Source organism: Coptis chinensis, chromosome 8 (assembly GCF_015680905.1).
Source record: "Coptis chinensis isolate HL-2020 chromosome 8, ASM1568090v1, whole genome shotgun sequence".
Taxonomy (NCBI): domain Eukaryota; kingdom Viridiplantae; phylum Streptophyta; class Magnoliopsida; order Ranunculales; family Ranunculaceae; genus Coptis; species Coptis chinensis.
This window is the reverse complement of record NC_141463.1, coordinates 59,468,211-59,519,300: the sequence shown is the minus strand read 5'-3', so window position 1 is coordinate 59,519,300 and position 51,090 is coordinate 59,468,211. Positions and strand designations below refer to the sequence as shown.

General features: G+C 41.6%; 3 protein-coding genes, 1 long non-coding RNA gene and 1 pseudogene across 5 annotated transcripts; 1 reads left to right on the top strand and 4 right to left on the bottom strand.

Annotated features, from left to right (window-relative positions):
* Positions 1-1,644: 1,644 nt before the first annotated feature.
* On the bottom strand, positions 1,645-10,315 carry LOC147482201 (serine hydroxymethyltransferase 3, chloroplastic-like; annotated as a pseudogene). The gene is made up of 11 exons (XR_015205490.1): positions 10,139-10,315; positions 6,155-6,242; positions 5,907-6,058; positions 5,750-5,851; positions 5,475-5,481; positions 5,316-5,375; positions 3,121-3,215; positions 2,898-2,984; positions 2,688-2,796; positions 2,223-2,295; positions 1,645-2,133 (listed from the first exon to the last, which is right to left on the bottom strand). The product of XR_015205490.1 is annotated as a serine hydroxymethyltransferase 3, chloroplastic-like (transcript).
* A 9,197-nt stretch (positions 10,316-19,512) lies between these two features.
* Positions 19,513-20,628, top strand: LOC147482200 (uncharacterized). The gene has a single exon (XM_086579235.1). The coding sequence runs from the start codon at positions 19,513-19,515 to the stop codon at positions 20,626-20,628; it is 1,116 nt and encodes a 371-aa protein (XP_086435361.1).
* A 6,462-nt stretch (positions 20,629-27,090) lies between these two features.
* Positions 27,091-31,074, bottom strand: LOC147482199 (uncharacterized). Its single transcript, XR_015203704.1, has 3 exons — positions 30,159-31,074; positions 27,532-30,049; positions 27,091-27,421 (listed from the first exon to the last, which is right to left on the bottom strand). It is a non-coding gene; the product is annotated as an uncharacterized LOC147482199 (long non-coding RNA).
* Positions 31,075-31,915: 841 nt separating this feature from the next.
* On the bottom strand, positions 31,916-38,785 carry LOC147482198 (cytochrome P450 CYP736A12-like). Its single transcript, XM_086575808.1, has 2 exons — positions 37,751-38,785; positions 31,916-32,908 (listed from the first exon to the last, which is right to left on the bottom strand). The coding sequence occupies exons 1-2, from the start codon at positions 38,450-38,452 to the stop codon at positions 32,042-32,044; spliced, it is 1,569 nt and encodes a 522-aa protein (XP_086431934.1). The 5' UTR covers positions 38,453-38,785; the 3' UTR covers positions 31,916-32,041.
* Positions 38,786-41,499: 2,714 nt separating this feature from the next.
* On the bottom strand, positions 41,500-42,513 carry LOC147482197 (uncharacterized). Its single transcript, XM_086579234.1, has one exon. The coding sequence runs from the start codon at positions 42,511-42,513 to the stop codon at positions 41,500-41,502; it is 1,014 nt and encodes a 337-aa protein (XP_086435360.1).
* Positions 42,514-51,090: the final 8,577 nt, after the last annotated feature.

Sequence of the window (51,090 nt, the reverse complement as noted above, 5' to 3'; positions counted from 1 at the left end):
TGTAAAGATTCTAAAAGAAGGTTCTTCAATAGCAAACAAACACCAAAAGATTGAATATTACCACCCCTTTGCCTTTTCGATAAATAAGCAGTAATTTGTTCTCCAGATACTGATGATTCTGTTGATGATTTCACTGATTCTGTGTGGTTAAATGAGTTGCATGGATCTTCCTTCGAGTGTTCAAACTCATCAGAGAGCTTTGCATTATATTGAGCAACTCCGAGTATATTCTTGTTGGGGTTGTTCATGTTGATGTTGTTCTGATTTTTCTCTTCAAAGGGGTTGTTTGTTTTTTGCTTTTTGGTGTGGTTTTTTTGCTGTTTTAGTTCACTTCAGTAATCATCTCTGTGTCAATTTGTTTCAGACCGACCAAGTACGAAACTTGAAACAGTTGAAAGAGCTTGTGTGCATATTCTTTGTTTAGACTAAATTCGTAAGGTTAGATTCTCTCTATAGATTAGGTTGGTGGAACAAAACTTTGGTGGAATGGAAGTAATTGCTTACAAAAATCTTCAAATTATAAGGACTTGCACCCAATTCTTTTAGCAAACTTCCATTAACACCACCCCAAAATTTTCATGTGAGAATATAGTAACAAAAAAAAAATTATATAAAACATTCTAAAAAAATATAGTTTTTTTTTGTCTTTACAAAATTATCATTTATAATTTATTTTGAGTCCAAAACCATTAAAAATGGACAAATGTGTCTTTGAATGTTTGATGAATTAATGAGACTAAAATAAATAGCCAAATGCCTAAAGCCCAACCCGTCATTGTATAATTATAATCACCCATAACAAATCCGTAAGGCCTTCTCATTTCTTTCACTCTCAATTCTTAAACAAGTGTCAGACCTCAACAAAAAAAATAAAAAAATAAAAAAAAAATTCAGAAAGGACTTGACAAATTCAGAAAGGACTTCCGGCGGTTTGTTGCATGTTTGTCCTAATTATTTGTAAAACTAATACCATTATCAATAAAATTTTCACTTAAAAAAAAAAAAAAAAAAAACAAACACAATGTAATTTTTTACTTTCAATGTTAATCTTTTATAGTTTTCTCCACATGATAGTATGGTTATATAGACTTATAATATTATAGGAAATTAATAATTTGTTGAATTGTTGTAGACTTGTGGATTAGATTATGTAGATATATATATATAGGCATAGTAATATTAATTAATGGCTTAAGTGCTTAGGTAGTTAACTTTTTCAATCAATATTAAATTCTTAATATTAATATTAATAGTAGTCAATACACTCTAGTTTTGTGAATTGAAATAAATAAATAATTTTGCTGATATTTATTGTTTTGACCTTCTGACAAAAATAAATAAATAAATAAATAATTGCATACTTTTTTTTGAGGTGGAGTGTACACATAATCTTGCACCTAATGATTTAGAATCCTGGCTCGGTCTCTAATCATATTTGTCGTTTTGTTGTGCAAACACATAATAACAAGAAGACAACCAGCTTGATAGACAAACCAATATCTAAGACTGGGTAAACCACACGTAAGATTGCAAGAGACCAAGATTTAAATCCATGCTCATGACGATTCAATTCGAGGCAAAATTTGATGTGTACGATGTGCAGGATACAAAATATGACACTAGATGGTTACTAGATTTTGCATGGACACAAGGAAAATATAAAAAGGACTGATACATGTTACAATGATTCTGATCCATTTCTCCAAACACATTGGTCTTTAATCCGGCCTAGAAAGGATGTAGGGAAAGATACTTTTCCTTTTGTTTCAAAAAAGGTACAGATTTAACACTATGAGCAACAAACACCACTAATATTCTTCACAAAGGAATTGTGGGGTGATCTAGAACTTCAACTCTCCTTTATATTCCAGGCAAAGGAAACTGTGTGGTGAAAACTTCAACTCTTCTTTGTAGATCAGAAATACGATCATTTAAGTAGAGGTCTGGAGATCCGATTGAATTCACAAAATCTTGAAGCTTTGACCCTTTAGCAGACTTCTTTGCTTCAAGACCAATTTGTTTTCCCTCGTGAATGAAGTCTGCCTGTTGCTATAAATTCATTTTCCATAAATCCCCTAGTAGTCATCGCAGGCGTTCCAATACGAATGACAGGGACCTGTGCACTTTTGTCGCCTACGAAACAAAATCATGAAAAACAACCAAAATGAGTAGGTGACTGAATGAAGGAATTAGAGAGGGAGATCGCAAACAGGCAGGCTCACCAGGCACTGAGTTTTTGTTTAGAGTGATTGATGCCATGTCCAAAATTTTCTCAGCTCGAGCACCATCCATACCCTTTTCACAGAAAAAGCACATTCATGAAAATCAGCCAATGGCAAAAGAAGACAAAGGGTGATAAAAGTACCAAAAGGCAAGTCATCAAGATTGACATAAGACTTGGATTGCAGTGAATCTAAGGTCACATGAAAATTTGGCGGGGGAACATATGTATATCTAGATCTATATCAAGTGAAATGCAACCTACAGTATAAAATTTTGACCATTACTCGAGTAAAAAGGATTTGATTTTCGAAGTGTAAAAGAAATAACTCTCGAGTTCAGAAACAAATGGCTAATCCATTGTTCAGAACTGATAAATTCAATTGACTGTTAGGAAGGTCAAGAAACAAGACGAGTTCTGCATTGCGCTATATTAGGAAACCCGGAAAGAGAATACAGCTGCCTACCAATGGCCTAAGATCCACCAGAACCAAGTGATTATCACTCCCACTAGAAACTAGTTCATACCCCCAGCTCCATCAATCGACTGGCAAGAGCTTTGCAATTAGAAACAACCTGAATTTGCAACCAGCAAACAGAAAATGAGCTCACTATATTTAAATATATAAGTAGAAGAATAGAAGCAAGTATGCTAAAGGTAGAGGTGATAAGCATACCTGGTTCTGATAGGCTCTAAACTCTGGCGACTGAGCATGTTTCAAACATACTGCCAGTCCTCCAATTGTGTGGTTATGCGGACCTCCCTGTTTTAAATATGTTTTGTTTGGCTCTTTTAGGGAGACAAATGAAGTAACAAATAAACAAACTCGACGTGTATGCAGACATCAAGAGTCATCTAATAAGTGAGATTACTGAGGAAAGATGTGCAATTCTTCTGACCTGTAAGACAGGTAAAACTGCATTATTAATGGAAGATTCCAGATCAACTCCTAGAATAGTGTCTTTCTTGAAGAAGATCACGCCACCTCTAGGACCTCATAATGACTGTAACAAGATATTAGGAAAAAAAAACAATTATAACCTCTCTATGTATCGGGCTATTCATGAAATAACTGTCAAGGCAAAAATGGAGGTCTAACAAACAAACTGACATAAGTCACGTGGTCATGATAAGAGTTCCACATGGTGTTCGGTGTTCCTACGCTAATCATGAGAAGACTTCGAATTTGGAAACTTCCTACATGCTTCGATATTAGATAGCTAGATTTTGTGAAAACCGATGTTTAGCAAGGATTTACAATGGTGACAATGTTATCTTTAACAAAAAAATTGTCCCTTCACTCATCTCCATGAGGCCCCATGGAGGAGTATCATAAGGGTATCATAATAATCTTATGCAAAAACCTGATATGGTTACTTTTATATTTGTTTTATTTTTTTCAATTGTTAGGTCTGTTTTTAATGAGATCAGTGACTCGGCAATGCTGGCGGGATTCAAACTGCAGACTTCTGAAATCATCACCCAAAAGTTTTACCAACTAAACTAACTAGCACCTGCATTTGATATGGTCACTAACTTGTTAATATTATTAGAAGACTTAAAGCGTTGCTGCGCAACAGCACGTCAAGCTTGTAGTCTTACATATGAGGAATTAAAGTAAAAATTAAGCTACCAATAGCCGTTGGACTCAGCATAAAGATGGGTCTACTAAGTTGTAACTGGATTTATTGAGGTGATGTTTCTTTATGACATTGTGTAATACGGTAATACCCATCTCATACAGCACAAGGAGCAAAAGAAACATTGTGGTATCCCAGAAAGCTCTTCTGTTTTTTTTATGAAAAATATGCTTAACTGGATTAATAAAGAAAGCAGTTAAATATATCCACTTCATCACAGATAAGAGCAGCAACTTCAAGAGAAGGCTACCAAAACCACAAATCATCCCAAATTGAATATACTTTCCTTTACAAATAGAGTTAGGGTTCGTTTGTTTTTTTGAGCCTCTGAATACTGAATGCTAAATGGCCCACCTTCTGAATGCTAAATGCTGATTGCTGAACTCTGAAAAACATGTTTGTTTTCTGTCATAATGACCTGGCTCTGAATGCTGAATATAAATCATTTGGACAATTTTACCTTGGGTCCAAATGTATGACTCAAACTCGGTGCAAGAATGGTGCTTTTGAATTAGTTTAGTTTTACCTCTGTTCTAAAGCATAAAATTTTCATAAATTTTCAAGGGGGAAACGAAAAGAGCGTTCATCTCTTAACATTCTTGATTAAAGAGTGGAGTCATAGAAGAATAATTTTGATGTTTTCCATTCAAATTCTAACTGTAGACCTTCTGCAATCAAAAAGTGAAATTAAGGGGTCGTTTGTTTTTCTGAGCCTTTGAACGATGAATTATGAATGCTGAATCATGAATGCTGAATTGGCCCATCCTTTGATTGCTGAACTTGGAAAAGTATGTTTGTTTTATGTGCGGATGACCTAACTCTGAACGCTGAATACAAATCATTTTGACCACTTTATCCCAGGTATCTAAAACTAAAGACTGCATGCAGAGAGTTTCTATCAAATTATTTGAATTTGAAATTTGTTTATGTTTATAATTGAAAATGTAGAAGTTATGTGGATTTTTCCTTTTTATTTATTTGTTTTTTTTTATAAGTAAATTTTATCAAACTTAATACTCAATTTTGAACAATCAAAATCATTTTTCTTTTTTGGTTGTAAAAGCGTCTGACGATGTGATTTTGCCCTTGTTTTCCTGTTTTGCATATCTTCTCTTAATTATTTTACCATTAAAATAAGAATAAATGGGCCTTGAATGCTTGTAGCAAAGAATACCCAGTATATTGGTACCACTATCAAATCTTTTAGAATTCCCTTTGTCTTCAACTCACCCAAGCCTGTTTCAAAGAAATCTCCTACTCTCTCTATTTTTCTCTGGCTTTGTCTTTTTTTTTTTCTAATCGCTCTTTTTGAAAAGTTAGGGAAGAGAAGATGAAGGGCATGTTTGACATATGTTGCGACAAGAAAAGAATTTCAGCATTCAGCGTGGGTTTTACCGCGGAACGCTGAAGACGAGTTCTACCGCTGAACGCTGAAGACAATTAGAAAAACAAACAACTCTCAACATCACTGAATGCTGAAAACTTATGTTTCAGCGCCTCTGAATGCTGAAAACCTAAAAAACAAACAACCCATTAGGCATATTTGACTTTTAAGCAGAAGAAAATGAGCTTACTTGAAGGTGCAAAATCGGGGAAAAAAAACAAATTGAGACCTCCAATCTAAAAGCATATAGACAGCTAATCTTGAAAAGAATATAAACAGCTAATCTTGAAAGGCAACAACTCATATGTTAAGCATTACTAAGGGCACATAAACAATACACAAGACGCACAAAATAAAGTAGACTAAAAAACAACAAGAAAAGACCAATTTTTCTGAAGAAGAGATTTTTTGTTTTTTCTTCTAAATGTAGAGCAAAAGACTAAAGCACGGCATAGAGTACCAAAAAAAAAATTCAAATGATACCTTGTGTGTTGTCGTACTTACAACATCACAGTATTCAAAGTGGTTAGCAACCACAGAAGCAGCAACCAGTCCACTAATGTGAGCCTTGTCCATCATCAGAAAAGCACCTACAGCATCTGCTATCTTCCAAAGCATAACAAATATGCACATCAAACTTAAAATATGAAACTCTAGGCACTTGTAAATATTCAATTCTAATAGCGGAACCAGTATATAACTTCCTCATACGAGGATAATCAAATTCTCGAGGGTATGCACTAGCACCAACAATCACAAGCTTCGGTCGAAAAAGAATGGCTGTTTTCTCGAGCATTCCATAGTCAATTAGGCCTGTATTTATTCAATTAACAAGTTTCCTATTAACAACTTGTCCCAAGCATGATCTCCAGGCCATACGTTATAATTAAAAAAAATATATTATAGTACCTGTAGACTCATCGAGCCTATATGGCATAGACTCAAAGTATATAGAGGTGGCAGATACTCGTCTTTTGGGAGTCATGAATCCATGAGACTGTTTCACCCCATAATACAGTTAATACGAAAGTTTACTATTTCTCAAATACTATTACACTCCTAACACTATTCCTTTCTCTCTCTTTGGGTCGCCTCTCTCTTTCTTAGGTCTCCTCTCTTGGAACAATGAATCCCCCCCTTCTTCTCTCTCTCCACTTCTTTTCCTTTATATCTTTCCCTCTTAGCCTTCCACCTGTCCATCCATCTCGCGGTCTTCTTCTTTCCACGTGTAGGGTTTCCGTACCGCAACAGATGTCCCATCTCGATCCTGTGAACCGCGGCTATGTATCTTATGCTGACCTGGGTGATGCCGTCCGTTGATTTCCAGGGTCCTCTTATCTTACCACCACAGATTCCCCCTCTCGAGTCCGCGATTATTACACGATCGGGGGTCGAGAGTCCGACGGGTTCCATTATCTAGTCGCGGTCTTCCACCACCCTTGTACCGCTGGATTCACTCGCCCCCCGTACCTGTGGCCTGCGTCCCTTCGATTCTCGTGTATCCACGCGTCATCCCCTGGCTGGTTCTTTTTGCTGTCTCCTCGATTTCAGCTCCTCCCAGATTACACTTCTACCCTTCCCCCTTATAAAAGCCCGTTCGATCTCTTTCTTTCTCATTTAGTTTCTTACTCTCCTCTAGATTTATTCTCACTACCACTCACCCCTCTCCTCCTTTTGTCTACTCCGATCAAGCGTGCGGTTGTGCTTTGTGAGTTTCTTCTGCCCAAGATCTTGTACCAGCTGCTCTTCCCCTTTCCTCAGGTTGGTATTCTTCTCCCATTATTTCCCTTTACTTGCTGTTTTGTGCATTTCTCCTTTGAACTAAAGATTTCCCCATCTCCAATCTGTTGTGACGGTGTGTATTCTTCTTTAACTCATTTCTTCAATGTCGGATTCTAGATCCGACGCCTCTTCTTCCTTCCCTTCCTGCGGTGTTGCCCCTCCCCCTCCCCTAGATCTGACCGAGGCTCCATCCACTTCCGGGCAACCCTTTGCCCTTCCGCCGCCTCCCCTACGCAGCCATAGACCTAACCTAGAAGCTGTTACGGTATACCTACTGATGTCATTTTAGAGCATCTGCTTGACCTAACTTACTTTCCTCACTTAGTTCCTTACAAACCGGGGTGTCTCGTGGCCACGGTAGGGCAAATTGTTGCCGGCCTCCGCTTACCCCTCACCCGTCTTGACGTCGAGGTGTGTAACCATTTTAACATCCCCCCTTGCCAAGGCATTGTCAATTTCTAGAGGGTTATGTATGCCATGAACCATTACACCAAATCTGGAATCCCCAAGATAACGGTTCGCGACATGACTGTCCACTTTTACATAAAAAAGAGCACAAAGGATATCAGCGTGGGCTACCATTCTTTCTGTGTCTGCCCTAGGAAGCAACATTTTGTCCTCCGTGTCACCTCATCAGACAAGGTGTGGCACCACTATCCGTTATACATATCTGGAAACTTTCTATCCGCAAATCTTCCTTCCGAACTGAACCTTACTCATTTGGCTTTCCTTCCCAGTGGTGAGTACCCCTTTTATTTATCCTTCAATGCGTATGTTCCTTGGTTCCTCATCTAATCTTGCACTTCTTTTCTACAGGTTGGCGACCGGACTCGAAGTCGCGACCCTAAGACCACATCTCCTCCACAATTTTCCAGAAGCTCCGCGATCTTGGACCCTCTTAGTATGCGGTTCTTGAAATTGATCCTACCATAACCACTCCACTACTATCGGACCCCTAATTGAAGGTTATTAGAGGGTATAGTTCCCCCTTTTTTCGTCCCCCTCCCCCCAGGGAGAGAAAGCCGCGGAACTCCCCGCCTCCCCGGAAAAGACACCACCCCAAGAAATCTCCACACCGCCCAGTACCTATCTGCCGTCCCCCACCTCCCTCTAACAACCCCCTTCTCATTCTGCAGCCCATCCCTCTTACCAATCCCTGACCACTTGGGAAGATCAATACCTATCCCTTCATTCTCCCTCTGCAACTTCCCCCCACTCCGATATGGGTGCTAACAAGTGCAAGCTCTTTGACAGTGACTCGGATGAGGATGCTGTCACCGAAGTGGCCCCCTCCACGGTCGCCCGCTCGTCTCCTGGCCCGGCCTCTAAGTGACTGCGGACTTCTGTGTCTGATGAGACTCCAGCCCATCTGTTTACTTCCCTGCTTGCTGCCCCGCCCGTCAGCGGCGGCCGGGGAAGGAGGTGGCTCCCCGATCGGGCAAAGGGGTTGCTGACCCTGTCCCTGCTTTCTGCCCCGCTTTCAAGGTCCGAAATTGCACCATCAATATCAACGATTCGGCCTTGGACAACCCTGCAGTGGCTTCCTCCCTGTTATATGGGTCCAACCTCCCCAAAGATATGGCGTATGCTGAAGGGGGATCCTTTGATAGTCTCCGAACTTCGTTCTACACTGGCTGGGAGAAGGTACCCTTTCCCTCGCACTATGTATCTCCCCTCTTCTTTTCCAAGTAACCTGACTCTTGTTCTCTCTCTCAGATGAGCTTGGACGTCTCCTACATGATCCGCGGCCTCTTTGGCGCAAGGTCCAGAATTGAACAGCTGGATAAAGAAGTCGCCTGTCTTGAATAGCAGAATAGTGCCGCGGAACTAGATAAGCTCAAAGCCCAAGACGAGCTCAAGGCTGCTGAGGCCTCCCACCTTGCTTACATGGATAAGGTTAATGACCGCTTGAGTCATCAGCGCGAAACCCTCTTATCGCAGCACAATGCAGCCATCGCATCTCTCTCCCAGAAGCACCAGGATGATACAGCGGCCCTCCTCAAACAACATGAGTCTGACATGGATGCACTCCAAGATCAATTTCGGGCCCAAGCTGACAAGAGGGTGGCCAAGAAGGTCAAGAAGGAGCATGACAGGCTTATCAAAGAAGGCTGCCTCCTTCTTGAAGCACCTGTCGCTGCCCACGTGGTAATGCGAGGTTCGCGGTGAAGCCCATGGAATCGAGGTAGCCGAGGTAAACCGACTTGGTAATTTGGGGCTGGGGCTACGACGCCGCGGATGCAATAATTGAGGAGGTCGCTGATGTAGTGATTCGTGAGAATGTTTAAGTGCCCTTTGTGTTGGGAGTAGTTTTGTTATGCCCTTTCGTGGTTTCATTTGTTGCTATTTTTGCCACACTGATTATGCTACATTTTGTTTTAATTCCCCTCCTTATGTTGAGGAGGACTGAATGTGATGGTTGTGTTATCTATGCTTTAACTGTTTATGGGCTCAATTAGCAGTGAAACTCATGTTTATATTTTTGCCTCTCCTACTAGGAGCAACTCGATTTTCCTTCCCTCTCTTGACTCGGTGATTTGGTTGCCCCTGCCCCGACCGGAGTAAGGAGAAGGAGTGGTGCCCCTGCCTATGCCGGGGCACCACTCCTTCTCCTTACTCCGGTCGGACCCCTTGTCCACGGCAGGTGGAAACCCCTTCGCCTCCACTTGCCTATGACCTCATATCCGCCATAGGGCAACTCATTTCGCCCCGGCTCGTATGGGACTTCATACCCAGCATGGGGCAACTCATTTTGCCCCAGTTGAGCTCGGACCTCTCGTTCGTGAAGGGCTCTTCCCCTCCATTTCCTTCACTCTGAAGGACAAGCAAAGTTTATGTAACATTATCCATCCCAAAAGTGCTATGGTTATATATATATACAGATAGCTCATGCAGCTGACAGCTTCTCCTATTACATTCTTTCATGAAACTTTTTCAACAACCTTACGTTCCACGGTCTCTCCACCATTTCCCTTCCAAGGTTTGTAACCTGTATGTGCCTGTCCCTCCCACGTCAACCACAGTATAGGGTCCCTCCCAAGTTGGACCCAATTTCCCCTCGCTAATTTTCTTTGTGCTGGGGGTCACTTGGCGGAGCACCCGATCTCCTACCTTGAATCTCCTTAGTCTCACCCTCTTGTTGTACTGCCTTTGAAGGCGGCGATGATACTCTTCCAGTTTAATGCGCGCGGTATCTCTTCTCTCTTCAGCCAAATTCATATCCCTGGACAGGATTCCCCAGTTTGATCCATCCTCGACAGCTCGAGTTTGAGTGGTCGCTGCCACCATTTCTGACGGTATCACAGCCTCTACGCCATATGCTAACGAAAAGGGAGTCTCCTTGGTAGTGGTCCGCGGTGTAGTCCGATAGGCCCACAACACATGGTTTAATTCGTTGGCCCACGACCCCTTCTTGTCTTCCAGTTTCCTCTTGAAATTGTTAAGTATGGTTTTGTTGGAAGACTCAGCCTGTCCATTGCCCTCGGGGTTGTATGGGGCCGAGAACCCTGCTTAACATGATAAGCTTGCAAAAACTTCTTCACTTTCGATCCCGTGAACTGGGTTCCATTGTCCACGATAATAGCATAGGGCAGCCCAAACCGACATATAATGTTCTCCCACAAGAATTTGACCACTTGTACCTCCTTCACCTACTGCAGTGGCACGACCTCAATCCACTTTGTAAAGTAGTCGGTTACGGCCAACATGAATCTCCTCTTACCTCTGGCCATGGGCAGCGGTCCCACTATATCGAGGGCCCACATCGCGAACGGCCATGGACTAGACACATTGTGCAGTGGCTCTATTGGGGCAAATATCAGTTGAGAAAATCTCTGACACTTCTCACATTTTTTGGCAAACTCCACAGTGTCTCTTTTCATGTGGGGCCATAAGTATCCTTGCGTTAACAACCGGTGCACCGTTGTACTACCCGTTGAATGGCTCCCACAATCTCCCCCATGTAGCTCCCCGAGCACCTCTTGCGCTAGCCTCGGTCCCAAACATTTCAATAAAGGTCTGTTGAAATTCCTTTTGTACAATTCCCCTCCTATTAGGTGTACCTCCGGGATGCTTGTTCCAGTCTTCGTTTCTCTCTTGGGTCCATCACCTCACACCCTGACAAGAACTGCTTGAAGGGCTCCATCCAACCTTCGTCCTCCCCCGCGGTATTTAGTATCTCCAAAGACTCCTCGATACTCGATCTATCCAATTTCCTCACTTCGATGGTCCTCTCCTCGGATCCTGGCATGGCTGCGGCCACATAGGCCAGAGCATCTGCGTGGCAATTCTCCCCACGATTCAAATGAACAAATCGGATCTGTGTGAATTTCGCCGCCCAACTGTGTAAGATTTCCAGATACTTTGCCATTCTGGGGCATCTTACCGTGAACCCTCCATTTGCTTGGCATACCACTAAATTTGAGTCGGAGTAAATGGTAAGTTCCTTCACGCCTAAGCTTTCAGCCATCCTCATGCCCACAATCATTGCCTCATATTCTGCCTCATTATTTGACGCTGTGAATCCCAACTTCATTGTCTGTTCGAGTTTATTGTTATCTGGCGTAACCAGCACCACGCCTATTCAGCTGCTTGCATCCGTTACTGAGCCATCCGCGAATACTCTCCAACCATTCTTCTCATCCCATGGGTTCAGGTGATCCAGTTCCTCTTCTCGCTCAGGCTCCAAAACCATCTCCTCCCCCCATGTAGGATCCTCCGCCGGGAACTCTGCCAAAAACTCTGCCACGGCCTGAGCTTTCTCTGTCATTCTAATCTGATATTGGATCTCATATGAACTCAACATCACGGCCCATTTCAGCATTCTTCCTGACTTCTCTGGCCTCAGAGCTTGTTTAAGGGGCAAATTCATCACCACGATCACTGCGTGGGATTCGAAATACGGCTTCAGCTTCAGGGCTGAGAATATCAAGGCAAAAGCATATTTCTCCACTCGGCTGTATCTAGTCTCCGCATCTAACAAAGTCTTACTTTGGAAATACACTGGTTTTTCCACTTTATCCACAACGCGAACGAGGACCGAGCTGATTGCATAATCCATGACCCCCAGATACAAATATAGCTTCTCTCCTAATTCGGGCCGCGACAACAGAGGTGCTTCCCCTAGATACCTTTTTAACTCCTGAAATGGTCCTTCACATTCCGCTGTCCATGCGAAATCTGTGGTGTTCCTCAGTAGCCTATACAACGGCCTACATTTGTCGGATGATTTTGAAATGAATCTGTTAAGGGCTGCGACTCTTCCAGCCAACCGCTGCACCTCTTTCACCGTCTGCGGCGACGACATCTCCACCAATGACCTTAATCTGTTCGGGGTTTGCCTCTATTCCCCGCTGTGTCACTATATACCCCAGAAATTTTCCCGTGGTGACTCCGAATGTGCACTTCTCTGGGTGGAGTTTCAAATTGTGGGCTCGCAGTATCCTGAATATTACCCTCAACCCCTCCAGATGCTCTGCCTCTGACATGCTTTTCTCCACCATATCGTCTATGTATATCTCAATGCTCTTTTAAATTTTACTTTCGAACATTTTCTCCCCCAACCGTTGGAAAGTGGCTCCTGCGTTCTTTAACCCAAACGGCATCCTTGTATAGCAGTAAGTACCCCCTTCCACTACGAAGGATGTCTTTTCCTGATCAGGTCCATACATCACAACCTGGTTGTATCCCATGGATACATCCATAAATGAGAACATTTTGAACCCCGCCGTCCTGTCCACCAACTCATCTACTCGCGGCATAGGATAATTGTCCTTGGGACACTCCAAGTTTACATCCGTGAAGTCAACACACATTCACACCTTGCCGTTTTTCTTTGGGACTGCGACTATATTAGACAGCCAGTCCGTGAATTCCACCTCCTTTATGATCCCCGCTCCCTTCAGCCTGGCAACCTCCTCCCGGATTCCTTCCGCGTACTTAGGTCTCACTCCCCTCATCTTCTGTCTCACTGGTTTTGCATCCTCCCTCATATGCAATCGGTGACATGCGAACTCGGGGTCCAACCTGGTGATCTCCTCTATCCCCCATGCGAACACATATCTATTCTCCGACAAGCACCACTCCTCCGTCAGATTAGACCCAACCGATGCAAACTTCTCTTCTTCGTCCTCTCCTAAATTTACTACTTCCAGTTCATCCAAAGTCTTTGGGCCCACCGCAGCTTCCTCTGCCCCTTCCACTGCCCCGCATTGTAATTGCTATGCTTGCCTTTTCCTGGGGTTCGCTGGTTCGCCTCTAGGGCCGCGGACCATCTTTTTAACTGTGTCCTGATGACTGTTCTTCGATGCCACCTGATCGCCGCGGACCTCGTACATTCCTGTTGGGGTGGGGAATCGAATAACTTGATAATAGGTCGAAGGCACCGCCTTCATTTTGTGTATCCATCTCCTCCCCCGGATTACGTTGTATTGGGAGTTGGAATCGACCACCATAAATCTTGAGAACACCTTCACGGGCCCTGTCGTCACCGGTAATAGAAGTTCTCCCATAGGCTCCGTGACGCTCCCATTAAACCCATACAAGCTGGACCGCAGCGGCCTTAGTTGCCCCATATCAATCCTCATCTCCTCCAACGCTCCCCTAAACAGCAAGTCCACTGCGCTGCCACAATCAATCAGTACCCTTTTGACCATGTAATTACCCATCGCCACTGTAATGACCAACACATCTTCATGTGGGGTATCGACGGCTCGGAGATCTGCCCTAGAGAATGTAATCTTGTCTTCCCGGCCATTAACTCGCGATCAGATCGCTATCCTCCCGGCAGGCTCGTTGACTCTTTGAATACTCACTGTTTTCCTTATCTTATCTCTGTGGGCATTGTGACTCAGAACTTCTCCACTGAAAATAACATTTATGGTTCCCAATATTCTCCCTGGAGCTGGCCCCGGCTCCCCATTTTGGGGTTCTGCTATAAATTCCCTCATCATTCCCTTCTCTATCAACCTCTGGACCAACCACTTCAATGCATAACAATCATTGGTTTCATGATTGTGTACCTGGTGATACTCACAGTACGGCTTATTTGGCATCTTGGTAGGGACGGTTCGCGGACCCTCGTACCCTTGCACATTTTTTTTTTATCAACGACAGTATCTCACTAAACGGCCTTTTTAAAGGTGCGTGTTCCAGCTCGCGGTATGGCTTCCTCTCCCTTTGTTCTCTTCACGCTACTTCTCTACTCCTTTTCGAACGCGATGAATGTCCGCGGTACCGCTCGCTACCTTTATCCCCTGCCTCTATCTTTTTGCCGTCCCCTCGCCTTTTCTCATCGATGATAACCGGCTTCCCCTCTTAGAATCCTTCTGCATGGTGTCCTCATATCTAATATACTTCTCTACCCGCGGATATAACTCGTCCAAGGTCACAATCTCATTCTTTGCAACAGACTGATGGACCCCCGTTCCGGGTCGCAGACCTCTTTCGAACGCTATCACTGCTGTCCTTTCATCCAAATTCTCCACCTTTAATGTCTCGGCCTTGAATCGGCACAGATACTCCCTGACAGACTCTGCGGACCTTTGTCTAACATTGAACAAGGCCGCGATGTCCACCACCCGCCTCTTCTGATGTATAAAGTGATCTACAAACGCCTATTCCAACTCTTGGAAATTAGTTATGCTCTTCGAAGGCAACCGATAATACCAGTCTGAAGCTCCCCCCTTCAGGCTGGCCGGGAACATCATACACCGCAGCCCATCGTACCTCGCCTCTTGCCAAAGAGGCATCTGCTGCCTAAAGTGATGAATGTGATCTGTTGGGTCTCCTATTCCATCGTATCTCTCGAACCTTGGCTGATTGAAACATTTTGGTACCTCCGAAGTCCATATCGCATCCGCTAGCGGGTTGCGATTCAGCCCCGCCACCACCTGACTGGCCGCGCCATTTGAGTCTTTGTCTGCTGAAGATTTGCCTCCCGGTCGTTGTTTATCATTTCCTGGACTTGCTCCATTGTTAACCCGGTCACTGGGTTCTCCACCAGAGTTGGTCCTGGTCCCTCCTCGTCCTCCGCTTTCTCGCTCTTCGACTCCTCGCTTATCTCTTCCCCGATCTCTTTCTCCACCCTTTCTCTTTCTCTTTCTCTTCTCAACTCCTCGTTCTCCTCCCTCAGCCTCTCAATCTCCTCTCGCATCAGCCGTGTTTCTTCCGCTGCCCGTTCCTCCTCTCACTCTTCCCCTTCCTCCATCGCTGCCTCCGGCATCTGCTCTTGAACCCTCACCTTCCTTGGTCTACCCGCTGCCTTTTTTGGTGCCATTTCTATACTCTCTTCCCCACAGACGGCACCAAAATGTTTCACCCCCAAATACAGTTAAGACGAAAGTTCACTATTTCTCAAACACTATTACACTCCTAACACTATTCCTCTCTCTCTCTTTGGGTCGCCTCCCTCTTTCTTAGGTCTCCTCTCTTGGAACAATGAATCCCCCCTTCTTCTCTCTCTCCACTTTTTTTCCTTTATATCTTTCCCTCTCTCAATCCTAGCCTTCTACCTGTCCATCCATCTCGCGGTCTTCTTCTTTCCAAGTGTAGGGTTTCCGTACTGCAACAGATATCCCATCTCGATCCTGTGAACCGCGGCTATGTATCTTATGCTGACCTAGGTGCCGCCGTCCGCTGATTTCCAGGGTCCCCTTATCTTACCACCACAGAGACAAATGCCCTCCATGTGGTAGGTCCAAACCCTAACACTTCATAATGGACTATTTAAAAAACCTTATCTAATAGCCTATTCTAAACAGTGATCACTGATAGAAAAGTTAAAAAATCAGATGCATTAACTTACCCAGACCATAATCATCAAAATTATTCTTATCACCTGTTGACCAGTATCTGAAGTTAGTTAACTCATAAGTTAGGTTCTGAATGTGCATGACATTTACCATTTCTCAATGCAGTGACCAACTTCAAATTTTCACTTTTAATTGACCAAAACAGATGGATTCTTGCAAATTGGCATCTATATGTATTTTTCTCACAATTATATTTTTCGGCAACTATCAAACATATCTCTAATGAAAGGTGATATTACTGTCTAAAACGAAAAAAATGCAGTTATCTGACAATGAAAACCACCACAATTTTTATCTTTCTTGCATTAGGAACATGGCATTAATAAAACAATAATAAAGAGACCTAACTGTATAGGTCATATTGATGACATGTGAAGTCAAAGGTAGCAAAGGGGTCGTACGCAGAGTAGCGAAGAGGAGACATGATGCAGTGGATCAGGTCCGCGGTAACCTAACTGTCGAGAACTGCCATATAGGGAGTGGGACAGGTGGAGAGCTGAAGAGCGCGAGATGGAGAGGAGATGAACGAACCTGATGAAAAGAGAAGTTAGGAAAAAAGAGACAGTATATAAAGAATAGAAGGTGAAAAAGAGAGGAGATGGAGAGATAAGTAAATCCATTAGGTTGTAATATTTTGAGTATACATTTTGGCGTCGTCTGTGGGGAGAGCGAAATAAAATGGCCACCATAACAAAAAAGGGAGTAGGAAGACCTAGGAAAGAAACTGTTCGAGAGGTAGTAGAGGAGGTTGTGAGCGAAGAAAGAGAGGTGGGTGGAGAGGAAGAGATATCTGATGTGGCGGCAGACGCCACCAGACTTATGTAAGAGGAAATAGTTAGGTTGAGGAACGAGAACGCCAAGTTGAGAAAGGAAAGGGAAACCGCACAGGAGGACATGGAACGTGGGGATCATCGGGGCAGTGAGATGGAAGGGGAAAATGAGGAATACCAGCCCCAGGGAATAGATCCAGTAGAGGGCATCACGCTGGAGGTAGTACAGGCGATGATTGAGAAAGATAGAGAAGTGAACCATGCGGCTGAAAAAGTGAACCAAAGTGCCGCTCAAAAGGAAGTTGCTGACCTCAATAAGAATCCACTGGCGGATTCGATTTGGAATTCAGAGGTGCCTAAGAGATTCAGTCAACCAAGATTTGAAAGTTATGATGGGAAGGGTGACCCAACTGATCATTTGCATCGCTTTAGACAACAGATGCTATTGTGGCAGAAAAGTAAGTATGATGGACTGCGTTGCATGATGTTCCCTGCCAGCCTTCAGGGGGGAGCCTCGGATTGGTATTACCGCTTATCTTTGCGGAGCATCAGTAGATTTGAAGAGCTAGAGTGCGCCTTCGTGGACCATTTCATCCACCAAAAAAGGAGGGTAGTGGATATCGCGGTCTTATTCAACATCAAACAGAGGTCAGCAGAATCGTTAAGGGAATTTCTGTGTAGATTCAAAGAAGAGACCCTGAGGGTGGAGAATCTTGATGAACATACAGTGGTCATTGCCTTTCAGCACGGCTTGAGGCAGGGGACTAGAGTCCACGAGTCGGTGTCTAAAATAGAAATCACCACTCTGCACGCTCTGTAACCAAAGGTAGAAAAATATATTCGGTACAAGGACATAATGCAAAGAAATGCGAGGGAACAAAAGAGATCCGGGAAGGCAGTGCAGGCGGTGGATAGGGATGATCGAAAAGATAGGGGCAAGAGAGAAGAGAGAGAAGGGGGATCCTACATAGGGGAAAATCGTGGACCCGAAAGAACTGGAGATCGGAATAGGAGAGATATTCGCGAAAGAAAGCCATATCGTGAGATAGAACAGACACCTCTTAACAAGCCATTAGAGGAAATCTTGCCACTCATCAAGGGGTTGCAGCATTATGAAGGACCGTGGAATACGCCTGGAGAGATAGAGGGGAAACCCTTTTGTGCCTATCATCAGATTAGGAACCATGCCACTAACGAGTGTTATGCTTTGAAGTGGCTGGTGGAAAGAATGATTAAGAAGGGGATGCTCAGAGAATTTGTCGCGGAGGTTCGTCATGCGGGGAGAGTGCAGGCTCCTGCTAGGATCTTGGGAACAATAAATGTCATTTACAGTGGAGAGACACTCGGAAGAAATGCCCACCGAGACAAGATAAGAAAGACAGTGAGCTTACAGTAGGTAAATGAGGTGGCAAACACGTCGCGGTTAGTGTTAGGAACCGCAATGGGCGAAGGAAACATAATGTTCACACCGAAAGACTTGGAATCAGTGATTTTGCCGCATGAGGATGTTTTGGTGATTACCATAGCGATGGGTAATTATCTAGTGAAGCGGGTGTTGATAGACTATAGAAGTTCGGTAGATCTGTTATTTAAAGGGGCCATGGAAGAGATGAACATAGATAGAGATCAGTTAAAGACTCCTCAGACCAATTTGTATGGCTTCAATTGTAGCATGACAGAGCCTATGGGGGAGTTAACATTACCAGTAACAGCAGGTCCGACGACGGTATTCACCAGGTTTATGGTGGTAGATATTAGGTCCCAATATAATGCCATTCTGGGGAGAAGATGGATCCATGAAATGAAGGCCATTCCGTCGACCTATTATTAGATGATCTGCTTCCCCGCGAAGGGGGGGATGTACAAAATAAGGGGGGATCAAGTGGCCGCGCAGAATATACATCAGGTGACGGTAAAAAATATGGTCCGCGGAACAGGAGGGGAAAAGTCGACATGCGAGAAAGGAGAAGCATAGCAATTACAGGAGGCGGACTTGATTGAAGGATACGAGCCTCCTCAGGGACCGAAAACTTTGGATGAGATTGAGATCGTGAACCTGGGGGTGGACGAGGAAGAGAAGTTTACTTCGGTCGGGTCGGACTTGCTAGAGGAATGGAAAATCAAGCTGGTACAATTATTGACAGAGAATGCTGATATATTTGCATGGGCGATTGAAGATATCACAGGGATAGATCCAGAGTTTGCTTGTCATCACTTGCATATGAAGGAAGATGCAAAGCCTATAAGACAAAAGATGAGAAACGTAAGACCCAAATACACGGAGGGGATTCGCGAGGAGGTTATACGGCTTAAGGGCGCAGGGATAATCAGGGATGTGGAATGTACGGAATGGCTGTCCAACGTTGTCGATGTTCCAAAAAAGAACGGCAAGGTCAGAATGTGTGTTGACTTTATAGACGTGAATAAAGAGTGCCTAAAAGACTGTTATCCTATGCCGCGAGTGGATGAGTTAGTGGATAGAACTGCTGGTTTCAAGGTGTTTTCTTTCATGGATGCGTCCATGGGATATAACTAGGTCGCGATGTTCGGACCAGATCAAGAGAAAACAACCTTCGTGGTGGAAGGAGGTACTTATTGTTATACAAGAATGCCTTTTGGTTTAAAGAATGCGGGGGCTACATTTCAGCGGTTAGGGGAAAAAATGTTTGAAGACAAGATTAGGAAGGGTATGGAAATATATATTGATGATATGGTGGAAAAAAGCATGTCAAAGGAGGAACACTTGAGGGGTCTCCAAGAAACTTTTCACATACTCCGGAGGCATAGTCTAAAACTTAACCCCGAGAAATGCACATTCGGGGTAACTTCAGGAAAGTTCCTGGGTTACATAGTCACGTACTGTGGAATAGAGGCAAATCTTGAGCAGATTAGATAATTGGTTGAGATGCCGTCCCCTCAAAATGTGAAAGAGGTGCAACGGTTGGCAGGAAGGGTCGCGGCATTGAACAGATTTATATCTAAATTATCGGACAAATGCAGACCGTTGTATCGGTTGCTGAGGAAAATGCCAGATTTCCGATGGACCATTGAGTGTGAAGAAGCCTTTCATGAGTTGAAGGTTTATTTAGGACAAACACCTTTACTATCGCGACCGGAGCAGGGAGAGAAATTGTATCTTTATTTGGGGGTTTCAGAGTACGCGATAAGCTCAGTCCTGGTGCGTGTTATAGAAAAAGTAGAGAAGCCAGTTTACTTTCAGAGTAAAACCATGCTAGACGCAGAGACAGCGTCTGAAGAGAATCGGAAGTATGCCTTGGCGTTGATATTCTCTGCATTGAAGTTGAAGCCCTATTTCGAGGCTCACTCAGTGGTGGTGATAACAAATCTGCCCCTCAAGCAAGCGTTGAAGGCAGAAAAATCAGGCAGAATGCTAAAATGGGCAGTGATGCTTAGTTATTACGAAATCCGATATCATATTAGAACGGCAGAAAAGGCGCAAGCCATGGCGGAGTTCCTAGCAGAATTTCTGGCCGAGGATCCCACTTGGGGAGAGGAAATGGTCATGGACCAGGAGGGAGAATCTAAACGTGATCCCTTGGATCCTTGGGATATGCGCAATGGATGGAGAGTATTCGTGGATGGATCAGCTACAGATACCGGGAATGGAATTGGCGTTGTTTTGGTGACTCCTGAGAACACAAGGCTGGAGTTGTCAATGAAACTGGGATTCGCGACTTCTAATAATGAGTCTGAATATGAAGTAGTGATAGCAGGTTTAGATTTGGCACAAGATCTGGGAGTAAGCGAGTTATCGGTGTTCTCTGACTCTAACTTGGTTATTTGTCAGATGAATGGGGGGTTTGTGGTGCGTAGCCTAAGGATGGCGCGATATCTAGAGGTTCTACAACGGAAAGCCAACAAGTTCAAAAAGATTCAGTTCGCCCATTTGGGCCGTGGTGAAAATAGACATGCTGACGCTTTAGCATATGTGGCTGCTGTGCTTCCAGGAACAGAGGGTCGTTCTATTGAAGTGAGGGTGTTAGGCAGGCCAAGTACATAAGAAGAGGAGGGTGTATGGCTCACCATTGAGAGGGAGGCAGGTTGGATGATGCCTATAAAAACTTTTCTGATGGGAGTAGAGATAGAGAATAAAAAGGAGAAATGAAGGATGGAGCAAGTAAGTCAGAGATACGTTCTGTTAGATGGGGATTTGTACAGGAAGAGTTTCAGCGGGCCACTATTGAGATGCATAGGGCCACAGCAAGTGCAAGAAGTCTTAGCCGAGGTACATGAAGATGATTGTGGAAGTCACTTAGCTGGACGAACAACAACCCACAGATTGATATCTCAGGGGTATTTTTGGCCCCATATGAAGAGGGATGCAACAGAGTATGCAACAACTTGTGAGAAATGCCAGAGGTTTGCACAACTCATACATTCCCCAGTTGAGCCGCTGCATAATGTGTTTAGTCCGTGGCCATTCGCCATGTGGGCACTGGATATAGTGGGGCCCTTGCCCATGGCAAGCGGCAAAAGAAGATTTATGCTGGCCGCCACTGATTATTTCACCAAGTGGGTAGAGGGAGTGGCACTACAGCAAGTCAAAGAAGAGAATGTGAAGAAGTTCCTTTAGGAGAACATCATATGCAGATTCAGATTGCCATATACAATCATTGCAAATAATGGAACACAATTTATTGGGGGAAAGGTGTGCCAATTCCTTCAAGCCTATAAAGTGAAACAAGGGTTCTCGGCGCCATACAATCCGGAGGGGAATGGTCAAGCGGAAGCATCAAACAAAATCATCATGGACAATTTAAAGAGAAAGTTGGAGGATAGAAAGGGAGCGTGGGCTGATGAATTGAATCATGTTTTATGGGCTTATCGTACCACACCGCGAACCTCCATGAATGAATCACCATTTGCAATGGCATATGGAGTAGAGGCTATCATTCCTGTGGACATGATAGAGAAAACGACAAGAACCAGGGCTGTGGAAATGGGACTAAATGAGAAGATATTAGCCATTGAGTTGAATGTCATTGAGGAAAAAAGAGATATAGCTCACATGCGACTGGAGGAGTACCATCAAAGGCTACAGAGATAGTATGATAGACGAGTAAAGCCGCGTGCATTCATGATTGGGGATTTGGTGTTGCGAAGGGTTACCCCAGCCACTAAGAAGGAGAATGACGACAAACTAGGACCCAACTAGGAAGGACCGTATGTCGTGACAGAGAAGGGAACTTTTGGGACCTACAAGATTGAGACGCCAGCAGGGGCAACGATCGAGAAACAATGGAATATCAGAATGCTGGAGAAATTCCATGAAAGAAGCAGTGTTTAGCTTTCCAGTGGGACAAGAAAAGTTTTTATATATATAGAGCGATCAGAAAATGTATTGTGTTTCGAATTCTAAGTCAATGAAATAAAGAATGCATTTCTTTCACATATAGCATGAATACTGGTTGATCAAAGACAGCGGGGGTTGAGTTCTTCATGCGACTAAACGTCCGAATCAAACTGGGGCAAAATGAGCTGCCCCATCAGGCTTCACAACCGTTCCAAGACAGCGGGGGGGGATGAGCCCTTCGCGGACTACACGTCCGAATCAAACTGGGGGAAAAATGAGTTGCCCCATCAGGCTTCACAGCCTTCCAAAGACAAGGGGAGGAGCCTTCGCCGAATTTAAACGTCCAAATCAACACGGGGGCAAAATGAGTTGCCCTTATCATGCTTCACAGCTGTCCAAAGAGAGTGGGAGCCTTCCTTGATCTAAATGTCCGAAGTGGCCTGGGGGCAAAATGAGCTGCCCCCATCAGGTTTCACAGCCGTTCCAAGACAGCTGGGAGAAGCCCTTCATGGGCTTAAACGTCCGAATCAACACGGGGGCAAAATGAGCTGCCCTTATCAGGCTTCACAGCCGTCCAAAGATAGCGGGGGGGGACGAGACCTTCGATGACTACACGTCCGAATCAAACTGGGGGCAAAATGAGTTGCCCCCATTAGGCTTCACAACCGTCCAAAAAGACAGCGGGGGGAGGAGCCTTTCGCGGACTAAGGTCCAAATCAAACTTGGGCTCAAAATAAGCTGTCCCCATCAGGCTTCACAGCTGATCAAAGACAGCGGGGGGATGAGCCTTCGCGGACTAAATGTCCAAATCAACTATGAAGCAAAATTAGGTGAGACAGAAAGAAACTCCAACGCTAAAGATGGATATCAAAAGTACATTCAATGGGAATTATGCTTGCTAACAAAGAACTCTGGAATGCAAAACAATTGACATTAAAAACCTGCTAGGCATACCCAGAAAACCAGGCAAAAGATATAATACAAAAAGTGCAATCAGTCAAAGTATATGGATTACAAAAACACAAGTTTCACTTAGACAAAGTCATAAAGTCCAATGAGTTACTGCTGCCCTTCGGTCGCATCCTTATGAGTGGACGCCAAATTCCCTTCACCAGATGAAGGAGGATCGTTATCCAAGTCAATAGGAGAGGCAACCTCACTGGATGTGGGTAGAGGCATCACTTGAGTAGCAACATCAATTGGGGAGGTGACCGGAGAGGGAGCGGACATGGGAGCAGAGGTTGGAATATCCGCTACTGGAGGGGGAACGGGAAGAAGACGGCCAGATGCAGCAAGTTCTTCGAGCTGTTGTTTAAGTTCACGGCTAATCTTCTTCTCAGCTAGACTACGAAAACGTTCCGCAGCCTCCTTCACGGCCTTGTCTACAGCAGCTTGAGTGGCTATCTTACCCGTCGCTTTTTGGCCCTCAAGTTTGGATGTCACACCTGCCACATAGTCGCGATGCTTGTCTTCAGCCAGCTAGAGTGCCTTTTGAGCCTTCACGGCTATAATTTGAAGATCATCACGATCCTTCCCCAACTTGGCATATTTAGCCTTCCAGCCATCAGGGCCTTCAATCTCTTGCTTCATGGTCTCCAGCGATTCCAGCGTGTTGGTTAAGCCGCGCACCACATAGCCAATGTCCAAACTTAGCTGAAAAGAATGATTGGTTACCAAACTATCCAAATGAAAAGATAGGATACAAGGGGAAAAATTTAAACCTTTTCCCAACCGTGGTAGATGGATGCTCTATGTGAAGCGAACGTGCCAGAGTCTCCATATGCTTGATCTTTGGGAAGATGCGAGCTGAAGAGAAGAGAGGCCGCAACACCGGTGTTATCTAGGGCCGAGTCGCGAATCGTTATATCCCGATCCCTGGCCCTGAATTGAGGGCGCCATATGTCAATGGCACCAGAGGGAAAAGGCCCAGATGGGTAAGGGTCTTTACCAGGACGGCGCGCAGGAGCAATAGGCCGCGACTGTACAGACACAATTTCAGTGAAGGCCGGAGTAACGGTCCTAGCCTTTTTGGCTGGGGGACTCTTGGCTGCAACTTCGGTGGGCACCTCCCCATCCGAGTCACTTTCCCAAAGTTTGAGCTTATTAGTGGCCATGGCAGCTTCAGTTACAGTGGAGGAGGGTTGAGCAAAGTCGTCTTCCCAATCCGCCACGGCAGAGTAGGAAGAGGGGGCGGTATCAGGAGTAGCAGTATGAGATTGGGCGGCAGCTTGTTGGGCAACGGCTTTGGAGTGGTATATCTTGTTGGTGTACTTGAAGGACTTGTAGGCCTTTCTTTTAGGGTGAGGGGAGGATTTGGGAAGTCTTTCTTTGGGTGGTGCTGGGCGGTAGAGCGGACCTTGATATTTATCAATGCTTTTCAACGAAGGATCAAGGAGAAGAGGGTTGCCCTTTTCTGGATCTATGCCAAGAACTTCACACTGAGCACTTCCCAAATCACGGAGTCTTTGGAAAGTTGCTGATGAGACGCCGGTGTAAATTTTGGATCGCGAATCGGGGCACCAACCTATGTCACAGAAGAAAGACAAGTTAAAAGCAAGTTAGGAAAGGGCACTGCGAACCAAAAGATGTTACGTACCACTAGAAAGGAAACTGAGATGCCTTAGAGAAACTTCAGATGAAAGATCCGCGGATAGAAAACTACCGGACACATATAACGGATAATAATGCCACATTTTGTCAGAGGTAGTAATGTGGAGGACAAAGGACTTCTTCTATGGACGTGTACAGAAGGATTGATATCCTACACTACCAAATTTGGTGCTTTTTTTATATAATAATGAGCTATTATATCGCAGAGTTGGATTTTGGGTGAATTGGTTTTGTTGTAATGATTCGCGGCATATAGGATGCGCCAAAAGTTACCAATGCCTTGGTATGGGGGGATGTTGAAGTGGTTACATACCTCGACGTCCAGAGGAGTTAAGGGAAACCGCAAGCCTGCGGCTATCTGACCTATGGTAGGGATGAGACAACCGGGCCGCGGTTTGACTAGATTTGGGAAATGGGTGACGCCAGGCACGTGCTCAAGGATCACATCGGCTGGGATGCCGTAAGCAGCTTTAACTGCATCAAAGTTGGGTCTACAGTGGTATGAAAGGGGGAGGAAGAGTGACTTTTCTTCCTGAAGTGGAAGGTTCTGCGACAGGGCCAGAAGTGTGAGAAGCCGTTGACTCAGATCGTTCCGCGGTATGACCGCTAGATCTAGATCTGAGGTACTCACCGATTCGGATTCCGACATGATAGAATTAAACAAATTGGAGAGCCCCAACTGAGTTAACAAGGGGGAAAATAAACCACGAAGGGAAAGGAAGGAACAGTAACGCGAATAAGAATAATCGGGTACAAATGACAGGAACAAAGGGGATGAAGACAAACCTGAGGTAATAAGCAGCAAAGAGCAACGAAAACGAAGAACAGTGAGGAAAACTCGAACCTTGAGCGACCAAAGATCCATCGGAAACGAAGAACAGTGAGAAGGATAGAGCAGAGTGAGAAAAGTGAGAGGGTTTAGATGCAAAAGTGGGGTTTTGAAGAAAGAGAGATGTTTGAGCGGGATACTAAGTGACAGGGGTAAAAATGTAATTTTAGAAGAAAAAAGGACCAGGGGAAAAAGGACATGTGGGTCCTCAAAAATCGAAAAGGCAGGTTCGATGCACGTGCGCCGAAAAGATAGGTTCGATACACGTGCGCCTTGGGCACGTGGATGTAATGATGGCACACGTGCAAATGAGGTATGTGCCACAGATGGAATATTTTGATGGGGAGGTTTGGGTGGATTCGAATCGTTAACCGTCCCATGGACCATAAATGATACTGCGGAATGTCAACGGGACCGAGAGGGGCATCTGTATAGGTCATATTGATGACATGTGGAGTCATAGGTAGCAAAGGGGTTGTATGCAGAGTAGCGAAGAGGAGACATGATGCAACGGATCAGGTCCGCGGTAACCTAATTGTCGAACCGCCCGTATAGGAGTGGGGACAGTGGAGAGTCAAGAGAGCGCGAGATGCAGAGGAGATGAACGAACCTGATGAAAAGAGAAGTTAGGAAAAAAGAGACAGTATATAAAGAATAGAAGGTGAAAAAGAGAGGAGATGGAGAGATAAGTAAATCCATTAGGTTGTAATATTTTGAGTATACACTAACAATACGTTGAAACATTGGAATAGGTAAAGATGCAGATGACGGCTTCAATATAAAGATGCTTTACAAGGCTTCTTATATTCAATTATTTCTCATGCTTTTCATTACCGCAGAAATCTGACTGAAAACAGAATTCGATAACCACAATAATAGAATCATTTCTTTTGCTTAAAAATCATTCAATAGAATCAACACTTCTCAATCACTTAAAACACCTCTCAATCACCAGAAAAAATTAACAATACAAAGGAAAATGTAACAATATAACTTGGTCATAATCTTATACTATTCCAACACCAAATTCCAAGCGACTATTGCGTTGTGCACTGTGTTGCATGGGTACGGGTACGAGTGTCGGGTTTGGACACGGGTACGACAATTTGGAGAAGGCAAGGTCTGAAAATCAGGACACGGGGACACGGCTAATATTATAATTTTTCTAAAAAGAAATTATTTTAAATCTAAAATATTGAATCTTGAAAAGCACACTGTTAAGGGCATAAGGTAGTTGGATTCTATAATGATGATGTTTGAAATTGTACCTAGAAATTTAGTTGTATCCACATGACAAGGCTCATTGGGCTTTGAAAGTTTGAAACAATTAGCAATTATTACTAGTTAGAGGTTTAAACACCCATTCTAGAAAAGCCCAGCCTGCATTTTTTGTTTCAAGACTGGCCCATTTGTTATTTCCACCCATTTTAAGTTGCTGACATAAGCAACTTAAGTAGATCTTCTTCCTTCTATTTTCCAAAACCCTAGATCTGGTTGTACAACCGCCATGACCAAGCAAGATAGAGAAAGAGAAGAAAGAAAAAGAAAAAAATTTGCGCAAGGGAGACTCACCGGTCAATATTCCTACCTCTCCTCTCTATCTCTTTGAATAAGTTTTTTTTCCCCCTTCGACTCCGACCACGAATCTGTATTGTGTCGGTGTCGGTGTTGGTACGACACGACACGGGACACGCAGGGAATTTCGGCGTATCCATGCAACATAGGTTGTGCAGTGCTATATCACCTGCTACATATCACTCCAGTAGTAGTTTTCACTGCATTTCTCTAGTATTACCTAGCCTAGTTCATTTACAGACAATTCCTATTTCTTATTTTAGCAAACGTACGTACATGGTTCATTTTTTCTACTTCAAACCATAAATCCATCTAACATTAACATATTCAAATTTTCAATAACTCTAAAATCCCCAAATGCACCAATTCAACAATTAATTACTCAAAATAAACAAATACTTAAATAATAATTTAAAAAAAAAACCCCGAAAAGTAGCTTTACTATCATCAACAAGAAACCGTGCCGAGAACATGAACCATTTTGACCTGATTCAACAACAACCCAGATTAGAGAAGCCATGAACGTGAGTTGAGTCAAGTTACGGTCAAGAATATCTGTAATCAATTAAAATGATTATAAAAGTTGGAAAACTTACCTGAAGATCAAGCGTTCCAACATAAGGTATATAATCAGCAAAATTAAAAAGACCTGCCAATCTCACCCCTTCTTTGAATATGTCATCCTTGAGTCCGACTACCATTCGATACATTACATCATCGATGAGCGATTCAGCCTTAGCACTGATATCAATCAAAGATCCATGCTGAGCTGTGGTCCTTAGTGACTCCACGAAGTTAACTAGATCTTCTCTCCTCATAGACTTCAAGCAAACACCAAATCTTTGAACAATGGTTCAACCATTGAATTGGATGCTATGACAAACTCCCCTCAATATCCAAAAGCAATAGCTCTATTACCTACCCATCAATTCCAATCTAGTTCATCGATTTGTTTAAACGTTCAATTCGACAAGTTGCATACCAAAAACAAAGATAAAAGGTGTAGTCAATTAACTGACAAATAACTATAACACACTGATTTATCAAGAATCAAAGTAAACTGCTACACCATGGTTATTCGATCTTATACCTCTCATAATTGTTTTCTTAATTCAAGTTGTACTAAAAAATTTGGCTATTAATATTGCAAAAAAGAGTCAAGCTTTAAGGTTGATCCTTAACAGGAGCAGCCCCTGAACACACTCCAAGAACCAATTCCTTAGAAAGCAATATGCCACTGTCAACTAAACAATTAACATAAACCTAGAACATGCAGTTTATAAATAGAACATCAAAGTGACAAACAATATAATTGTAGTAAATAATATGTTTCACTTGGAAAAACAAACCCACTCACGTGAACAGTAAAAGACGAATTTTTAGGGATCTAAAACAGTACCCTAATTTTCCCCAAATTATCCCAAATCAATCAATTATAAGCCAAATTCTCTCATTTCAATCACAAATTAGTCCACTCCCTACCCCAAATCCACCACAGACAACCTAATTCAATCAAATCCTATCAAATTTCTTTCACCCCCAGCCTTTTTTATAAATTTTCAGTTTGATTTTCTCTATTTAGAATCACTTCCAAGCAGATGAAGAAGAAGAAGAAGAAGAAGAAGAAGAAGAAGAAATGGTTGTTCTGTTTTTGAACTCGGGCTTGGTACATCACTTTTCGATTGGCAAGAGTCAAGTGCTCAAATGTATATCCATGCAGGATTGTTTGAAGGAGTCCATCAATATGATCGTCTTTTTCTTCACCAGTTTGGGGCCTGCAGCGCCTTATATGACCTATAATAAGTCTGGTATGTATATAGTTTGTTGTGTTGTTTGGTGTTCATTTTCTGCTCTCTTTGGTTGTAGTAGTAGTAGTTCCAAACCATCAAGTTTGAGTCCTCTGATTTTATCACAGACACATGGTGTGTGTTGTTTGTGCTTCTTGAACTATTCGTTTCATCCTTTCATTTGTAGGTTTCATGCTCCATTTCCTCCTTTCTATCATCCATGGTGTATCGATACCTTGGCATGGATAGTCAAGCCACTGCCGCACCTCTACAGGGTATTTGGTGGGGTGTTTTCTTTAGGAAACGTCAATCTGACGATTGAGACTTTCGGGTCTCAAGTTCTGACCTTCGGGTCTTGGTTACTGGACTTTGGGTCTTTTGGGAGGTTGCGGAACAAAGATATGTCTTCTGACGGTTTTGAAGTAGTAGTAGATTGGTGGATGCACATTGATGACTCCATGGTTGCGGGTGGTCGACAGGAGGAGAAGCTGTTGGGGTTTGTTCAGATGAGTGTATTGTTATTTATTTGCTTTAACTCATGCATTTTCTCTTGGTTGAATTGCAGTTGTAATCTTCAGAACACTTTATGAATACAAAGGTGATTTATCGAATATATATATAATTGTAGTAAATAGAATACAAGTTCTGAACAACCTAGATATAAGTTTATTATGCAATTATTAACACATTCTACATAATCCCCAAATTGTTGGAAAGAGATGAACCAAACAATAATAGAATGCAAGCAAACAACGAAAACACTTCTCATGCTTTTCATTACCGCAGAAATCTAACTAAAAACGGAATTCGATAACCACAATAATAATATAATAATTTCTTCTGCTTGAAAATCAATCAATAGAATCAACACTTCTCAATCACTTGAAACACCTCACAATCACCAGAAAAAATTAACAATACAAAGGAAAATGTAACAATATAACTTGGTCATAATCTTATACTTTTCCACACCAAATTCCAAACAACTGTTGTGTTGTGTAGTGCTATATCACCTGCTACATATCACTCCAGTAGTAGTTTCCACTGCATTTCTCCAGTATGACCTAACCTAGTTCATTTACAGACAATTCCTATTTCTTATTTTAGCAAACGTGAGTACATGATTCATTTTTTCTACTTAAAACCATAAATCCATCTAACATTAACACATTCAAATTTCCAATAACTCTAAAATCCCCAAATACACCAATTCAACAATTAATTACTCAAAATAAACAAATGCTTAAATAATATTAAAAAAAAAACCCGAAAAATAGCTTTACTATCATCAACAAGAAACCGTGCCGAGAACATGAACCATTTTGACCTGATTCAACAACAACCCAGATTAGAGAAGCCATGAACGTGAGTTGAGTCAAGTTACCAGTACAGAATACAGAATCAGTTAAAATGATTATAAAAGTTGGAAAACTTACCCGAAGATCAAGCGCTCCAACGTAAGGTATATAATCAGGAAAATTAAAAAGACCTGCCAACCTCACCCCTTCTTGAATGGATGGTTTGAACTTGAATCTGTCATCCTTGAGTCCAACTACCATTCGATACATTACATCATCGATGAGCGATTCAGCCTTAGCACTGATATCAATCAAAGATCCATGCTGATCTGTGGTCCTTAGTGACTCCACCTAGATCCTCTCTCCTCATAGACTTCAAGCAAACACCAAATCATGAGTCTTTAGGAACAACTCGGCAAATTCAGGGGATGAGACTACGATGGTTGGAATAAGACCAAGTCGAATGGACATAATTGGACCATATTTCTTAGCCATTTTTCGCAAATTATGGTGAGGGAGAACACTCAACATGTGAAGGTGGCCAATTAGAGGGAGTCCCAACTGACCAGGGGGTAGACTCGATGAACAATTTTTGCGTTTTTTGGCTTTCAATGAGCTAAAACGTAATATAAAACAAAGCATAGTCCAGCAAGGAATGCAATAAAAAGTGTTGCAATCCAAGTTCCCATCATTTACTAACCAGAGAGTGAAGAGTGGAAACTATACATATACAAGAAGTTTCAACCTCACGCCTAGCAGCATAAAATACTTGCCACATTCAGGAGACTAGAGTGCTGTAAAATTTTCCTACCAGAGTTGGGGTGTCAATGCCGTAATCACAGAAAATGGATTTCTAAAACACTAAATGCACGACACAACCAGTTCCTAAAATATTAATCTTTTGCTTGTTGGCCAGTGATAATACCGTTGTCCACAAATAGTTCATTAGTTGCTGGTTTAAATTCTTCTTATTCGTCGATATTGTTGTCCACCAAATCATTAGTTGCTAAGAAGCAAATTGTTGTCTTAAGGACTCAATATCTCGATATAAGCCTTCCTGTCAAGTTGGTTGCTACTCCAGTGCCTTGCTTTTCTAATGTATCAAAAGCGCGATGTTAGCTCTCACACAATCTAAATATGGTTATTTAACCAAGAAAAACGATGATAAATAATCAATCTTTAACCAAGAGTTGATCGAGAATAATAATAATAATAACGAAGTAGTGTGTTCTCAAAAGGCAGTACTACCGCTTTTAACACTGTGAATTTGCTAAAATATTCCATTTTACCCCATATATATATTTTTTTAGAGCGCAAACCTATTTTTTTCAGAGCGCCAAACTACTTGAAACTTGTAATGAATTCCATTTTAGGCACCGGATTGCTGATGCGTCTTATTTTACGCTACGTGTTTTTTGTCTTCATCCGACACAGTGACGTGGCGGATGATATATGTCATATATCATGATCATGATATATGACATGTATCACCCTTTTACACAATGATACATGACGTGTAGCACGATAATACAAGACATGTATCATCTACCACATCATTGTGTCGGATAAATGAAATGAGCCGGATAGGTAAAATTGAATTTCATTACAAGTTTAAGATGGTTTGCGGCATATGCGTTCTAAAAAAGTATATGAGGTAAAGTAGAATATTTTAGCAAGTTCATTAGGCTTAAGTGTAGTATTGCCTTCTCAAAACCCCAACTCAGCCTTATAAAGGCATTTTAAACACGTTCAAAATAAAGACAAAAATAACCTTGTGTAAAAAACAACCTATAGGCGCACGCTATAACTTGCAAAGGAACCATAGAGTGAAAGCAAATCATAGACGCCCATCAAGTATTGCATCATTTTCTTAGTCATTTTGAAACAGATACCAATAAAAGCACAAAAACATTTAATAAAATTCCAAAGCAACATGATTCTGGCTTCCGACCAGTACTCTACGTAACTTTACATGCTAAAATAGAAGCTGGAAAATAAGTAACCAAATTGCTATACAATAGCTAGCCAAAACATAGAGACTGCATAGTGGACCGGCCTACGCTCATACGTTGATCATCGATCAGGCGATAAGTTGGGACTGCCATCAGATGATTAGCTCTTGGCAATGTCAGGCCAAATTTTTCGGTCATGTCTAGATCATCAGGTGACATACCATCCGGAAGCTCTAAATTAAAACAGTGAACCAATTGAGCAAGTACTAATTCAACCACCGTTGAACCTAATTGCATCCCTGGGCATTTCCTACGACCAGATCCAAACGGTAGAAAACAAAAATCTTGTCCTTGAAAATCAATGTTGGTACCAATGAACCTCTCAGGACAGAACTCTTCAGCATTGCTAGACCAAACATTGGGGTCCCTTCCTATTGCCCAAGTGTTTACAAGGACTCTAGACTTCTTTGGTATAAAGTATCCTTTGATTGTTATGTCTTCAATGGACTCATGAGGAATAAGCAATGGGGCTACTGGATGAAGCCTCATGCTTTCCTTGATCACCATTTTCAGATAGTCCAATTTAATCAAATCTGCTTCCTCAACTATTCTATCCAAGCTAACGACAATTTGTAATTCTTCTTGAACTAGTTTCATAACACGCGGGTTCTTCAGAAGTTCGGCAATGACCCATTCAATTGCGGTACTTGAAGTATCCATTGTTGCGGCAAGCATGTCCAACATGATTGCTTTGATATGGTCACGCCCTAGGTGCAACTCCCGTGCATTATTAGATTCCATCAAGGATAGCATCACGTCGATGAAGTCCCTATGTGTTCCATGTAGTTTTTTTGCATCTTGTACATGTTCATCAATGATCTTCTCCAAAAATCCATCCAGCACCATATTAATAGCCTTCATACGGCGACCAAAACCCTGGAAAAAGGAATTTTCTTATGTTCTAATAAGAGCATGGATTAGAAGAAAAAACTATTCTTAACAAATGGATTGTTCCTTGAACCATAAATTTACCTACACTAACATAACTTTCATGATACGTTTTGTTCCTCGAGGCATTTTTTTTAACTAAAGAAAAACCTCCAGAGGGGAGGGGGGTTAGGAATATCAAAAGAGATAACAATAGTTTATAGATTTTTATATATATTAGATTGATGCACCCACGTTGTGCATTTTGCTTAAATCATAGAAGGGTAATATTGTTAATCTACTAAAAATACAGGAGTAAATTGCAGGACTGTAGATGAGGGTCGCGGATTTTAGAGTAGTTTAGATATATTGATGCACAAGTATATCCTTTATCTTTTATGGCTAGGATCTTAATAAACACAAATGTATTTGAATTTTGAATTGCCAATCACACGTCACATTAACTGAGATTAGTAGTTATAAATAAAATTCATGACCTGCTTAGGGCATCTCCAATGGGGAGTGTAAAATTACACCTCTACCTAGGCTCCACGTAGGTGCCATTAGGATTTTACACCTCTAATTGTATAATATTATATAGCCTATGAATATCCACATTCTATACTCTCCAATGGAGACGTGTAAAAAAAAATAGATTTTAAACTCGGACGTCACTTAAATGACGTCCTTCTTTAATTTAAATTGGGACGTTACTTAAAGTGATGTCTTAGTTAAAAAATTACTTTAGAATTAGAAAGGGATGTTACTTAAAGTGACATATGAATTTTTTTTTGTTCGGATGTTGGTTAAAATGTCGCCCGAGCTATTTATCAACTGATAGCGAGATAGGGAATTCCCCACCTCCTCTATCAACTAATACTCTATTATCTACGGTATACCATCCCCATTGGAAATAGTTTTTTGATATTTGGAGTGTAAACTTTACACTCTATACGGTTTACACCCTCAATTGGAGATGCCCTTAGAAACAACAACTAATTATTTTTTAGATGTCCACAAAATTTTGCGTTTTTTTTCTCCTTTTCATTTTCGCCTTGACGCGGTGGTCTTACTTTATGTAGACATAGATACTTAATTTGGGCCTTAGTTACATTAAGAGCAAGTCCAATGAGGTGTTATATGGGCTGTTAAAGAGCCATTTAGCACTCAAAACACCAAAATGTCATTCCAATGGGGCTGCTAGAAAGGTCATAAATTTGGCTAGTATGCCAAATTTGTGGCCTTGTCTAGCAGCCACCATCGTTAAGTTTCGGGAGACGGGCGACACAATTTCTACCGTCCGTTGGTAACTTGTGTACAGATGGCAGAAACTGTATATGTCGTCTGTCTCCCATTTTAATTAAATGGATAGACGGCAGACTGTTGTCCGTACCTTCCAGGCATTCAACACGATTTTTACTTAGCCAAATTTAACAAATTCTTCACTCATATACATTTACTTGTTATCAAAGCCTCAACTCTAAAATCCTCAACCCTTACAGTTTCAACTAACTTCATTTATACCATTTCAATCACATTCATCCATTCCACCAACTTCATTTCTTGTGTCAACTTTATAGACTAAAAATTTCTAATATTCTCCTTCACTCGCACCTTTTTTTTCTTTCATTGTACCATCAAAGCCTCACCATTCTCGACTTTGCAACCTTTTTTCTCACATTCAAAATGGCGTTTTCTTCTCGCCATGTTGAATCAAGCTCCTCATCCGAAGAAGAGAACATAGTGAATGACAATGAGAACATGTTATTACCTATGTTTTCGTTGTTGCAAGACATGCATAATTTCTTGTTTCAATCACATTCATCCATTCCACCAACTTTATTTCTTGTGTCAATTTTATAGACCACAAATTTCTAATATTCTCCTTCACTCACATTTTTTTTTTCATTATACCATAAAAACCTCACCATTCTCAACTTTGCAAACATTTCTTCTCACATTCAAAATGACGTATTCTTCTCGCTATGTTGAATCAAGCTCCTCATCCGAAAAAGATAACATGGTGAATGACGATAAGAACATGTTCTTACCTATCTTCTCGTTGTTACAAGACATGCACGAAACTAGTCGTGGTCATCGAGTCTCGGTCACCGGTAGAAAATACATTTATTATGATCGAATCGAGGCTCACAATAGGGTTATGAGGGATTACTTCGTGCAAAACTTGAAGTATCCCTTTGATGTCTTCCGTAGGAGGTTTAGGATGCAACACCATCTCTTCCTCCGAATCTTGAAAGTCGTCTCTGACCATGACAAGTACTTCATATACAAGGTTGATGGCAATGGAAAGCCATATTTGACGGGTATGCAAAAGGTGGTTGCTTGTATTCATTTGCTTGCATATGGTTGTGGTGTGGATGCATGGGATGAATACGTTCAAATAGCAAAGAGCACTCTTTTCAAAAGCTTAAGGCATTTTTGTGATGTTGTGATAGCGGTCTTCGAAGAAGAATATTTGAGGGCTCCAAATGAAGAAGACATTCAACGTCTAATTCAACAAGGTAAAAATCGTGGCTTTTCGGGTATGCTTGGAAACTTGGATTGTATATATTGGCAATGAGAAATATGTCCTACGGCATGACAAGGTACACATGTAGGACATAAGAAGAAACTTACGATAATTTTGAAAGTCGTTGCCGATAGAGACTTGTGGATTTAGCACGCATTTTTTGGTATGGCGGGTTCAAACAATGACGTCAACGTACTTCATTCAACGTTCTCATCTCTTTGACAATCTTATGCGTGGTGATGTTTCTCGTTGCAATTACACTATGAATAGTCGCCAATACAAAATGGGTTACTATCTAGCTGATGAGATTTATCCTAAATGGACTACATTTGTGCAAACAATTCCTCACCCAATAACTCAAAGGGAGGGATTCTTTGCTAAGATGCAAGAAGCGTGTCGAAAATATGTCAAACGTGCATTTAGTGTCTTACAAGCTAGATGAGGGATAATCAAGAGGCCGACACGAATGTGAAATAGGGATATGATGACATTAATCGGATAATGAAGACGTATATCATTTTACATAATATGATTGTCAAGGATGAATGAGAGATTAATATCGAAGATTGGCAAATTGATGTTTCTTGGGAGCCCCCAGTCGCATTGCATGTTGTAGAAAATCAACATGAGGACATTGCAAGAAGACTCAATACACTTCGCCATATTCATAACAGAGAAACTAATGTTCAACTAAGAGTTGACCTCATCAATCACATTTGGCAATATAGTGCAAATCAAAGAATGTAGTATGAGTATTATCTATGTTTGTTCTATTGTTTGAGTATTATTTATGTTTGACTTCACGTTGTTTCAAGACAATTTAAATTAAAATTATATTAAAACTTAAAATTGAAATTATAATATTGGAAATGAACTAACAACAACAATGGAAATGAAAAAGTTAACAACATTGTTGAAATTAATCTAATTAGTAAAAACACCACGCACCCTCACTAGAAACACCTATACCACTAGAAGCACCATTTGGAGTTCCAAACGTTCTACTCTCTCTCTTTTGGAGAATTATCTCCAATTAATTTCATCATCTTGAAGTATTCGGTAGCTTCCGACTCAAGAGTCGAAGTGTCTTGTGCTAATATTTTGTTGTCATCTTTCCATTTCTTGAGCTCATCAACTTCACCCTATCGGTGACGACATTAATCATTTGTGCCAAATACTTTTCCATCACCTTGTAATTCTCTCCTCCTTTCTTCAACATTTCTTTCTCACCCCTTGTTCCCGGTGCTCGTTTTTTCTTGGTTGCACTTCCACCTCCACCACCACTTCCATCCCCAACTTGTGTAGAAAATAGATCAATTGGAACGCCACCAAGAGTTGTCGACGACGTTGTGGGTGTAGAAGACATGACTTTGTCATCTACATTGAGAATGGTGTTTGCTTGTCTCCTCGTAGTAGTGGACCGACTCTCCAATTCTTCATTCAATTTTGGACTTTCCTTGAGGAGGACCCAACAATGCTCAAATTGAAAGTATGAGTTATGAGCCAACGAATATATTGATTTTGCATAGGCCAACTAATCTTGGATCATTGTGCCAATTCTTGTGGTCCTCTCCGAAATGGAGATAATTCCCGCCCACTGGTTGAAAGCTCGTTGGATGTGTCCAAATCGAGTGGACACCAAATTCTTGGTTCTCTTGTTGTTTTCGTCAACTCTCTCTCTTGAAAATTCTAATATATTCTCTCTCAATAGTGTATGATCTGTTGCCCCGTACCAACAATTGGATCTTCATCAACATATATTCATGCCTTGCAAAGAGCATTGTCTTCTTTAATTGAGAAATTTGCAGACCTTGTAGTAGATTTCTTTCCTTTTGATATGATTATTTGTTCATTTGGATCCATTGCTATAGTTAGAGTAGTAATTGTTGTAGTTTGAGTAGATAGAAATTTTGTAAGAATTGTGAGCAAATGGTGAAAGAGTTGTGTGAAGTAGTTATGTATAAATATGCAATTTCATAAAAATTAGCCGTTGGAATGGTCTAGACTATACAGACAACATCTGTTTACAACTTAACAAACAAACGACATAGTTTATGTCGTCCGTCTCCCCGACTTAATATCTGCTAAAATACATTATAGGAATGATTTTTTTTGGGCAGCTAAATTTGGCTTGGCAAGCTAAAAGTCGTGTGTGGCACATTTTAGTAGCCCAATTTAGCAAGTCCAGATTGGACTTGCTCTAACAAAGCATAAAACACAATCAAAGTCATACTTCAAACATACGGAGAAATTGACTGCTACCATTACCAAACATTACCAAAATAATGAATCTCGCGTATTGTTCTAATTCGATTACTTACTTGAAGATCAAATGCTCTAAGGTAAGGGAAAAAGTCAGCCAGATTGAAAGCTCCAGCGATACTCATACCTTCTTGGAGGCTTGACTTGAGGTTAAACTTATCATCCTTAAATCCAAAAATCATTCGGTATGTCATGTCTTCGATGAGTGATTCAACCTTGGAACTAACATCAATAACAGAGCGTGATTTAGCTGCAACCTTTATTTTTTCAACAAAATTAACCAACTCTTCACTCCTCATGGGCCTAAACAGCTCAACCTTTGAATTGCTAAGCAGCTCTAAGGTGCATAATTTGCGAATATTTCGCCAATATGGACCATATTCCGCAAACGCCAGATTTTTCTGTCCATATGACATGCACTCAGCTGCTTGTATTTTAGGACGACTAGCAAAAACTGAATCGTGAATCTTAAGGATTAACTCGGCCCATTCAGGTGATGAGACGACGATTGCTGGGACAAGACCAAGGCGTATGGACACTATTGGACCATATTTCTTAGCCAGCTTATGTAGGCTATGGTGAGGGAGATCACCCAACATATGAAGGTGGCCAAGTAGAGGAAGTCCCAATGGACCAGGAGGAAGGCCTAATGAACCATTTTTCTTTGCTCTTAATGAGCTAAAAATATATGATAGAGACCATAAGCCAGCAAGGAAAGCAAATAAGAGGGCAGCAATCTCAGAGCCCATTATTTGATACATCCGAAGCTAGAGGGAAGAGAGGAGACTTTATTCAAGAGCTATATGTCGATAGGTTGAAAAGAGACATAAAGAAGGATCGGAAACTATATAGAAGGATTTTATATAGACTTGAGCATTTTCTGCACATCCAATAATGCAGTAACAATAACTTAAAAACGTACCAAGTTGATAAGTCATGATGGGGGTACAAGTCAAACTCTCTTACATAATCTCTTTGATCGAATGATCGGCTGTTCTTTCTGGAGATCCAATTTTCAATTAATTTCAGGATTTTGCGATAAGACAACGACCACCGTTGAATACAAGACAACAACCGTACCACAAAGGCACAAAGCAACGAAAAATTAGAAGATAAAAAATACAAGAAGCCATAAGGAAAAAAGAAATACACGCTACAGTAAAATTCACTGACATCAGTTAATCAGTAATGCCAAAAGTTTTTCTTTTCGGTAAGGTACAAAACTAAAACTAATTACTCCAAAGAAATAACATTTTTTTTTTTTTTTTCTCCGGTAGAAACATGTCATATCTTATAGCATCTAAGATATAGTGCTACAGTTCAACATATGTTCAGGCAGTAGGCTCTCATCTAGGTTTTTTGATGCCCACTTAGCTAGGTCATGAACTTCAACATTTGAGCTTCTGCTAATCCAATTAAACTTACAAAAGGTGAAAGGCTGACATAAGCCCATAATCATACACCGGATAGAGTCTAATTTCCAGTTGAGAGAATCTAAGTTACAGGAGTTCTGTAGACTCTGTACAACCTGCCTACAGTCTCCTTCAAAAAGGAATGAAGTTCTGCCTGTGGTCCTAGCTAGCTTGGCTGCCACTTCCATTGCCACCATCTCAACCTCCTCAGCACTACTAGCATCAAATCTACGAGTAGTTGCATCCACCAGCTTGCCTTCCCCATCCCAAGCCAAAGCCCCAGCAGCAGCAGTTCTCGTATACCTGTAGTAGGCAGCATCAAATCTGATTACCAAAGTGTTTTCTTCTATTGTAAGGAAAATAGAATTGTAATCCACATTATGACATAATTCAGGTGAGTTAAAAGGATGTGTGTTCACTCCCTGAGCATCAGTAAATGCTTGGCTGTATCGACTCCTCTTAGTGTAGGCTCTTCGCAACAGACCATCTCTATTCGGTGTTTTACTCTCAAGCTTTGCTTTATTCCTCATCTCCTATATTTCTTGTAGGAGAATACATGCAAGAAGACCCTTTTCAGCCATACCAGGGTCCTTATCCTTTGTCCACTCTAGAAATTCTTCCAGCCAATCTCTGGTGGTCAGAGCTGCCCTCTCATCCACTCTTGCTCCCAAATCAGAGGTAAACCAAACCACCTTTATCCATTCACATTGGAAAAACAAATGGTTTAGGTCCTCTTGAGCAGTCCAGCAGAGAGGACAAACATAGTCTCCCTTGAGGTTGTGCCTGGCCAGTACATCCCCTCTGGGGAGTATGTCCATATACAGCTTCCATAAGAACAACTGAGTACTAGCTGGCACTTTAGTTTTCCAAAGAGTCTTGATGCTATTGGTGTTAAAGGAGGATGTACCTCCTTGCCATCCAGAGTTATTCATGAAAAAATATGCAGACTTCACAGAGAGTCTACCATTCCTAGTTCCCCCCCATTTGGCTGAGTCACTTACCAAAGTAGAAGGTCTTATCACCACTTGTTTGATGAGAGTGGCTATCTCAGATGGGAAAAAGCTGGCAATCTTATGGTTGTCCTATCCAGAATCATCCCTAAGCATCAAGTCCCTCACCTTTAAGCACTCAAGGTCTGGTCTATCAGGTAACATCTCTACCAGTTTGATAGGGGCCTCATTGAACAGGATCCAAGGTTGCCTCATGACATTGACCTTGTCCCCTTTGCCAATGCTCCAAACAACCCCTAGTAGGATATCCCTAGCAGTCCTATGGACTCCCTTCCAGAACCAAGAGGCCCACGATGGGGGTTCAGCTTTAACATCAAACCAAGACTTCCCATAGGCAGCTAGGAAGGTTTTTTCCCATAGAGAGGTGTTATTTATAACAGCTTTCCAGGCCAGCTTTGCAAGCATAGCCCTATTCATGTCCCTAGCTTTTCTCAGCCCAAAGCCTCCCAAGGCCTTAGGTTTGCATATACTATCCCACCCTATGCTGTGGATACTTTTGCTTTCTTCCTGCCCATGCCACCAGAAATTCCTACAAACTTTATCAATCTTTTGACAAGTAGATCGAGGTAGTTTGTAAGTGGCCATAGCAAAAAGAGGTGTAGCCTGTGCTACAACTTGTATGAGGGTTGTCCTTCCAGCTTGAGAGAGGACTTTTTCTCTCCAACCTTTAATCTTATTGTGCACTTTGTCCACCAGGAAGTCAAAGTCATCTTTTTTCTTTTGGGAGAGGACTATAGGAACCCCCAAATATTTGTCTTTTCTATCAAAGAATCTCATCTTTCAAAATCTTTTTAACATCTTACTATGCATCTTGTGCACATTTTTACTACAGAAGATACTTGACTTGCCAAAGTTTATTTTCTGTCCAGAAGCTTTGCAGTAGTCCTCAAGGAAGTTCTTAAGCTTTCCACTCTCAGCTAGATTAGCTTTAGTGAAAAGGATAAGATCATCAGCATAAAACAGATGAGTAATAGGAGGAGCATTTTTTCTGATTTTAATGCCATGTATATCTCCATTACTCTCTGCCTTTGCTATGATCCTTGAGAGAGCTTCTGACACCAGAATAAAAAGGTATGGGGAGAGAGGCGGATCTCCCTATCTCAGGCCTCTATCCGGATTAAATTGCTTAAGGGGAGACCCATTCAGCAGTACCCTATAAGAAATAATTGTGATGCATTAGGAGATGAGGAGTCCCCACTTATCACTGAACCCCAACTTTTGAAATATACTGTCAATGAAGGACAATTCTACTCTGTCATATGCTTTAGCCATATCTATCTTAAGGGCCAAAAACCCTTTTTTGGTTTTCATATGATTCATATTATGAAAGATCTCACTGGCTAAGCTAATATTGCCTCCAATACTTCTTCCTTTAATGAAGGCACCTTAAAAAGGGGAGACAATCTTATTAATATGTGCTTTGAGCCTATTAACTAGAATCTTTGCTATAATCTTGTTGCAGAAGTTACAGAGGCTAATATGTCTGAATTTAGCCATATGATCCGGATTAGAGATTTTTGGAATAAGAGCAATAAAAGTCTCATTGAAGCTAGGGTTCATGCTCCCTTGAATAAAAATATTCTTTACACAATCAATAATAGAGCAGGGACTAATAACATCCCAACACTGTTGGTAGAAGCACCCCTGGAACCCATCAGGTCCAGGTGCTTTTAGAGCCCCCATATTCTTTACCACATTCAAAATATCATCCCCAGTAGGACAGGTAGTGAGAATCTCATTCTCTCTATCCGTTATGCATTGGGAGAACAGAGTTAGAATATCTTCATTGGTATCTGGTTTATCAAAGGTATATACACCATCAAAGTATTCTTTCACTGCCTGTCCCACTTCCTGCCTTCCTTCCCTCCACCTGCCCTCATTGTCTTTAATCTTATCAATGTGGTTTTTCCTCATTCTATAAACAGTGGATAGGTGGAAGAACTTGGTGTTCCTGCCACCTTCTTTGATCCAGTACTGGCTAGACTTATGTTTCCAGAAGTCTTCCTCCTTTTCATACCACTCGAACAAACTAGCTTTCAGCTGTTTTGCTTTCTCATGGTTGGTAGGATTAAAGGCTATTTGAAGAACTCTATCCAGATCCTTTTGGATTATCTTAATATTATGAAAGATATTACCAAAGACTTTTTTATTCCAAGTGGAAAGCCTTTTTTCAGTATTTTTTAGCCTGTTTATAACCCTCCAGTCTGGCATATCATGAATTACCTCATTCCATGCCTTATCAATAACAGGTTTACAAGTGGCATCCTTTAGCCACATATCAAAGAACCTGAAAGGCCTCTCTACATTCTCTACAGTTGGCTTGAGATGGATCATAAGAGCAAGGTGATCTGATGTAGCATTAGCCATATTCCTGACCACCATATTGGGGAACAGATCCATCTAGTCAGCAGTGGCAAAAGCACGATCTAGCCTTTCCAGGATGTTATCTTTCACCTTTCTATTGTTATTTTAGGTAAACTTGGGGCCTTTATATCCTAGGTCAATCAAACTCAAATCATTAATAAGATAATTGAACTCAAGCATGCAATTGGTAAAAATAGCTCTGCCCCCTACTTTCTCATCCAAAGATTTTATGGCATTAAAATCTCCAAAGATGATCCAAGGACCAGGTATAGCAGGGGCAGTATCTCTAAGCTCAGCCCAGAATCTATGTCTAAGATGTCCATTAGGTTCCCCATAGACAAAACTAAAGAACCAAGAAGTAGAACTGTGGTAATCTGAAAGTTTACCTATTATCTGATATGCCATAGCTCCAAGGACCTCCAGATTCACTCCCTCTTTCCAAAACATAGCCAGACCACCTCTCATCCTACTAGCCTGAACACAAAAGGAATTATCATACTTTATCTCCCTACTTAATTGTCTTATCCTATTTTCTCCTACTTTTGTTTCAGATAAGCAAATAATCTTTGGTTGATGTTGCCTCACTAGATCCTTTAGATTTTGAATTGCCATGGAGGAACCTATTCCCCGACAATTCCAGGCTTGTATCATTTTTGACTAGGCAGCTGTTTGGGGACAACCGCCGCGAACCCTGGGGGAGGACCACATAAACCCCCACTGCCGCTTGACTCACTACTGTTGCCTCTTACTCTTGCACCCCCACCATTGCCACTACACTCACCCCTTGATTTCTTGGCTGTCTTGCTCTTCCACCTCTCTCTGAACTTGGAATTGAGACGTTTCCCCACCGTTGAGTCATCAAAAGCAAGCGGCTGAGGTTGTGTGATACTATCCTCAGACTCATAAGCCAAATCACGAGGGGCATTTCCAGTTGATACCTCCTCTTGATAATTCTCATTGTACACCACCATACCTTACTCCTCTTCATCAGTTGGATCCTCTTCTTCGTCACTTGTTGAGTAACCTTCTTCTTCCTCTATAAAAGCATCTGAAGGAATATCTTCTTTAGAGATATCCCCTCCTTCATCCACAGAGGGCTCACTAGAATCCAGCAACCCTTCAGATGGCACACTGGACTCCATCGACCCACTCGATACTGGGATGACTGGGGCATTCTCTGGTATCAGCAAGTTCCCCATTCCCCTAGACCTTAGATAATCATCTTCAAGTTTTGCTCTCTTTGACTTCTGTACTGCCAACCATAACTAGTAATTCGCCGAATTATTCACGAATTATTCGCGAATTATAAGGTTTGGCGAATAAAACGAATAATTCGGCGAATTTTTGAATGATACGGTTTAATTCGCGAATTGGTTGGGTCGGGCTTATAATTGTTTAATCATTCACTTAATTATAAGGTTTGGCTTAATAAAATGACATTTGTATTATTTTTTCATGAATAAAATTGTAAAAATAAAAATAAAAACGTTATATACTTATATATCAAAATTTTAAATGTAAAATATATAGCCGAATTTTAAAGAAATATATTCGTATTATACCCGTTTAAAACACGTATATCGTATTTTTACCGTTAGCGTTTTATTGGACCGAATATTTAAAAGTATTATTGTTGAAAATTTCGAATCTTAGGCGAATAATTGACGTACCGAACTTTTGCCGTCCACGAATTTACTAGCTATGCTGCCAACCTCCAACTGATCCTACGCCACCCATTATCACCCATCCTTTCTGTTTCTAAACCGTTATCTGAGAGGTTAAACACTTTCCTTTTTTTTCCCACACAAGACTCTGTTGATTCCTTTCTAACACATCTGAAAAAACCTCTTTTATGTTTTCCTCCTCGAGCCACCCCAGCTTTCCCCACTTTGCCTCGTGTTGCTATTTTTCTGCGAGGTATAATCACTCCCTATTACTTTTCCAGTTCCCAAGCTAGCACCCTCCAAGCCTAGGTATCCTGTTTCTACCGTGACACACTCCGAACCTGGGTTAGGTGCAATTCTTCCAGAAGTTGGATCATACCCTGGAGTCTTCTTCAAGCCCATCGGTCCATTTTCCTTACCCATGTCTTCATCCAGGTCATAACTAGTAATTTGCCGAATTATTCACGAATTATTCGCGAATTACAAGGTTTGGCGAATAAAACGAATAATTCGGCGAATTTTTGAATGATACGGTTTAATTCGCGAATTGGTTGGGTCGGGCTTATAATTGCCGAATTATTCGCAAATCATTCACGAATTATAAGGTTTGGCGAATAAAATGACATTTGTATTATTTTTTCATGAATAAAATTGTAAAAATAAAAATAAAAACGTTATATACTTATATATCAAAATTTTAAATGTAAAATATATAGCCGAATTTTAAAGAAATATATTCAGATATACCCGTTTAAAACACGATATCGTATTTTTTTACCGTTAGCGTTTTATTGGACCGAATATTTAAAAGTATTATTGTTGAAAATTTCGAATCTTAGGCGAATAATTGACGTATCGAACTTTTGCCGTCCACGAATTTACTAGCTATGATCCAGGTCCATATTCGATCCATTACTGACTGGGCTCCATATCACCAAAGCCCCATAATTGGTTCCTGACAAATTTGTAAGGCCCATGTGTCCATCCCGTACCTCTTGGGCTAGGACTTGTGTACCTGACCCATGATCAGGTATATCGAGATTTGGGCCCCCTAGCCCAGACCCAGCAATGACCACTGACAAGGCCCTTTCATATAGTGCCATTCTGCTATCTGCCAAACCTGGTACTTTCTCATCAGCTGCCACATGTCTCTTATCAGTGGGCTATTCCACGTGCGTTCGTCTTCTTGGTGGTGTTGCCAGAATCCCAGTCCCATTCCAGTTCTGTTTCACTGGTGAGCCTCTGTTCCTTGCTGGAATCTGGTCATACCTCAGTTTTTGTGGTGTTCCAGAGATCGTAATTGACACAGGGCTTGAGCTTGCTGCCCCATTGTAGAACACATTTGCTCGCAGCATGAATGAGAAATTAATTTTACATCCCTAGGGGATCCCCCATATTTCCTCCTATCCATACTGTACTTTCCACGCTGGTAACAATAATGTAGATCATACCCGATGCATCCACAAAAGTAACAGAAAATATCCAATTTTTCATACTTGAAAGTGACTGGGAAGGTTTCTCCCAATTCTGTTCGGAGATCTATGCCTTTTAATAGCGTTTTCTTGATATCCATCCTCACTCTAACCCTAGCTACCGGGTTGTTGAACTTCAGTGAGCACAGTAGGTCCACCGCCTTGACTTTGCCCAAGCTTTGCCCCACCTTGTTTACATTTTCCTCATTGATCTGATTATTTGGTAGCCCATATATCTGAACCCAGAAATCCACCATATCAAACTTCCAGTTCTCATCTACTAGTTCAGATGCCTTCAATTTTTAAAACGAGAGGACGAACCCTTGAACGATCTAAGGCCCATTTTTTCTTACATGTTCATATTCCCCAGGGTTCTCGAACTCCAGTTTAAACAAGCCTTTCGCTACAGATTGTATCTTAGTGTTACCCCTCGTTTGCCAACATCTATGGAGTTCCTCCGCAAGATCTTGGAGGGGTATATTTTTACCTCCAAACAACTTTCCCAACAGGGTGTACTGTCCCCCTTCACTGGTCTCCACATTCTTGTAACCAATATCAATAATTCGTTTTTCCTTGTTGTAGAAAAGATTTTGCATCTCAGCTTGTAGTATTTTAACTTTAGATTTGGATGATTCACCTGACTCCATCCTTGTTGGTGGCTCCCCTGTAGGGGAGTCCATGGCAGATGCTGATCTAGCCAAAGATGATATAACAGTACCCACAAACAAGGAAAAAGAACCCAAAAAGAAACTAAAATAAAAGGAGAAAAGAAAAGGAGAAAAGAAAGCCAAAACTATAAAGGGAAAGATCGAGAGAGATGTTATTCAGTAAAGGAAGAGAGCCTATAGACAGCAGTTGAAATTTGAATTTGAATTTTGAAGTTCAGAAAAGATAGAGGGAAGCTGCTTTCAGCCGTAGTATAGCTCTCTAAAGTTCCAGTCGTTGTTTAGAGAGACATCCTTATAGCATTTTACTAATACATTGTACCCAAGGAACTTGGGAGTGCGTTTGTTTCAAAGAAATAACCTTAGATAACGTTTTCTTACTCCAAGATCAAGGGCACCAAGCCAACAACTTAAGGTATATAATCAGCCAAACTGAAAGAGCCTCAACCTCAGGCCTTCTAGAATGCATGGTTTAAACTTAAACGTTGAAACTATCATTCTTGAGTATGAATATCAGTTGATATATTTTTACTATGTACGTATGAGCAAAATTCGATCAACCTTAGCACTAATACCGGCCAACCAAAGATCGTCACTCAGATATAGTCTTTACGGACTTGACTAAATATTTTTCAAATGGTGCAACTGAGTTCCTTATTAACGCTAAGGAATCCACTGTGAAGTGGCTACAGATAGCGAGCCTATAGACTGTTGTAGTATCACTCTTTCTCTTCTCTCCTCTCTTCTCTCTCTTTTTCTATGTCCTCCCTCTAATCTGTTTTTCGGCACTTTTTCTTCTTTTCTCTCTTTCTCTTTATACCTTCATATCCCATCTTCTTAGTTGTCCACCTGTCCCTTCATCTCACAGTCCCCTCTTCTCTACGTGTGACTTTCTCCGCCAAGTAACTTAGGGATCCACGGTCTTGACTATCTCATCTCGATTCTCTTTGTTGTCTTGCATTGCTTCAGGGTCCATCTACCACTAATTCTTTATATCATGGATTAAGCCACTACAAATGCCCCCTCTCAAATCCGCGAACATGGTTATGGTCGGGGATTCCAGAATTCCTCCTCTATTATCTTTTAGCCCATGTCATATTTGTTGTGCAATGGAAGCGATAACAACTACAAATGGCGATAACAACAACAACAACAACAACTTGAGAAGAGTGGTGAATCGCAACCAACCAAAGCAAACAAAGTATCAACTATGCATCCCATGATGAATGGTACTACTTAACGCGATTAAGTAGAACGAATACCATGGTGTCGGAAGTGATTAGAGCTTTTATTTGCACAGCAGTTCAAGCCATTTGGACTGAGCAAAATTGGTGGTTGAAGAAAAACCGATTTAGAGCAGCTGATGAGGTAAGTCAAAAGGACCTAAATAGTATGAATATTTACATGGGGAAAACACTGGAATCAGTCCAGGAAGATGTGGGAACCAAATTGTTGTTGGAAAAGCTGGGAATCGGGGTAAGAGTCATACACAAAGAGGAAAGATGGGTTAAATGGGAAAAGCCAAAGGTGGGTACAGTGGTCCTTAACACTGATGGGTCGGTGCAAGAGGGGGTGGCAAGCTATGGAGGAGTCTTGAGGGATAGCTATGGGGAAGTGATAATGGCGTACAGTGGTAGTTCTAAGAGGTTATCGGTGATCTATCAGGAGCTTCTCGCGGTTCTAAAAGGGCTGGAAGGTGCGGTACAGCTGAACATTAAACGACTTCAAGTGCAATCAGACTCTATGCAGGGGGTCCAGATCTTAACTAAAAAGGGAAAGCCACCGTGGTACTGTAGGAACCTGGTAGCACAAATTCAAGCTGTGAGTTTGAAGTTTGATCAATTATCCTTTGTCCATGTCTTCCGGGAGGGTAACCAAGTAGCTGATTACCTATCGAAATTTGAATAGAGAAGAGTGTAATAGTTTTTTGCTATTTATTCCCCCCTATGGATAAAAAAATGCATGTATTGATCATGAGGGATAAGGAAGGAATATTGTACTTGAGAACCTGAATTAATAAAGTTTGGGGGCTGAACCCTTAGTTATTTCAAAAAAAAAAAAAAAAATGCAAAAAATAACCAACCAAGTAGTAGAGACACAAAGATTTGAGTGGTTTGGCTTACGCCTAATTCATAACCAAATGAGAAGTTTTAAATTGAGAGAATCAAATAGTGTTACACACTCACCTTGTTCAATAGAACACCCAAAGCCCCCTTTTATAATAACTCACAAATCTCTCATCACCCTTTGGTTAAACCTTAACTTTGTTTTTATAGTGTAGCTGAAATTTCGGAAGAATACAAAATTTTGGCTCATTTCGGCATATGGCTACCAAAGGCCCATTAGGCCCATCATCCCAACAATTCTCCACCTCAGCGAGAATTTCTCAAATTTGAGCTGACCAATCCGCTACACCAAACTAAAACAAAAAATATCTCCAAGAACCAAGCAAATGTCCCGAAGGACCAACAATGACTGCACCACATAATGGTTGCCTATGTACCTTCTAAATGGGATCAAGCCAATCGTAGTTCACAATTGCTCATAAGAGCCAAATCATTTCAAATGAAGGATACGAATCAAGTCCAAGCAATAGTGGAACTTGACTCCAGAAATCACTTTGGTTAACATATCAGCGGGGTTCTCCTTGGTGTCTATCTTAGTAAGTAAGAAGATATCACCCTCTTCCAAAATCTCTCTGACAAAGTGAAACCGCACATCAATGTGCTTCGATCGGGCATGATGAACTTGGTTCTTGGCCAAATATATAGCATTTATGCTATCACAATGAATCTTAAGCTGATCTTGCACAATTCCCAAATCATCCAACAAACCCTGCAACCAAATAGCCTATTTCATAGCCTCAGTCACTGCCATATATTCTGCCTCTGTCGTAGACAATGCAACCGTAGACTGTAAAGTAGACCTCCAACCTACCGGAGCACCAGCTAAAGTAAATACATACCTAGTAGTGGACCGACGCTTATCCAAATCACCTGCATAGTCAGAGTCTACATAGCCCACACAGAGCTGACTAGTATCCCTCTCAAACTTCAAACCAACATCTACAGTACCAAGAATGTACCATAGAATCCATTTCATAGCTTGCCAATGTTTCTTCCCAGGATTATGTATATACCTACTAACAACACTAACAACTTGTGAAATGTCCGGCCTAGTACATACCATCGCATACATCAAACTACCAATAACACTAGCATATGGAACATGAGTCATGTACTCACGTTCCTCATCGAAACTCGGAGACATAGTAGCACTAAGTTTAAAATGAGGGGCAAGAGGAGTACTCACAAACTTAGTATTCCTATCAATACCAAACTTCTGTAGTACCTTCTACAAATATGTCTTTTCAGACAACCAAACTCTGCCATTTGCTCTCTCTCTCTCTGAATCTCCATCTCAAGAATCTTCTTAGCTTCATCCAAGTCCTTCATCTCAAACTCTGAGGACAAAAGCTGTTTCAACTCATCAATCTCAGTCTTGCTTCTTGAGGCTATAAGCATATCATCAACATACAAGAGCAAGTAGATGAAAGAACCATCATGTAGTTTGCGAAAGTAGACACAATGATCATAATGACTTCTTGTGTACTTAAGCCCTAGCATAAACCGATCAAACCGTTTGTACCACTTCCTGGGAAACTGTTTCAAACCATATATATATAACAATTTTTTCAGTTTACATACCAAATCCTCATTTCATGCAACTTTAAATCCACTCGGCTAAGTCATATAGATCTCTTCTTCTAAATCACCATGTAAAAAAGTAGTTTTTATATCGAGCTAGGCTAGCTCCAAATCATACTAAGCTGCCGAGGCCAAAAAAATGCGTATGGAGGAGTGCTTCACAACTGGAGAAAACACCTCATTATATTCAATCCCCTCCTTTTAAGCATAGCCTTTAGTTACCCATCTTGCCTTGTAACGTAACTCATCACTTAGAGATCCTTCTTTTAATGCAAACACCCATTTCCCGCCAATCGCCTTCTTACCATTAGGTAACTTTACAAGCACCCAAGTATCATTCTTCTCCTCATCCATAGATGTCTTCCACCTTTCTGATTGCGAGCACTAGATTGCTCTATAATATGAGGAAGGAGCATCTTCATCAAGGCTTTCAATAATGGAAAGTGTATAGGTAACATAATTATTTAGCCAATATAATAGGGGAACATTCCTCTTAGATTTACCAGTTACAATAGGCTCATGAACCGGAGCCAAAGGACCAACATTAATTTGCTCCTCTAATGGAGCCACATTCTCTGCATCATCATATGTTCCATCACCTGTATTCACTACTTCTGTGTCTTCAACTGGAACATCAACTGACTGACTACCCATGGTTGCCAATCTACTAGATACAGAACCATCTAGACTAGGTGAAGTCGCATCAATCTCCACCTACTGAGAGCCAGCAGACTTCAACATAGAAGCCTCATCAAATGTCATATCTTTGCTCAATACAAACTTCTTATCTTGCGGATCCCATAACTTGTAGCCTTTAACTCCACCTTTCAGACCCACAAAGATAGCTTTCTTTGCTCTAGGATCCAACTTGCTCTCTTTGACATGAAAGTAAGTAGGAGACCCAAACACTCGAAGGGAATCATAATCTTGAGCAGGTTTACCAGACCAAACCTCCATAGGAGTTTTACCCCCAATTGTAGATGAAGGCAACTTGTTAACAAGGTAGCATGCATAAGTCAAAGCCTCAGCCCAAAACGCTTTGCCCAATCTAGCATTGTACAACATACATTGCACCTTCTCCATTAGAGTATGGTTCATGCGCTCA

What these genes read in the sequence shown, in the direction of transcription:
- LOC147482200 (XM_086579235.1), top strand. Translation starts at nt 19,513, where the DNA reads ATGCCGTCCCCTCAAAATGTGAAAGAGGTGCAACGGTTGGCAGGAAGG.
- LOC147482198 (XM_086575808.1), bottom strand. Translation starts at nt 38,452, where the DNA reads ATGTATCAAATAATGGGCTCTGAGATTGCTGCCCTCTTATTTGCTTTC. An exon ending in TTAGAGCATTTGATCTTCAA is followed by an intron (nt 32,909 to 37,750) that starts GTAAGTAATCGA and finishes TCCTTTTTCCAG; the next exon opens with GGTTTTGGTCGCCGTATGAA.
- LOC147482197 (XM_086579234.1), bottom strand. Translation starts at nt 42,513, where the DNA reads ATGGATCTGTTCCCCAATATGGTGGTCAGGAATATGGCTAATGCTACA.